The sequence below is a fragment of the Canis lupus genome, chromosome 28 (genome assembly GCF_011100685.1).
Source record: "Canis lupus familiaris isolate Mischka breed German Shepherd chromosome 28, alternate assembly UU_Cfam_GSD_1.0, whole genome shotgun sequence".
Taxonomy (NCBI): Eukaryota; Metazoa; Chordata; class Mammalia; order Carnivora; family Canidae; genus Canis; species Canis lupus.
In genome coordinates this window covers 39,089,816-39,161,248 of record NC_049249.1, presented here as the reverse complement: position 1 = coordinate 39,161,248, position 71,433 = coordinate 39,089,816, and the positions used below count along the sequence as shown (strand labels likewise).

The window sequence follows — 71,433 nt, the reverse complement described above, 5'->3', positions numbered from 1 at the left end:
GTGCTTCTAGTAGCTCCATCATAATCGCCAAAACCTGGCAGCACCAGGATGTCCTTCCACACGTGATGGATCAACCAACAGTGGTCCATCCATGGCTCGGAAAACTAGCCCAGGGTAAAAGAATGAGCTATTATTTCGAGCAACACCATGGACCCAAGTGAGAGAAGCCAGGCCGAACAGGCTACGTACGCTATGGTTGTATGGGTACGGCTCGGGAACGGGTAACGCACAGGGACGGCAAGCACACCAGCGTTGTCAGGCGCTGGGAAGTGGTCACTATGAAGGGATTACATGGTCAAACTGTGAGGGTGATGGAACTATTCTAGATGGAGAGTGAACTTTGATGTATGCAACTTTTTTTAAAAAAAATCAGCCGAAAGGATAGAGGATTCCAAGGGTGGAATGCCACCGGTAATGAACGAATAGAGCTACTATAAATGCAGGCACACCTCGGGTTCCTGCACGTCACTGCGACTCACAGACACTGTGTCTTGTACAAATCGGAGGTTTGTGGCGCCCCTGCGTCTGGCCGAGTCTATCAGCACCATTTTTCCCAGCAGCATTTGCTCACTCGGCATCTCTGCGTCACCTTGTGGTGATTCTCCCACTATTTCAAACTTTATCATTGCTACTACGCTTGTTATGGTGACCCGGGATCCGTGATCTTTGATGCGACCGTGGTCCTTGTTGGGGCACCTCTGACTGTACCCATGTAAGCCCTTGAACGAAATAAGCATCGTGTATGTTCTGACTACTCAGGCAGCTGGCTGCTCCCCATCGCTCCCTGTCCTTGGGCTTCCCTAATCCCTGATAACACTGACATTAGGCCAGTTTTAATAACCTTACAATGGCCTCAAAGTGTTCAGGTGAAAGGAAGAGTCACACATCCCTCAATTTAAATCTAAAGCTAGACATGATTGAGCTTAGTGAGGAAGGCACGCTGAGAGCGAAGACAGACTGAAAGCCACGCTTCTTGCACCAAACCATGAGCCAAGTGGTGAGCACAAAGGAAAAGTTCTTGAAGGAAATTAAACGTGCTATTCCAGTAAGCACACTAATGATAAGAAAGTGCATCAGCCTCATTGCTGATGTGGAGAAAGTTTTAATGGTCGGTATAGAAGATCAGACACCCACAACCTTCCCTTGAGCCAAAGCCTAATCCAGAGCAAGGTCTTGGCCCTCTTCACGTCTGTGGAGGCTAAGACAGGTGAGGAAGCTGCAGGAGAAGAGTCTGAAGCTAGCAGAGGTGGGTTCATGAGGCTTGAGGAGAGAAGCCATCTCCCTAACATCAAAGTGCAAGGTGATGTAGAAGCTGCAGCAAGTTCTCCAGAAGGTCTAGCAAGATGATTCATGAAGGCGGCTACACTAAGCCACAAATGTTCAGTGTAGATGCAACAGCCTTCTACTGGAAGTAGATGCCAACAGCCAGAAAGAGGTCCATGCCAGGCTTCAAAGCTTCGAAGAATAGGCTGACTCTCTTGTTAGGAGCTAACACAGCTGGTGACTTGAAGTTGAAGCCAATGCTCATCGAGCATTCTGAAAATCCTAGAGTCCTTAAGAATTATGCTTAAATCTACCCTGCCTGTTTCTATCAGTGGAACAACAAAGCCTGGGTGACATCACATCTGTTTACAACATGGCTTACTGAATATTTTAAGCCCACTGTTGAGTTCTACTGCACAGAAAAAAGATCTCTTTCAAAACATTACTGCTCGTCGACAGTGTACCTGGTCACACCCAACACTCTGAGGGAGATGTACGAGATTTATGTGCTCATGCCTGCTAACACAACGTGTGTCCTGCAGCCCGTGGATCAAGGAGTCATTTTGACTTTCAAGTCTTATTGCTTAAAAAATATATTTCATAAGGCTACAGCTGCCATAAGATGGTGAGTGCTCTGATGGATGGATGGGCATTGGAAGTTGAAGGATTCACCATTCCAGAGGACATTAAGAACATTTGTGATTCATGGGAAGAGGTCAAAATATCAACATCAGTGGGAGTTTGGAAGGAGTTGATTCCAACCCTCCCGGATGCCTCTGAGGGATTAAGACTACAGTGAAGGAAGCCACTGCAGAAGTGGTGGAAATAGCCAAAGAACTAGAATCAGAAGTGCAGCCTGAAGATGGGACTGAATTGCTACAATGTCGTGATAAAACTTGAGTGGATGAAGAGTAGCTTCTTAAGGGTGAGCAAAGAAAGTGGTTTCTTGAGATGGAAACTTCTCCTGATGAAGACGTTGTGAAAATTGTCCAAATGACAACAAAGCATTTACACTATTACGTAAACTTAGTTTGTAAAGCAGAGTAGCAGGGTTTGAGAGCATTGACTCCAATTTTGAAAGAAGTTCTACTGTGAGTAAAATGCTATCAAGCAGCATCGCCTGCTATAGAGAACTCGTTCGTGAAAGGAAGAGATTAATAATCAGTGCAGCAAATTTCATTGCTGTCTTATTTTTAAGAAGTTGCCACCCCAACCTTTAGCAGTCACCGCCTTGATCAGTCAGGAGCCATCAACATTGAGGCAGAAAGATGATCCATCAGTAGAAAGATTCTGACTCACTGAAAGTTCAGATGATGGTTAGCATTGTTTAGCAATTAAGTACTTTTTTTTCTTTTAAGATTTTATTTATTCATTCATGAGAGACACAGAGAGAGAGGGGGGCAGAGGCACAGGCAGAGGGAGGAGAAGCAGGCTCAAGGGAGGGAGCCTGATGCGGGAATCAATCCTGGGACTCCAGGATCACGCCCTCGGCCAAAGGCAGGTGCTAAACTGCTGAGCCACCCAGGGATCCCCAATTAAGTACTTTTAATTAAGGCATGTGCATTGTTTTTTTAGACATAATATTACCACAACTTTATAGACCACAGTATAACGTAAATTTATATATGCACTGGGGAAATCTAAAAACTTATTTGACTCGCCTTATTGTGAAACTTGCTTTACTGTGGTGTTCTGGAACTGACCCTACATATCTCCGAGGTGTGACTGTACCTGCCATGATCTCCAAAGGGAAAGCAGGGATGACCTGAGCAGCTCTGGAAAGCAGTGTTTTGACTGGAAACTATCAGGCTCAGGACAAAAGGAACCATACACACTCTGCTCTGCAAAGTTGTTCCTCTCAGGAATTTTGAATTCTGAAATGGCTTTTCATGTACCCTGGAGTGGAACACATGGGACAGTGGTGTAGACAGAAGCAACCGGGGCCCTCCAGGGAAGAGAGGAAAGTGAGAGATAAGCAAGGAGAAAGACCAGAATGGACCATGCGCTCCTGGACTGGAGTCTGAAACATCAGTATGAACTCGTGTCTAGGATGATACAGACACAAACGGATAAGAACTAATTATAGGTATTTGGATATGCATGGGGTAGGACAGACACACATATCCCCTAGCACTGTCATCTGAGGGCCGCAGAAGCAACACCACCCAGTAGCGATGAGCACACTCAGGGCTCAGATCTTGGCTTCTAAATGCCATCCCCCAGAAGCAGCAGCTAGCACTACCTGAAGAAATGTCTGATTCTAGGGTTAGGGCAGGACAAACATAAAAGGAGCACGGAGCGTCTTACAGTGCCAGGAAGTAAGGAAGTGCTCAAGAAGCAAAACGATAAGAACATGTCCAAGCAGTCCCAACGGCCAAATAGGAACAATGTGAACAACAACAACAAAAAAAACATAGGATGGAATTACAACCAAAAGTATAAAATAAATATGCAGGAGCCTCTACTGATGTAAATTCTTGAATAAACAAATGGGGAGAAGAGGTAAGTCCTCCTTACAGAAAAATTTCAAATAATTTAGGTAGCAATTTGCCCCCCCAGGAAATGAAGCTTAATTCTCCTCCTGACTAAAGTTGGACTTAGTCACTTGCTTCCAAAGAACAGAGTCTGGACAGGGGGACAGTGACCTGACAGTGGAGAAACCTGGCACACAGTACCCGGAAGTGTCAACATTAACATCACCAGTGGGAAGCCAGGTTGAAAGCATGTACCCTCTGCTCCGACGGGATGAGATGGGCGTTTCACCTGCATGGTGTTTCCTGCTCATGAAAAACCAAGGGAGATTCTAGAAAACACCAAATATCCTCGAAATTGCTAAGGGCATTGAAAAACGAGGAAAATCTGAGAAACTGCGACAGACCAGAGTGAAGGAGGTGTGACAACCAAATGCAATATCACTGTTATTTCCTGAACTGGCTTCCAGAGGAGAAGAGGGACCAGTGCAAAAAACTAGAGAATCTAGATAAAGTTGGAGCTGAGGGAATGGTGGCGTGCCGGCGCTCATCTCTTAGAGTTGACAAGTGTCTATACTGTAGCGATGTAAGAGGTTGACATCAAGGGAGATTGGGTGAAGGGTGCAAGGAAACTCTCTGCACTATCTTTGCAACTTTTCTGTAAACTAAAATTACTCCAAAATGAAGTTTATTGTTTTTTAAAAGCACAGGGGCGCCTAGCTGCTTCGGCCAGTGCAGCATGCATCTCTTGATCTCGGCGTTGTGAGCTCAAGCCCCACATTGGGCATAGAGCTTACTTTAGAAAATGGAAAAAAAACAAAACAACTAAAGATATTATAAATGAATGAATGAATGAATGAATGAAGCAAGCAAGCAAGCAAGCAAACACAAGAGTGTGGGCATACCTGGGACTCCTTCCAAGGCTAGTTTTGATGAGAACCATTCCTATTTCTTTCCCTAATCAAAATATAATTAGCAGATTCCCCACCAAGCCCCTCCTGGCCTCTTCCGGTCTCCTCTTCTAGGTTTGTTGTCACTTACTAAGCAGTCTTCACACAAGACACTAGTTCTGCCATAATCCAATTATGCAACCAGTAAACCTCTTTTATTTTTTAAGATTCTAATAATTAAATCAACTGTTAAAAATCAGTAGGTTGTGACAGCACATTGGACTAGACCATTCCTCTAGATCTTTGTAAATGGATGGCCAAGGTGGTTTCTGGGAAGATAGTTGCCTAACTCTGTTCAGGCTGTGGTAAGAAAATATCACAGGCTGGGTGGCTCATAAGCAACATTCATTCATTCATTCATCTATCTATCTATCTATTTATTTATTTTAGCAACAAACATTTATTTCACACGGTTCTGGAGGCTGGAAGTCCAGAATGAGGGTGCCAGCAGAGTCATGTCCTGGTGAGGGCCTCTTCTTGCTGCGTTCTCACATGATGGGAGGGGCGTGCTAGCTCTCTGTGTCTCTTCTGTAAGGGCACTAACCGCATTCCCAGAGCCCACAACCTAATCACCTCCCGAAGGCCTACCTCCTAATACGTCCCCTTGGGGGTTAGGTTTCAACACACGAATTCAGGGTAGGGGTAGGGGCGCACACATTGAGACCACGGCACTGGGGGCCAGTCCCCTCGTGATGTTTCACTGTCACACTGTGAGATCTCTGTGGCGATTTTGCTGGCACATCAAAATTTTGATGGATGCGAGAATTTTGATTTTGCTGGATGCGAGACCCAGGGGACAAATGAAGACAATTATATAACTGGCATCGTAGAATATTTTTTGAAAGACATAAAATGAAAACAAAAATGAAAAAAAATCATAATAAAAGACATAAAATGTAAACTGCCTGATTGCAAATCACACTTGGGCTATTTCTAGGGATGCCTGGGGGCTCAGTGGTTGAGTGTCTGCCTTTGGCTCAGGGCGTGATCCGGGGGTCCTGGGATCAAGTCCCGCGTCAGGCTCCCTGCAGGGAGCCTGCTTCTCCCTCTGCCTGTGTCTTTGCCTCTCTCTGTGTATCTCCCATGAATAAATAAATAAAATCTTTAAAAATAGATAGATGATAGATAGATAGATAGATAGATAGATAGATAGATAGATAGATAGATAACATAAAATATATACCACCTGATTGCAAATCACACTTGGGCTATTTCTAAAATGTGTGACTTTGAGCAAGTCACTTGAAGTCGAGCGTCCATTACCTTGTTTGTGAAATGAGAGCATCAAACACCTGCTGAAAGCATATACCCAGGTCAGACCAATGGGTCTGGGTTTATAGAGAAAGGCCAGGGCTGTCCTCCGTGGGCAAGAGGATTCCAAGAACTCACTGCAGACATACACCCCTTTGTTCGACATACAGAGGTCAGCCACCTAAGAATCATGGTCTTTCTTTCCTTAGGTGGGGAGGGGCAGAGGCAGAGGAAGGGAAGCTTACGCGGACTCCGTACCCGACACGGGGCTCACTCTCACCACCCTGACATCATGACCTGAGCTGAAATCAAGAGTCAAACACAACTGCCTGAGCCCCCAGGCACCTCGTAAGGGCAAAAATCCATACAAACCCTTCCAGATTTCTGTACCTGATGCTGCAGTTCTGGCTTCCAGACCACTTGCCGACTCTTGAACTTGGCTGTGCAAGTCCCTTGTCTTGTAACAGCAGGTGAACACAACACAGCAGCAGGCCATGTCCAGGACCCTGCGTCACCGGGCCATGATGCCCGAACGGGCGAGTGTCTATACCAGCACTGCAGCAATCGAGGGAAGAGATTTCTCCTGAGAAGGTTCAGATGGAGAGTCTTTGATGGAACTACTGCCTGGAGAGCCAAACAACCACACAGAGGGTGCGGAGACACCCAGAGATGGGCCACTGCCACCCGTCCGCGTGAACAATCACCCCGAGGGCCAGGCCAAGAGCCAAGGGGAAGGAAGACACAGTCCCTGGACTGTACTGGGGCGGATTCTTCCAGAGAACTGACACCAAAGCCAAGTGGGAGCAGGAAAAGACACCCCAACCACTCTCCACCCAACCCCAGTCTCCTGCTAGCCTGTCCTTGGTGGAACCCAACTGGAAAGCAGCCAGTGAGGGAAGGGGGCCCAGGAGATGCCCTCTGCAGGGGCCGGCCTGTGGCCCGCGAGGGCAGAGAAAGGAGGAGGACCGCAGGCTGCCAGGGGTTCACGAGCCGTGGCCAGTGGAGGCCCCCCTGTGATGTTATCAGAGCAAATGGGTACAATGCACACGTCAGAAGACAAGAGGGCTCCTTGCAACGTGCTGCGGTCTCAGGAGAAACTTTATTTGCTTCTTCAAATGTTTCTCTACTTTCCAACCTCTCATACGTTTATCGTATTGTACAGCCAGAGGAAATAGAGAACCTCAGATGCAATAGAAAAGACACATTTACAGAGACTTTGATAGAACCCCATGAAATTCAACATGGCTGAATGTCCATTCAACTGACACATCCACACGCCCACACCCACGCCCACATGGACACGCACGCCTCCCAAGCGCCGGACAACCAAGGCGAGGAGACCGCGATCGCCCACCGGGGCCTGCGGCCTGGGGGGCTGTGCTCTAACTCAGATGCTTGGCCTCCCCGCAAACATTAGCACTGACGGGTCCATCGCAAAGCTTGAACTGCACGTGACTGGCCTGGCTCATGACCTTCTTCCACTTTTCACATCTGAGATGATTCATGAAATAAAATCTGAGCAAAAATACCATCCTCCTCAATTGTGGAAATGTGTTTTCCTTCCGCCGTGATCACTGGCCGGAGGACGGCGTTTTCCTCCAACGCTTACCTGGTTAACACGAGCGAGGACCACGGCTCGCTGGTGCGGGTGGGAAGGGCAGCCACGAGCGGAGCCCGCCTCCCGTGCCCCGGGCCCACCGGCACAGTCACAGCTGCGGAGGGCCAGCCAGGAGTCACAGAGTCACTGGAACCATCACATTATTAAAAAGATATACATCGTGACGGTAAGTTTATAACATCCCCATAATTTTGGCGGAAGTTTATGACACGAACACTCTCTGAGCCCTGAACAAATGTCTCCCCGGTTACACGTTGTCAGGGAGTGCACAGTCGCTCCGCTTGAAGATAGATATTTGCTTCAGAAAGTTCCCTACAGAGGTGATAGATGACCAAGGTCCCCATCGGGCTCGCCACAGGGAATGCGTCCTAAATCAAAGCCCTCAACTCGGCCTGCCCACACGCTCCTCCCTGGCCCCGTTCCATCAGGAAGGCTCTCGAAGACCTATAAATGCTCCCGCTGAGCGGTGACGGCCACCAATCCCAGCCGGGGGGAAACACTCTGCCCTCGTTCGCATGGACAGCTCTTCACCAACCACACACAGCCCTAGCTCCCAGCCCTCGCACCAGGTGCCAAAGTCCCAACCGACCACAGATGACCCCCCAGGGCCCCAGGCCGACAGGTCAGCAGCAGCCACGCGCGTGTGCAACGGACACCCGTCCCTTCTCGGTTGGGCTGTCTGCATCATACGGCGTTCGTTTCCTATCTCGCTCCAGACTCCGCTGCGGCACATCTTGCTCTCCGGGACTCTTGTTAAGGATGCAAACCGACATGAGGCCCCAAGAGTGACCTGTGGGTCACGCTTCAAGCAATCAACTGTATTTTGTCCCGTTGGCCGGGATGGACTCATCACGTCCCAGCTGTGTGACCTCTAGCAAGTAACGGCACTTCCCCCTGCCTCAGTGTCCTCACCTGTGGAGAGCAGCTCCTGCCAGGGCCCCTCCGTGGGCAGTCGTGAGGCTGAGCCCGGCGCCCTGCGCCCGGGGAGGCCTGGGAACCGCCAGCTCTCACTGCTGCTCCTTCTGGCCTCAGGCTCGGACACGGCCCAAGCCCCCCACAAGGCAGGCAGGTGCCTAGAGGCCCGAGACTGTCACGGGAGCTGCCCCAACTCTATTGACACTGCCTGGTGACCTGGGACAAGCCACCTACCCCATATGGGCCTCTGTTCCCTCACCTCCCCCAAATTGGGCATTTGGATCCAATTATTTCTGAGGTTCCCTTCAGCTTCCACATTTTGATGAGTCAAATAGAGCGGGTCTTCTGTTTTTCCCTCCAAATCAACCTTATTTAGGAAAAATAAAACTTTTCTGGAAAGAAGGGTGAAATCCAGATGCCACAACTCTTCTGCAGGCGATGTCATGGGCTCGGGGTCAGAAGGAGACCCCAGCACACCAGGGCTGGCCACTGCTTCCCCACCCATGAGGGGCCCGAGGGTCACACGGAAGTCCTGGTGCAGGGAAGGCACAAGCCTTTGCGAGTGACTGTGGTTCTGGCCACTTCCCTACAAACCTCCACCAGGACGCTCACCCAGGGAAGGACCCTCCAAGAAGGCTCTCAGAGCAAAGAAGTCCGAGACGGTCAGGCCACTGGAACCTGGCCGGGTGTTCAAGGAGACAGGAGCACAGGGCAGGGGCCACTGCGCAGCAGTGTCCTGTCGGGTCCCAGGGAGCCACCAGAGGAGCCAGCGAAGACTGCCGTGGCCCCAGGTGAGCTGAGAGCAGCAGCGCTGAAGGGCCACGCACCTGGCCGCCGGACTCGTTGTCTGCTTGCCGGCTCCGGACAAGCACGGCGAGGTGTGTGGGCTCCCGGGGCCCTGGGGACTGTGGGGCGTCATGACCGTCCGCAGTGGCTCCACACCATGATATACAGCAGAAACCCCTTCCCGGGGGCCGAGCGCCCTGGCAGCGTGAGCGGCCTCCGCAGTAACGGTCACGTCCGGTGGCAGGTGACCGGAGGGGACAGCCTCTGAGGCCTGAGCAGTCGGCAGACGCCCCCACTCGGGGGGACAGAGCCTGCACCTCTGCACGGGGAGCCCGCCAGGGCCACGGGAGCATGGCTCACACTCCACACTCCGACCCAGGTGGCCCGGGCCGTCCCACGCCCAGTCCTTCCCAGGTACCAGCTGGGTGCGCTGCGGTTTAACTCTGCTCTGACCCGACCCCGTCTCCCTGGGGACGCCCGCAGGTCAAGGGCTCGGTCCCACGGGGCCGGCCCTCCCCGCCCAGGCGCCCTGGGCTTCTCCCGGCGCCTGCAGGCCACAGCTTCCCACGACCCCCTCCTCAGCTCCCACGATTTGTTGGAGCCGGTCACCACCTCAGGAAAACACTGTACCTACTAGATTACTGGTTTATTACGATAAAGGACACAACTCAGGAGGAACGAAAGGACGGCCTGGCCACCTGACCCATTCTGGCCACTTCCTCTGAGGCCCCGACACGAGAGACGAGGCTCTGCGGGCCGTGGAGACGACCCCAACACTGGGTTTAATGCTCTGTCTTGAACTTGTTTCACACCGTCACCTTGCACTGGGCCCCACAAATTACAGAACCAGTCCTGACTTAATAACGGTACCGCCTGGTGGGCAGGGATCAGGGTGGCAGGGCGGGCGGTGCCCCGGGGTCCCGGGGGAGGGCATCCAAAGTCCCTGCAGGTTTCTGCTTGGTTTCTGGTCCTTGAGGTCAGAGATCCTACATCGAGAAAGAACATAACCAGGTCCCGCCTATCCCTGGCGCCACGTCTAACTCAGCCCCACACAAAGGTCTGCTCTGTGTCCCTCAGTGCAAACCGAAGGCAAACATGGCTCCTCAGAAACCCAGAATGACCCCAGGACTCCGCAATTCCACCCCTCGGTATCTGCCCCAAAGGACAGAAAGCAGGGACTCAAAGGGATGCGTGCACACCCAGGTTCAGAGCAGCGTTATTCACGGGAGTCAAAAGGTGGAAGCAACCCGGGTGTCGGCGGACAGACGCGGAGATGAACCGTGGTCCATCTGCACGGGCAATTCTGTTCAGCCTTAACCAGGAAGCAAAGTCTGACACCTGCTGCAAAACGATGTAGAGTCGTCGAAATGCAGGAGGATGCGGGGTGGGGCGCAGGGGGAGGGGACGAGGGGTTAGGGTCTCGTGGGGCAGGTGACACCGTTCTGGAGACGGACGGTGGTGGCAGGTGCACACGCTGTGAATGCATCGCAGGCCACTGAATGGCACGCCACGAAACAGTTGAATTTGTTTGTTAGTGGTTAAATTTTACATCATACGTGTTTTAACAAATTTTACTTTAAAAGAAAGAACCAGGGATCCCCAGGTGGCTCAGCGGTTTAGCGCCTGCCTTTGGCCCAGGGCGTGATCCTGGAGACCTGGGATCAAGTCCCACGGCGGGCTCCCGGTGCATGGAGCCTGCTTCTCCCTCCTCCTGTGTCTCTGCCTCTCTCCCTCTCTGTGTCTATCATAAATAAATAAATAAATCTTAAAAGAAAAAAATAAAAATAAAAGAAAGAACCACAAAACACAGAAGGCAGGCCAGTGGGAGGAGGAAAAGCAGGCGACGTCGGGGAACGTGCAGACCACAGAGAAGCACCAGGTTCCCACAGGGGTCCCCAGGCAGCCAAGGGGAGATCTGGGCAACGGGCGCCCCGAGGGAACCACAGGAGCCCCCCGAGGGTAGCGCTGGTGCTGGACAACAGCTCAAGGCCAGGCACAACCGCATCAGTCCCGAGGTGACGGGCTCGGAGCGGCCACCAGCAAGGGGCTGGAGCCAGACGGTCACTCCGGGAGCAAGGGGTCTCTGTCCGCCTCCCTGCCACCTGCAGAAAGCACCTCGACGGCGAGAGTCCTCACCTGGTTCCCAGCACCCTGCACCCCACAGCTCTCCGCAACGCGCCAGAAAACAGCCCCTACTGTGGCTCTGTTTGCACAAGTTTTAAAACTTGCAGCTTCATTACGGAAAATCGTGAAGCACGCAGGAGAATGGAAGTTATTAGCAGCCTCGACACCCAGAAACGACCGCTCCCACACATCCTGGCGCCTAACATACGCTTCCAGACTGAAGGAGACCAGAGCAGGCCCCCCCACCCCGGCACAGGCCCCTGTGCAAGAAGGACGCTGACCCTCCGGGCTGCTCCCTGAAGGCAGGAGGTGACGCTCCCACCCGTGGACGGTGCCCTCCCTGGAGCAGGAATGAAGCTGCTCTTACCACAGAGACAGGAAACGCGGGTAGGAAATCCGTACAAACGAACCCGTCCCTCGTCACGACGCTCTTCGCCCCCCCAGCCCAGCACAGACCCCTCTGTGCGGCCCACTCGTCACCCACTCGCGGCTTATCTAAAAGGCATGAAAGCTTCCCTGTCTGGTCCCTCTGGGGGCTCGCTCTCCTGGGGAGCCTCCCACGTCCACGCGGCGGTCCCGTCCGTGCTTCTCCCGTGCATCTGCCCGTCTCACTTTATGTCGGGCTCAGCCTGAGACTCAAAGGCTAGAGAAGGGTTCCTCCTCCACCTCAGACACACACGCGTCCGGAGAAGCATCCACATGTGTGCGCGGACACACACACACATGCACCTGTCCACCTACACAGGTGTGTTGCACTTCTCATCTTTAACAAAAATAAAAATCTCTCGGGCGCCTGGGTGGCTCAGTCGGTTACGCCGTCTGGTCCGGGGTCCCGGGATCGAGTCCCTCCGCGAGGCACCTGCTTCTCCCTCTGCCTCTGCCCCGACTCCTGCTTGCGTTCCCTCTAACAGGTAAATAGAATCCTTAATAAAAAAAAAAAAAAGTCAAAAAATTAAAGTTACCGTGTCTGCTCTTTCCATGCCTTTAAAAACCTCACCCGTTAGCAGCGTCTCCCGTATGACTCAGTCTTCTTTTGAATGATGTATCGTGGTGAGTGGAGAAGAGGCCCTTGTGTGGCTCAAGTGCGTTTCATTTGGACTGATTCGTCCGGCGGCGCTGTGGACGCTGCAGGCCGTGGGCGCCCGGGGCTGGGCAAGGCGCATGCTCAGCACCTTCCCACCTGGCCAATCCCTAGGCCCAGGGGTTGCACAAGCTCCTCGGCGCCCGTGGCTAAAGGGTGCTCCGGTTTACACTCTACAGGGGTCCAGCAACAACCCCTACCAGGAAATCAACTTTGACTTGATTAAATTTGCTAAACGAATGGTATGATTTTGCTACAAACGTGGAGCCCATGTTTAGTACAAACGCCCCTGGGGAGGTGCCTCTGCACCTGCAAACACGCCCCACGGCCGCGCCCAGGCCAGGCCCGGGAGGACACAGGGTGCCGTCTGCCTCCCCTGGCCCCCTCCGCCCACTGAGGACCGCAGCTGGTTTGCAGGGAGCAGCTGCGAGTGGGGCAAGGCCCGGGGCCCGGCCCTCGGGGACACAAGGCCCCACCCCTGGCCTGCCCCTGCTGGTGTGGATGGCACTGATTTTGTGTCAGAAGTTAGCTGACCCCGGGAACGCATCATTAAGGAGCTTCGTCTGCAGCGTCCACTCACGGTCCTCGCGGGGCTGTGAGCACCTCGGGGCAGCAGGAGAGCGGGGCTCCCAGCGCCACGGCTCCCGCCAAACCGTCATCCTCGGGGGCCTCAGGATTGCCCTGCGGCTGACTTGCTCGGGCCAGCCGCCCTTCTGCCCGCTGCGCGTGGGCCTAACCTCCGTGGCCCTCCTGGCGTGAGCACAGCCGGGGAAGGACACGAGGACAGGAGCGGCGGGAGGCGACAGCCGTACCCCACAGGGACGTGGCAGCCACCGCCCAGCACTGGGGACATGCCGGGAACGCGGCTGCCACCTGCTGCAGGCCCCGGCTCCGTGCACATCCTGCTGTGTCCGAGGACCCACTGCAGGCCCGCCACAGAGCCGGAGCCGCGTGCCATCCCCGGGCTCCCCCCTCCCCCACGGACCCAAGCCCAGCTGGGGGTGAGCAGGTGACAGCACCCCTCCTCCCCCAGCTGCTGCCAGGGGTCCCCTCCCACGTCCCACGGGGCACACGCAGGAAGCCGCCCGTGCCCGCTGCTCCTGGGGGCCCCTGTTCCACCTGCGCCCCGTTTGAGTCTGTGGGAACCACTCCAGGACGCCGACTCCCTGACCCCGGAGGATGTCACCCCCTGGCACACCCGAGGAGGTGCATCCAGGGAAACGGGCTCCCACTGCAGCCTCCCCGGCTTTGGGGCAAATTTTCAGACAGAAAGATCGACTGTTCCAGAAGCCCTGGCAGGACTGGCTCATTTACTCCGCTGGTGAATATTCACTCCGAGTCCTTAAGTATGTGTCTGCGACTTGGGCAGCTAGGTTCCCAGCCACGAGGTGGGGGGCAGAGGCCCGGGGCAGCCGTGAGCCCTGACAGCGAGGCCGGACCCTCAGGTCAGGGGCACCGGGCCATTGCCCTGTTCACCAGTGAGGGGCTCCCGCGGCCCAGCTGGAGCTGGGGGGCAGGGTGGCTGCGGCTGCCACACCCCTGAGTGCCCCATCCCTGAAGGCCGGCCGGGCTCTTCTCTGCGGGTAGGAAAGTGACGTGACCATGAGGAAACCACGGGGGCCGGAGGGGCTGCAGGAGGCGTGGGTCCCCAGGTGGGGAGCGGGCACAGCAGGCCCAGGGCCAGGGCCCGAGCAAACCTTTCATTTCTCACCATAAGCAAGGTTCAGGACTTCTGCGTTCTGCTCATCTGTACACCACGCAGTCATAAAATACTATCTTTAATATGTTTTTATGGAGGAAGGCCCATGAAGGCCGAAACGCCCTGGACGGGGGAGGTCATAACCTGCCCCCCAGAAGGGCCAGAGGACCTGGGGCAAAAGGCAGAGTAGGGGCAGGGAGGGGCCTTGGGCAGAGGGAGAGGCCACAGCCAGGACGAGCAGGGGCAGGGGCTCGGCACAGACTGGGTAGGCCCCTGGACCAGACGCCTCCTCGGGTGGCAGGTGGCACCCGGCATGGGAGGCACAGGGCGAGGGGGAAACGAGCCCCCAGGGGCAGAAGCGCCAGCGCCAGGCAGGCAGGGAACGGTCAGAGCAGCCCACCAACGTGGGGTGGGGGGTGAGCTCCACCCTCCTCCCACCTCACCTAGGGTCCCCAGGGACCCCGTGCAGCAAACCCACCGACCTTGCCCTCACATCGGCCCCACGACTGATTTACTCACACACACCGGCTAGCCAGCTCTGTACTGCCACCAGGGCCATCTCCCCGAGAGCCCCCACCCTGTCCCCACCCCCCAAGCCCCGCCAGGCCCCACGCTGCCTCAGCAGCCACCTCCCAGGGAGATGTCTCCGCAGAAAAGCCCCCTCAGCTCAGCCCCTCGCAGCCAGATGGGGCAAATACCTCTGGGGGGGGGGGCCCCGACCCTGGCCACACCCAAGGTCAAACCTGCCCCAGTGACAGGAAGCAGGGCACAGGCATGGACCTGCCTCTGTGGGCATCTGGGGTCCTCACTGCTGATGGACGCCCTCAAACAGTGGCCCCCAGAGTCAGGCCTCTCCCGCCCCTGCACTCGCATGCATAGCCCCAGTGACCTTCCAGACTCTGCTGAAGCCCGTCTCCTTTCTACGTTTCAACCATGAAGCCGCCGCCGGCCCCCACCCCACACGCCGGGTGTCCACTCAGAGCCCACGATTCCACATGCATCTTGGGTGACGTGGTGGGTTGTGTGCTGCCCTCAAAAGGGGTGTCCAGCCCAGGGCCCAGGACCTGGGAATGTGACCTCATTTGGAAATAGGCTCTTTGCAGATGTAAGGTAAGGACATCATCCTGGGTTATCTGGGTGGTCCTTGAATCCAAAGACAAGCGTCCTTTACAGACATAGAAAGGATGTCCACGTGTAGATGGAGGCACGTGACACTGCCAAGGAGCTCAGGGGCCACAGTCTTCCCCAACCCCTGAAGCTGGAAGAGGCAGGAAGGATCCCCGGCAGCTTCTAGAGGGAGCACGGCCCTGCCTCACCTTGACTTCCGACGTCTGGCCTCCAGAATGCGAGAGGATCTATCTGGGTTGAGCAGTTTGTGGTCCCTCGTGGCGGCTGCCCCGGGCAGCTGACACAGCTGGCAACCACCACGCAGCGTGACTCGTGGGCTGCAAAGAGCTGCTCCTACTCCTGCCCTGACGAGCACGTCCGGGGAAAGAAATACACACGAGAGAGGAGGGGAAACTGTACTGAGCCACGAGGGGAAGTGTTAGCAGTTCCGGGAGCAACCGTGGCGCAAGTCAGGGAAGGGGGGGGGGGCATAAAAGCAAAGGGATTTGAAATCTCAACCGCTATGGAGTAAAGGACCAGAGCCTCCCCCGGAGAGGCTGGCGCAGAGTATTCAGAATTGCTCGTTCCGAGGAAGGGCTTCCAGAGCCCTGGGACGGGGTTTTAGTACAGCTTTGCCGACCAGCCAGCACTGGGCAGACGGCCCCAAATCACCCAGGGTGCACAGGCATGTCTTGGGGAATCCAGGAGGGGCTGGGGAGGAGAGGCAGGGGCCCCAGGGCGCAGTGGCTCTGTTCCCTGGAGTGGCCTCCGCTGGCCAGAGACCAGGGCCGGCGCCTTGACCTGAACACTCCCCTCTGGGACACACACAGTCCTCGGGGACTCTGGTTGGTGTCGGGCTCTTTTGCCTTTTCACAGCAACACAGTTTCTGGTGCAGTGTTTGTCTTGTTTTTTTTTAATGTGAATGATTTCAAACAAAAGCAACGATGAAATATACATGAACGTTACCATGCATGGCTTTTTAGCTAGAAAAATTTCCTCATAGTTAGAATAACTGCTTCAAAGGGTTGTATAGCTGGGAGCCATTTGATTAGGTTAACACGGGAGAAACAACATTTGCAGAAAGCACAAATCCGATAACCACGTCTGGACCAGGGAAAGCAATGTATTAGTCAACAAATGAGACGCCGTATTCCTGGACGCCTACCTGAAGTTACAGACGTGTGCACAAAACGAGGCGGTGGCCGCAGTGTGCCAGAACCAGGCCCGTGGCCCCAAGCCCGGCTGAACACGGCTGCGCCCAGGGGTACGGATGCCCCCTGCCTCCCGCACATAGTTCTGAGGGACGGGATGCTCTGAGGCCTCTGGTGTGGCTGCATCTCTGCCCGGCGCCTCCCTGAGCCCTGGCCCGCCCTCCAGCACTACGGACGTCCTTCCAAGAGCCACAGACAAAAATCCCCTGCGCAAAAGCCTTTGTCTCAGAGTCTGCTTCCTGGGAACTGGCCCGGTCCTGGCTTAACACCCTTCTGTCCCCATTTCAAGAATTCCATTTCCTCTTCAGTCTCCTCGAGAAATCTGAACTCTCCCATCTTATTTTCAGACTGTGCTACTTCTACTTCCTTGGGTGTGCCTTTTCCCATGTGGGTTCTCCTGACTTTCTCAGGGTTATGAGTTTTGGTTTTTTTTAAGATTTTTTTTTAAGCTAATTTCTACACCCAACGTGGGGCTCGCTCTCACAACCCGAGATCAAGAGTCACACGCTCTACCTGCTGAGCCAGCCAGGCGCCCTGGGCTATGGGTTTCTTACGGTGATTTGTCATTTTTGTTTGCAACTTTTCCCATGGACATTATCAGATTTTGCAATTGCCTCAGCCTGGCCCTACATGCTGTGGGGTTAAAGCAGATGTTGCAATAAGGATTTGGGGCTGGAAAAGCCTTGTTCTCACCACTGCATCTGGTCCCCACCTTTCCTGGACCTCCCTCCAGTCTCCTCACCCCCTCCCCCTGGCCTTTCCTCCAGTCCTGGGCCTGGGAGCTTTCCTCTTGAACGTGGCTTCTTCTGTTCATGTATTTATGCATTTGCAGTTTGCTTATCAGGGTATTATGCTGAGTGAAATAAGTCAATCGGAGAAGGACAAACATTATATGGTCTCATTCATTTGGGGAATACAAAAAATAGTGAAAGGGAATAAAGGAGAAAGGAGGAACAATGAGTGGGAAATATCAGAAAGGGAGACAGAACATGAGAGACTCCTAACTCTGGGAAACGAACTAGGGGTGGTAGAAGGGGAGGTGGGCAGGGGGTGGGGGTGACTGGGTGACAGGCACTGAGGGGGCACTTGATGGGATGAGCACTGGGTGTTATTCTATATGTTGGCAAATTGAACACCAATGAAAAATAAATTTATAAAAAAAAGAAAGAAAAATAAACCAAATTTTAGGTTTGAAAAATAAATAAATAAAATAAATCTGAAAAAAAAATAATAAAATAAAATAAAATAAATCTGCCTTCTCTACATTGTCTTTATTAGTTTATGTCCGCCCTCTGAAGCCACCTAGAAAAGGTGCCTTTCTTCTGATATCTTACCAATAGGTGGTCACTGATGGTGGTTCCCGTGCTTTTTCAGCCTGAACATCCCTGTGCTGCCCAAAACACAGTTCTGGAAACTTTTACTCCCTAGAAATCCTTCCCTGGATGCACTCCCATGTGCCAATTAATATTTAATTCTCTTAATAAAATTTTCTTAATATAGTTCTCACCATTTTATTTCGCCATTGACGAGTCTACTTAGATTCCTAATTTCACGCCAGAATCCTTCTGTGCTCAAAGAGTTACGCACCCACAGCCCAGCAATCCCCCCCAGGACATCCCTGATAGATGGCCAGCCTGCCCTTCCCGGAATATTCTAGACACGGAGAACACAGAGTCACCAGCCAGTTCTCAGACCGCTGGGCAGACACTGGACATGTTGGTTCTTTCACTGAGTCCAAATCTCCCTTCAAAAAAGATGAATGTACAAGGACGGCAGCGGCAAGGCTGAGAACGGGGCAGGCCAGACACCCGAACACCCACGACGTCAGGGAGGGATTAGAGACGAAACCTGTAAATGCTGACTGTGTGTGTCTAGTGGCACAGACTGTCCAGGACACACTGCTGTGGTGGGGCTGGGGGGGGGGGCAGGGTCATGAGCATTAACTGGCTTTAACACGTAGATAAATAAAAGCGTATACGTGCGTCCATATATGTAAATATGTAGGCGAAAACACCCGGATGGTTGCTGCCAGCAGCTGCCAGTGGCTCCGCGTCGGGAGGAGACTAGAAAGGCACAGGGCAGAGCACGAAGCAGGTTTTCTGTCTTATAACTAAATACTTCTAGATTGTTTGAACTTGTCCCGCGAACATACACAACTTGCGTTATTTACAAAGAAAAAGGAAAACCTATTTTCCAAGGCCAGGTGCAAATGAAAAATAGTTCTCCCCGCCCGCGTGAGTATTTGCTGTCTGCAGACCCACGCTAAGAGCACCACGGGCCCGTGCTCACCGCGCCTCAAAGTAAGCCTGTCACCACCTCCTTTAACCGAAGAAAAGGCAGACGCAGGGAGAGGTCAAGTAATTTTCCCAGCAAGGACAGCGCCAGCCAGGATGATCACCCTGGGGTCCGACCCAGAGCCCGCGCACCCACCCCCTGCCCTGCCAAGGGCTTCTTCAGCCTGAACTTGAGCACAGGAGGCAGTGTCCAGCAGCTGCCCCCTCCTTCATGGGGTGGCCCCAACACCCTGGCTGGTGAGCCATGAAGGCCAAGGTGACGAGCTCTCACTCACCTTTGCTCATGAAATCGGCAGAAAAGACTCAATAAACTCACGTTCTAGAATGTTCTAAAAAGCATTCCATATACACAGTCATATACCTTATGGGTTAAAGCCCAGTATCGGGAATCCTTGCTGTTCCTGAGTCTGGGATGTGTAAGTTCCGTGGCTTGGATCAAGATCCTTAAATTCTCTGTGTCCGTTTCCTCAACTTTCAGACAAAAATACCTCACGGGATGCTGTGAGGATTAAGTGAGAATCACAAGGACGGGAAGATGTAGCAGCGTTGGCCACACGTAAGCGCTTAAGGCCTCAGCTTAGGTGTTCACGCTCTATCATAGTTGCGCCTCGACTGCCTGGCTGGGGGTGCAGGTGTCTATGCCTCAAGGACGGGGCCGCTGCTGAGCGACACACCGGGACCTGACACCCCCAGCCCCGAGAGCAGCCCCCGCCTGCCCCATGGCCTCCATTGGCTCTGAATGTTCCATCGAGAAGCTTCCACCTGCCGGTAAACACCTGCCCAGGGAAGATCAACCCTGCGGGACACCGGAGCCCCGGCCCCGTCCTTGCGGAGGCGAGGCGCAGGGAGCGGCCGTGTGGGGTCCTGCAGAGCCACGCAGCATCCACGAGGCTCCTCCTCAGGTGAGCGGGTCTGCGCAGAACACGCCTGATGACCCTTACAAATGCCGGCGAGCTGAGTTAATGAACAGAATGAAAGTAACGGTGGAAACAAAACGAGCTCACGCCACTCTCCACGGCAGCAGCCAGAGGAAAACAAAGCCCTTCAAAATTCTAAGACACGAGCAGACCTATTTATCCGTGTCTCATTAAATACCCTGTTCCTTTGGAAAATAAATTCCCGTAATTCTTTCCCTGATTAGACCAATAAGCTACTACTTTAGTGTTTTTTTGTTTGCTTGTTGCTAAAAAGTTTTCCCAATCCCTCCGCACTCTCAGCTCTGAAACCAAACACCTAGAGTTAGAAGCTTAACTAGGCAGGGACGAGGGTCTTAATTCCTTGGTCCTCTGTCCTTTCCCTTGGCCTCCATCCAGCCGCCTCCTCACCCGGTCCTCGTCCAGCACCATGGACAGGGGGTGGACCCGACCTGGGGTGAGGCCACGCTCCTCCTCTGACCAGCGGGTGGCCAGGGACAGCCCTGGAACAGGAGTCCCACTGGGAAGATGGGACAAACACATTTCGCCCAAAGGGACCCCCTTCTTGTCAATGCACAGGCTGCCTCACCACACCCCACTCCCACCCATGGGCCCCACAGACTGAGGGAAGCCCATGGTTGAGGGGAAAAGTTGGGGCCTTGGGCTCAGACCCACAGACCTGGGCTCAAATCATCCCACACATCCTGTACCCATCCTTACCTCTCTGAACCCGTGTCCTGCCTGCAAAATGGGGTCTCAGTCGCTAGTCAGCTTTGCTGTGAGGCTCTGGTGCAGGGAAAGAGCTTGGCTCGGCGCCCTGAGTGCTCCAGGCCTGATGCAGCCCTTTTCCGAGGCTGCGTGCCGCCCGAGGAGGCAGACGAGAAGGGTCCCGTGTGCAGACCTGAGCCCCATCCTGGATGCGTCCTTACCCTGGGCCGTCAACAGAGAAAAATGGATTAACCTGTGTTTGATGAGGATGCTTTCTTACTTGCCAACTGTGATGCATCTTTCCAATATACTAACGCCCCTAATGAAGATGTGCACAAGATTAACACACGCAATTAGAAAAGAGAGCCTTTTTGTCTCCTTCGATACAGAATCAGCTTTTTATTGCACAATTTATAATATCTTCACATTTTCAAAGTCAAGGAACACAGAAAGGGGAACTCAGCATGCCAGAGTGTATCACGTATAATTATCTTTGGAGGAAAATGAAAACAAACGCATGAGATAAATCTCACTGCCCACTGAATAGTGAAAACCCACAAGAAACGGAAAAACGTCCATAAGTTTGGGTTCACAACAAGCACCCTTGTAAATCGGCTTCATACACCCTTTGTGACCTTCAAGAATGTGGTGAAGTATTCTGGGCAGTATTTTTGACACGAAATAACAGCATTTAAGGAATCCATAATATCAGATTCTCAATGGGTTTTCATAGGCTTGGCTGCCAAGGTCAGAAGACAGGCAGCGGAGAACACGGCACTGGGCCGGCCGCAGTCCTGTGGGTGGGGAGGGGTCGGAGGGCACCGGACACCAGCCAGGAGCCCCAGGCTGCCCAACAGGCTGTGCCCATGACCACCCAGCTTCAAAGAGAGGACGCCTCCCGCCTGTGCATTGCCCACCGTGGCCAGAGGATGGAGGACACTGCCTCCCTGACCACGAAGGAGGCCATCGTCCACCAGAACTGTGGGCCGAACCAACAATGCTGGGCTTTCTGGCCCCTGCAGCCGGACAGAGATCCTTTGCCAGCCACCATCTCCGAGACAGCTTGACGCAGAGAGAGCTGCTGCCCAAGCACAGGGGTGCCCCTGGGCCTCGTGGGGGACACAAGAGGGCATAGCACCCACCAGCGAACTCAAGGGTCACAGTGGGCACTTAGTGACCCCCCAGCCCCTCAGAGCACCAGGCATGAGACACAGGGCCACACCTGCAAGAGTTACTGTGTTATCAGCCTGACACCTGCAAGTCCACCACCACCACCACCACCTACAGGGAAGGGAGGAGGTAGAGTGGGGAGGGCAGGGGGAGGGGGAAAGAGAAGGGAGAGTGGAGGGTGGGAGGGGGTGAGAGGTCAGAGGTGGGAGGGAGAGAGCAAGGGAGGAGAAAAGAGGGAGGGAGGGGGAGGAAGGGGGAGGGAGGGCGGGCAGGCCGGGTCTTCGGGCACTGGGGCTTACAGAGAGAAACTATTCCTTGTGCAATTCTTAGAACAAGAGCATTAAAAATAACCTGTGGGAATTATTCTGACTTTCAAGAAGCTCTCTTAAAAGGCTACTTCCTCTCTCGGGAGGGTAAGATCCTTTCTTATGTTAAAATCTGGGGAAGACGAGAAAGCAGGTCTGTGGGTTCTCAAGGGAAGGCCGCACTGGCAGAAGCCAGGAGGCCGGGGTCCCTGGATCATTAGCCACCAGCAGAAGGGGATCCTGTGTTAGCTTTGGGGGCGGGGCCCGCTCAGGCCCTGGGGCGCCCCCTCCCCAGCCACACGGACCCCAAGCAGCAGCCGACTGCACACTTAGGAGGGGAAGATGGTAAATCTCAAGAGGTGTTTATTTTGCCGTAAGAACGTAGATAAATAGGTCTTTGAAAGCTTTAGGAGTGAGCGCGGGAGGGGGGGGGTGTCGCTCACTCCTCCTGCCTCTCACGGGATCTTCCCGCTGTTGCTCCCGCAGGTCGGGCCCTCACCTCCACGTCTTCTCTCTCAGGGACTCTGGCGTCTCCCACTAAGAGGCAAAGGTGGCCCCCAGGCCCCGTGCTCCTCTCTTCTCCCCGGGGACCCCACCCGGCCTGCAGCCAAACGGAGCAGGTGCCACGGTGACAGGACCCAAACTCACAGCTCAGCAAGGAGGCTCGGGAGACCAGCCTTGCCTCCCCCCACCCCCCGCCGGGACCTGCCAGCAGCCCCCACCCGGTCCTTCCTCCAGGACACCAGGCCGCCCTCGCTCAGGGCTCCGGGTGGGAAGAGGGCCCTGTCCCAGGCAGCCCCCAGCCTCTGGGCCCCCTGGCTGCCCCCAAACAGCCCAGGGCCGACCTAGCTCTCCACATCCCCGAACCGACACCTGCTCTGCTCGGTACTCCGGGGCTGCTCACACCAGCCTCCCTCTGCGTGGGGTCCCCTCCCCGGGTGCTGGGGCCCCACACGGTGTGCCCAGTACCTCCAGGCCCTCCCCGGGGACACAGGGGGGCTTCCAGCACATCCCCCTCCGTCAGCTGCCCCAGAGCTTGCAGGGCCCCCACTCCTCAAGGTCACAACCCGAGGAAGAGCTCCCACGTCACACGTGCCCTGTTCTGCCCCACGTGGGAAACGAGGCAGAGGGACACGGAGCTGCAACTCCACGTCCTTAGACACGCAGCCCGGGCGGGCACCAGAAGGCGGAGGGGGGATCCTGGGAAGCTCCCAGCGTCCTAACGCAGGTGCCTCGCTGGGCGGACGCACTGCCTTGGCTGGACAACGGCCGGCCCGGGTCCCGTGGGCCTCCTGCAGCTCAGGGACGTCCTGCCGGGACACCGCCCACCCCAAGGCTGTGACCCTGACCGGTCGCTCCTCCCAATCCCAGGGGTCCCGCCTCCTGCTTTACAAAAACCACCTTGTGCACTGAGAAGACTCCAGAACTCTTCCCCACGGCCAGCCCCAGGCCCCACCAGCAACACTACTCCCGGCACCACGTCCAGCCCCACGCATCCTGTCCCGGCCCTCACTGCACGGCCGCGTCCATGACCTACGGCCCAGAGGGGAGGCGCGGCCTGCGGGGAAGAAGCCGGATTCTCTGCCACAGAATCAGAGGCCCCACATCCTCAGGGACCCCATCCCGAATCTCAGGTCCTCTGTCCCTGCCGCCAGCCAGGGGCTCCAGCTGCTGCCAAGGTCATCCCCGGGGACCACTGCCTTTGAGTCGTCACATCCCCACATTCCCCCAGCGCCACCTGCTGCCGCCTCCTCCATCCACCAGGGCAGCATGACCTGGGTCAGGCCGGGCTCCCCCCACCCCACCGACCAGAGGCGGGTCCTCACGGCCCACCCCCACATCTCACTTCAGAGGCCACCCCCGGGGACGTGGAGAGTCCGTCCTGACCCGGACACCAGTGTGTAGGAGTTTTCCTAGGGACCCTCTGAGCAGGACCCCCCGGGGGAGGGGAGCAGGACAGGGGTGGGGGGCAAGGCGAGGCCCCCCTGGGGAGCTCTGACACTGGGATGCTCTGACACACTCCCGCCTGACCCCCAGGGAGGGGCATGACCTGGGGCGTGCGGAGGGCAACTCCCTGGTTGGCTGCTGAGGGGCTGCTGTCAGCCCAGCCCTCCCATGGCTGAAGCCCTCCTCCCCCAGCAGGAGCTGGGCTCACCACGCACCTCCTAGGAGGGGTGGCCCTAGGACATGTCACCCACACAACGAGCCACCTTGGGGAGCACCTTAGTAATGGTGCAGGGGGGTGACGTGAGATGAGCCAGGGGACGCGTGGCCACCCCGTCACAGTGACCTCACCCCGGGGCTTGGTCAGAGCAACCGCACTCAGTGCCCAGAGCCCTTCCTCAGTGTCTGTCTTCACCTCCCAGCCTCCCAGTCTCGCAGCCTCACTCCGAGAAACAGGGGCAGAGGTCACGCCCAGAGGTGACACCAGCAGCCAGGATGCCTTTGCCCCAGCGCCCCCGCCCCCCAACCCTGCACGTCCCCGTCCCCGGCACTGGGCAGGCAGCCTCGCCTCCCACCTGGGGCTGATGAGCAAGTTCACTGAGGGCTCACGTGCAAAGCTGACCAGGGTCTCCTCAAAAAATAATTCTATTTTTTAAATTGTGGTAAAATATGCATAACATAAAAGGTACCGTTTTAGGCAATTTTGCAGGACACAGTTCAGTGGCACCAAATACGTCCACTGCTGTGCAGCCGTCAGCACCGTCCACCCGCAGGACGGGCTCACCTTCCCAACCGAAGCTCTGTCCCCGTTAACCACGAGCACCCGTCACCCCGACGCCACCATCCACTCCCCGTCTACATGGCGACGATGGAGTCCTGCCGCACTTGCTCTGGGACCGGCTGATTTCCGCCTCGTGTCCCCCGTGGTGGGGCCCGCGTCCCCCGTCCCTCCCGACACTAGACAATCCTGCACTGCACGTGGGCGCGGGGGCCTCAAAAACAGAAGCCGGGCCTCGGCCGGTCTGCGGGTCACGGCCTCCGGGGAGGGGTCTCCTCCTCCCGTCTTGCGAGCCACCGTGTCCTCCAGGCCACTCTGCCAGCAGCTTCCAAACTAATAAAAGCAAAGGGAGTTTTAGATTGCTCCTAATGAAATTATGGGACTTGTGATGCTCGCTTGAAGGAAGAGTTAATTCTGAAATACGGCGCTAATCTGTGCTCATCCCTTCCAGGGGAAGGCATGGCTCCGGCCGGGCTGGGCTCCCACGCCCCTCCTGCCCCCTGCCAGGGTCCCTCCCGCAGGGGACCAGCTGCCCGGCTGCAGGGGGCTGCAAACGCTCTTCCTCTCAAGGGGAAGAAGCCCCCGCGCCCCCCCGCCCGCTGGCACCCAGCTCCACCGTGGCCCTGGGAGCATCCTGGGACCCTGAGGCCGCGGCGCGGGGAAGGGGAGGGCCCTGTCCCCAGGGACACGAGAGCTGTGAGGGGCCTCAACCCCAGGACACCTGCTCCTTGCGGCCCCGAACATCCCGCCTGTGCGTCAGTTGCTCAGCGCATTACGTGCTTTTGGCCCATCCCCCTAACTCATTTTCAGGGGTCCCCCCACACGGGCTGCCCGCAACGCACTGCGCAGGCCCGAGCAGCCCCTCTGGGCTCAGTATGTGCAGGGGCCACTGAAGAGCGAGGCTGACCTTATCCGGCAACCCCTGCCCAGCGGCCGAGCCCCTGGCTCCCTCGCCCCCTCACCAGGACCCACACCCAACACCACCCTCTGCCCGCTGCCCTCAGGGACCTGGGCACCGCACCACTGCCCCTCCACCCTGGGCCCAGAGCCCCATTCTGTCCCCGCCGCGCTTGTCTCTGCCTGGGACCACCCCCACCCCGCCCCAAGCCCTGGTCTGCCCCCCTTGCTCCTGCTCAGCCTGCACCCCCTTCGCTCCAGCGCACAGCTCCCCTCCCGCGGCCCTGACTCTCTGCCAGCACACTGCCTCCCTGTGGGTGACTCCAAAGCCTGGGCCGGGGACTGGGGCGGGGGGCAGGGAAGGAGGGAAGGGGGCCTCCTCCACACCCTTCCCGCCAGAGGCAGGGAGCAGGGCATCCCCACCCTGCCCCTGGGGAGCCTCATACCCGGGGTCCAGGGGGCAACCTCCCTCTACCCCCATCCCCGTGCTGGCCCCTCCTGCAGTCCCACCACCACCTGGGGAGACCGTGGGGCTCTCTGCACCCCCCCAGCCGGGGAGGAACCCATTGGGGAGCAGTGGTCTCATCTCCCTCTCCCAGTCCGCCTTCCACCTCCCCACCCACCTTCCCCCCCCCCCCCCCCCCCCCCCCCCCCCCCCCCCGTCCCCCAAACCAGGCTTTGTTCTGACCCCAACCCCATCTACCCTCGGGCTGGAGGGCTCCGCCCAGGGAGCAGAGGAGGCCGGTGTCCCCAGCACAGGAGTCCCCCAGAGGCAGCCACTGAAGTCAGACACCTGCTGGAAGGCGGGAGGAGATGCTGGGAGAGGTAAACAGGATTAACACCCAGGACAGCCTCGTGCTGATATGCAAATACCTCGGAAGCTGACAGGCCTCGAGGCCACAGCAACTAAAGCCTGATTAAAGCAAAGTGTGGCTGATTCCACCCTCCGTTGTCCCTGTAAATCCTCCCAGCCCGGCCTCTGACTTCTAACAGCTCTACAGTCTGAGTCCGGGGAAAGGCAAGGGCACTGCAGGGAGCCAGCTTCGAGAACGCGGCCCCCCTTGCTCTGGACGAAGCCCCCGGAGCTGGGCACGGAGGCCAGGACCCAACCCGGACGCGGGTCCCACAGCCGGGACGCCTCCCGTCACCGGGGCTGCCGGAAACACGGAGTAAAAGTTAGAGGGTGTGTTGAGCAGCGACCGGGTGACCACGTGAACGTTCACGCCAGGTCCAGGGAGGTGTGTCCCTACCCAGTGGGCGCAGCCGCTCACGGCCCGATGCCTCTTAGCTCCGCCGCGTGTGTCACACCACGTACCTGGACGTCAGGACACCCAGTCGCTCTCTCCGTGTCCTGCGACCCAGACAGACCGAGAGCTGCAGCGCGCCCGGGAGGGAGGAGAGACGTTGCTAGGACCGTCCAGGTGTCCCAGGAAACCTGCAGGCGAGACTCCCCCGCCCCACGTGCAGCCCGAGGACAAAACGGGACACGCTTCTCCGGGGGACCCACGGCCGCAAGAGGCACAGTCTCGACCGGTCACCCAACTGCTGTCCTTCTTACAATAGGTCTTGATCCACGTTTGGAATCAGGTATTCCCGTGTTTGCACAGGAAGCCAAACGTGCTCCCCGGGAACCTGTCAGTGAGCAGCTGGCGTCGATCTGTGTGTGGCCGCTGGTGCTTCCGAGAAGGACGTCCCGCGCCCGGGCTCCGAGGGCGGCCGAGCACCTGCACCTTCCCCGCGGCGTCCGCTCGGCGCGACAGACGCAACCGTCAGGTCATCGGTGTTCATGGAGGACCTGGAGGCGTCACCATCTCTTTCCCTACAGAATTGTCTTCTGGGTCGAGGGTCTCAGCCATAAACCCTAAAAAAGAAATCAGTTTTTACCTCCTAATAAAAGACTCTTGGTCCCTAGAGAAGAAAGCTCCATCGAATGTGACCGGGTCCCGCCCACAGAGGGAGTTTGGAGCAGACAGGGAATGTGGGGGGCTGGGGAGCTTCTTCTCCACTTCAGGGCCCATGAGGCCCCCCGGCCTGGGGAGGGGCAGCCTGGTGAGCATCAGCGGGAGCCGTTGCCCCCAGGAGGGCAGGCCCAGACGCCCCAAAGGCCTCCCTCAGTCTGGAGCCTCCGGGGGGGTGGGTGGGGCCAGCTACTCACGGAGCTTGGCCTCGTCCACGGAGTGGGGAGCGGGTGCCCCATCGTGGCCCACATGCCCGCGGGTCCTCATAGGATCCTGTCACAGAGAACAGTCACTCCAGAGCAGGGGACGGACGCAGCATTCTGCAAGGTCATGCGCCAGCATCTCGGGGTCTCTCCTGGACCACACTCTGCTGGCGGCTGCAGACTCCGGCGGGAGCTCCTGCCCCAACTCTCATGCGCGCTCAGGTGCTGGCCTTCGCAAGGCATCCCGGGGGTGTTGACAGGAACACAAACGAGACACGTTGGAAACGGGCTTGTATCTGCACGCACTCGCACGCACATGCCTGTCCTCCCAGACACTGATGGGGACACCAGCGCCTGCTCTGTCTCTGTCGCTCAGCTGCTGCCCTAGGTCGGGAGGGCAGGTCCCACCTCTCCCCCCTGCAACCTGGCCCATGTCAATGCACCTTTGCAGCCCCCTAAGGGACACAGTCTGTCTCTACCCCTGGAACTGGGGCGGCTTTGCGGAGTAAAGGTCAGGCTACCAGCCTCCGCCTGGGCTCCAGAGGCGCCTACTTCCTCTCTTGGACGCTGCGACATGGCGAGAGCAAGCCCAGGCTGGCCAGGGGGAGGATGAGAGGCCCCACAGAGCCCAGCCGGGTCAGCCAGCCCCCAGCCCAGCCCACGCACCCCATGTATGTGAGACCCCTCCCGAACCCCCGTGGGTAGCAGACACACGAGGGCACAGACAGCCAGACAGAGGGAGTCAAGGGACAGGGTGCTGTTATTGTGGCCACAGACAGTTGATACAGGGGGTGACAAGAAACTTGTCCTATAGGGCAGCCCAGGTGGCTCAGCGGTTTAGTGCCGCCTGCAGCCCGGGGTGTGATCCTGGAGACCCGGGATCGAGTCCCATGTCGGGCTCCCTGCATGGAGCCTGCTTCTCCCTCTGCCTGGGTCTCTGCCTCTCTCTTTGCTCATGAATAAATAAAGAAAATCTTTAAAAAAAAAAGAAAGAAAGAAACTTGTCCTATTTACATGAAAGCATAACTAACACAGAGCACTCCCAGAAAGAAGTGAGTCCTATTAAATCGCCAGGCTGCACAGGGTGGCGTGGGCCTGGCTCCCCCACGCTGGAAACCGGAATCCTGCTGTGATCACCAGGTAAGTGCACCTGTCGGGGCGCAGCCTTGAAACGGAACCGGTGAGATGGGATCAAGGTTGGTGGGTCACATTGGCACTGACACGCTGTCCCCAAACTGCACGATGCCTCTCACGGGGAACAAGCTGAGGGCACCAGCATTCTTCTATGTTGTTTCTTACAGCTGCGTGGGAACCTACGACCAAGTTGTGTCGAAGCCCCACTGGCCAGCATGTGCACAACAGGCTGGAGCAGCCCCAACGGCACGCGGAGCCCGGGGAAGCTCCTGCGGGAGGCCAAACCCTGGGGACACAGAGGCCAGAAGAGTCAGAGGGCACGTGTGGACCCACGGGGGCCTCTGGGGACGGCAGGAGGTGGGCAGCCTGAAGAAGCGAGGATCCGGAGGGCGGTTGGGCTTTGGCAGCAGGGAAGAGGGAGGATGCCCAGCGTCTGCGCCGGGTGCCAGGGTGGATTGCCCCCAAAGCAGCAGAATCTTGTACAGAAATACACCAAACTTTTAACTTTGATAGGTCATTTGAGTTTGGGAACAAGTCTACTTTGCCAAAATGAGTCTTCCCTCTTTAATTAAAATCCTTTATTAACTGCCAAGCTAATACCGTCCCCCAAAACAGACAAGATAATGAGCCCACATCCAACAGCCCAGGCGGGATGCAGTCCAAGCAGGCGGGGGTGAGGGATGAGAGCTGGTGGGGGTGCTCGGGAGAGGGGGCGGGGCCCCCAAGGACACGCCTCCCCTCGGCTGTGAGTGTGGCTCCAAACCAAGGACGGCAGTCCCATTTGGGGCACAAACTGTGGATGTGTCTGAAGATCCCTGAGGGACACACAGGGCCCAGGTGTCCTCCCGCCCACAACTTTGCAAAGTCACATTTTCCTGGATGGCCCCCATACTGCTGGCCAGTGGAAGACTGTGTGCATGCCCGATGGAGGCCTTCTGGGAACACAGGGCCCTTGTCCAGCAGGTCTGAGACTTGCTCTTGGTCTGGGCCAGGCTGAGCAAGAGCACTGAATATGGCAGGTTTGTGCTGCCGGCGGGAGCTGGGCCTGCGCCCCAGGAGCCCTGGACGTAACCTCAGACAGGGAGCGAGGTCAGAGAGAAGGGGTAGAAACACCCAGGTGGCCACCCGTCCAGGCTTGGTCCTCCCCAGCACAGGGCCATGGGGTCAGTGACTGCCCACCTGCCTGCTCCGGGCCCCCAGTGATGGCCCTAACCCCATTTCTTTCACTTCATTTGAAATAGTCCAAACAGACAAGAACAGAGACCCATATCACAAAAGCCATGTCTACACCACCAGCCTTACCCAACCTTAAAACCGTATCTCTCCTACCTTTATGTCTAAACTAAATACCCATAAGTCCACACTGACGATACACAAGTGACTGGACAAATAGACAAATGGAAAGAAGGTGAAAATGTCCCAAAATTTCCACGTAGAAGAATTCCAAGCAATGCATTAAATGCCCCCTTAAGATGCCCCCTTAAGTGTGGGTGCGTGGTGACTCCCTTCCAAAGACCACAGTGGGACCCACGGGGGCTGGACTCAGCATCTCCACACCTGATGCGAACGTGACCTGAGCCAGGTGATCAAGGTGAAGGTCAGCAGCGGCGAGCCACGTTGACAGTATGGATCCTCTGCTAGGATGTGAGGAGGGGCACACTTTACCTCCGGGACTTCCTCCCCCAAACCCACCGCCCCAATCTAATCACGACAAGCCCTCAGACAAACCCCGATTTTGGAGCGACATCTTCTGAAATACCTGGCCAGACTCTGGAGACTGTCGAGGTCATCAGAACAAGGCCAGCCTGAGAGGTCGCCGGGGACATGACAAGCAAGCGCTGTATGGGATCTGGGGGCAGAAGGGGACAGGAGGTGAGACCTAAGGGACTCTGAGAAAGTGCGGGCTTCAGCTGATGATGCTGTAGCAACACGAGCTCATTGGTTATTCGAAACGGACCCCAGGGAGGTCGGATGCTCCAACAGGGGACACCTGCCGTCCACCTGCTCAGTGTTTCCCTAAATCTGAACCTAGTCTAGGAAACAAATCTTGATTTTAAAATCTAAGCTCAGGGGGATCCCTGGGTGGCTCAGTGGTTTAGCACCTGTCTTTGGCCCAGGGTGTGATCCTGGAGACCCGGGATCAAGTCCCATGTCGGGCTCCCTGCATGGAGCCTGCTTCTTCCTCTGCCTGTGTCTCTGCCTCTTTCTCTGTGTCTCTCTGTGTGTGTGTGTGTCTCTCATGAATAACTAAATAAAAATATTAAAAAACAAATAAAATAAAATAAAATAAAATAAAATAAAATAAAATAAAATAATAAAATCTAAGCTCAAACGGTGTCCACCTCCCCAGGGCCCCTTGGTGCACCTCTGACATTGAAGGTCTGCTGGGCCCACCTCAAGGTGGCCGGGGCGGAGACAGCTGCGGGGCTGGGGGAAGGCGCTGTCCTGTGTGTCCTGAGCACCCACACCATCCCCTTGCACCGCCGGGAGAGAGGGGCAGGTTTCTTCCCAGGGAAGTGTTCTTAGGGGATTTGGCATCTACCTAGGGAGATAAGCCTCTAGGAGTGGACACCTCCCCTTCTCCCTTTTCAGCTCTGATTTTGTTTCCTAACCAAAAATGGGAAAAACCCCCAAACCAATGAGAGGAGTTGGGAATTCTGTGCAACAAGGAACTCAGGATATGTCAAGACCAGCTCAAGGGTGCAGCTGTAGGGTTGGAGCTGGGGTCCCCATCCAGGATTGTGTGTCTCAGGGCCGCGGCCCCTGCTGCCGTGGGGCTCCCCAGTGAGAGTGCACAATCACACGGCCTTACTGCGTGGTGGGGAGTGCGGGCTGCTCTCCCTGGGGCGGCCCCTCTGCCGGCGTCAGGACAGGTGACCCTCCCTCCCGCTGCACCAGGTGACTCCAGAGGGGCCCTTAGCGGGCCGGGGCGGGGACCGGCGGGGACGCCGAGGACCCTGGACCCTGCGCTCAGCCCAGGTCCCCAGGGCCGCACCTGCACGCCCCCCCCACCCCCAGGACGGTGGCGCCACGCAGCCGGCAGCAGGACGAGGTCTGCGCCCGCCCGCCCTGACCCCCAAGGCCCCAGGGCCCGGGAGGGAAGACGAGGCCGCCGGGGTGTGAGGACGCAGCCCTAATGCAGGGAGGCCCGGCCGGACCCCGCGAGCCACAGACACCTCCGCACAGGTGCGCGGGGCGCGCTCTCGGGACGCTAGGGGGGCGCCGGCCCGACCCCCCAGGCGCGCTCACGGCTCCGCGCTCACGGCTCTGCGCGCTCACGGCTGCGCGCTCACAGCTCTGCGCGCTCACGGCTCTGCGCGCTCACGGCTCCGCGCGGTCACGACTGCGCGTTCACGGCTCTGCCCGCTCATGGCCCTGTGCGCTCACGGCTCTGCGCGGTCACGGCTCTAGGCTCACGGCTCTGCGCGGTCACGACTGCGCGCTCACGGCTGCGCGCTCACAGCTCTGCGCGTTCACGGCTCTGCCCGCTCATGGCCCTGCGCGCTCACGGCTCTGCGCGCTCACGGCTCTGCGCGCTCACGGCTCCGCGCGGTCACAGCCCTGCGCGCTCACGGCTCTGCGCGGTCACGGCTGCGCGCTCGGGCTCGGCGGGCCAGCTCCTGTGCGCTCCCGGTCCTCGCGCGCCCCCTGGTGCCGGCGGCCTCCCTGCGGCGGCGCGGGCCGATCCGGAGCGCGGTGTGCAGCGCCCCCGCGTGGACACGTGCCGCCCCGCCCGCCCGGGCCCCTGGGGTCCGAGCTCGAGCTCGCGCCGACCGCTCCGACGGGCGGCGCCGGGGGCGGGAGAGGCCGTGGAGGGACCTTCTCCGGACGCGGCAGTGCGCGCCCCACCCGCCCGGTCCCTCCGAGGTCCCCCGGCCCTGCCGCCGCGGGGGCGGGAAAGCTCAGCAGCAGCGCCCGCCGTCACCCGCCCGGGGCTGGAGGCCGCGGCGCCCCCGAGACCCTGCGGCCGCGGACGGGCCCACCCGGGACCCGCCAGGAGGGGGCGCACGGGCCTTACCTCGCGGAGGGGCTCGCACCGGGCCGGGCCCCCGCAAAGTTGGCGCTTCTGGCCCGAGCCCGGGGGGCGGGAGCCCAGAGCCTGCGCACTCCCTACCCGCGCGGCCGAGCCTGCGCACCAGCTGCGCCTGGGCCTGGGGCGCGCACCTGTGCGGGGGGCACCTTGCGGGGGGCACCTGTGCGGGGGGGGAGCACCTGTGCGGAGGACACCTGTGCGGGGGGGAACCTGTACGCGGGGTGTACCTGTACGCGGGGGGCACCTGTGCGGGGGGGGGGGGCACCTGTGCGCGGGGGCACCTGTACGCGGGGCACCTGTGAGGGGGACACCTGTGCGGGGGGCACCTGTGCGGGGGGGGGCACCTGTACGCGGGGCACCTGTGCGGGGTGTACCTGTGCGGGGGGGGCACCTGTGTGGGGGGACACCTGTACGCGGGGCACCTGTGCGGAGGGCACCGGTGCGGGGGGCACCTGTGTGGGGAGGCACCTGTGCACGGGGCACCTTGCGGGGGACACCTTGCGGGGGGGGCACCTGTACACGGGGCACCTGTGCGGGGGGCACCTGTGTGCGGGGCACCTTGCGGGGGCGCACCTGTGCGGGGGTGCACCTGTGCGGAGCGCACCTCTGCGGGGGGGGGGGGCACCTCTACAGGAGGCACCTGTGTGGGGGACACCTTGCAGGGGGGCACCTATGCGGGGGACACCTGTGCAGAGGGCACCTGTGCAGGGGGCACCTGAGGCCAGAGCGGGAGGCAGACCCCACGGCCAGCCCCACAATGACCGGACTCAGCTCAAACGCTGTCCCCCAGGTGGCCAACTGGCTGCATCCGTCAAGATCAGGGGACGGCGTCATGGCACCGTTTCTCCCACTTCATTCAGAGCTTTTTTTTTTTTTAATTGGAGTTCAATGTGCCAACATATAGCATATCACCCAGTGCTCATCCTCAGTGCCCGTCACCCAGTCACCCCACCACCCGCCCACCTCCCCCTCCACTGCCCCTTGTTTGTTTCCCAGAGTTAGGGGTCGCTCATGGTTTGTCTCCCTCTGATATTTTCACTCATTTTCTCTCCTTTCCCCTTTATTCCCTTTCACTATTATTTATATTCCCCACATGAATGAGACCATATAATGTTTGTCCTTCTCCGACTGACTTACTTCGCTCAACGTCACACCCTCCAGGTCCATCCACGTCGAAGCACATGGTGGGTATTCGTCGTGTCTAACGGCCGAGGAATATCCCACTGTCCACATAGACCACAGCTTCTGATCCATCATCTGTCGATGGGCACCGAGGCTCCTCCCACAGTGTGGCTACGGTGGACGTTGCTGCTGTGAACATCGGGGTGCAGGGGTCCCGGCGTTTCACTGCATCTGTATCTTTGGGGTAAATCCCCAGCAGTGCAATTGCTGGGTCGTAGGGCAGGTCCATTTTTACCTCTTTGAGGACCCTCCCCCCAGTTTCCCAGCGTGGCTGCCCCAGGTCACGTTCCCACCAGCAGTGCAGGAGGCTCCCCCTTCCCCACATCCTCGCCAACATGTGGTTTCCCGTCTTGTTAATTTTCCCCCGTTCTCACTGGGGTGAGGTGGGATCTCAGTGTGGTTTGGATCTGTATTTCCCTGGTGGCCAGGGATGCGGAGCACGTTCCCATGTGCTTGGGGACCGTGTCTGTGTCTTCCTCGGTGAAAAGTCTGCTCGTGTCTTCTGCCCCTTTCATGACCGGACTGTTTGTTTCTTGGCTGTTGAGTTTAATAGGTCCTTTATGGATCTTGGATCCTAGCCCTTGATCTGATGTGTCATTTGCAAATCTCTTCCCCATTCTGCAGGTTGTCTTGTAGTTTTGTGGACTGTTTCTTTCGCTGTGCAGAAGCTTCTTATCTTGCTTGCACACAGGATTAGAGGGTCACTGCAGAGTCTGGCTGCTCCCGGGCGGCCCCAGGACACGACCCCTGTGACCCATCCCGGGACCTAGCAGCTCCCGCAGGAGGCAGGAAAGCCTTGCCCTGAGCAGCGGGGCTCCCTCTGACCACACCAGGGAACCCTGTGCCAAAGCCACCCCCACGAGGCCCAGGACCTCATCTCCGCCCTGAGCCCACTAGCTGGAGGATGACCACTCGTTGTGCCCCAGGCGGGCGCAGGCACGGCGCCTCGGCTGAACCCCGGCTCCCCCACTCTGCTTTCCCAACCTGCTTCCCTGGGACCTGGGTCCTCGCAGCGCCCGGCCTTCCGAGGGGGGCAATCCCGTGCTAACCAGTCCCCCCTCCCCCGCGGTGGGAGCAGCAGCCAGCCCTTGCCCCGACCTCCGATGCCAGCTCCGCCCGCATCCCACCCGGCCGCGCACGGGCCGCCCTCCGCCCTGCCCAGCGCCCCCGGCCCCCAGCTCAGGGAGGACGGGGCCGTTCAGAGTCGGGCGGGCGGTAGGCTGGACTGTGGAAGCAGAGGCCCCGGGGCCACATGCAGGGCCGCCTGGTACCGTGCGACCCGGGCCAGCGTCCGCGTCTGTAACACAGGGTTGACAGGGCCCACCACGCAGCGTGGGTGTGAGACCTCGTGGTTTATCGTGTCCAGTATTTCGGGCAGTGCCTGACACTCGCAGCGGTAAGTGTTGCGCTGAATCACCGACACAGGAATGCACGCGGAGGATGGAGAGGGGGTTACGCGTCCGCTTCTCTAGTGGACAGTGTGGATGGAGTTCGGAGAGGAGGATCCTTGGCAGGGCGGTGGTTGCGCTAAGCGGCTGAGAGCAGCTCTAGGGAAGGGCACCGGCCTCAGCGACCCATCCCCACGCCTGTCACTCCGCAGGTCCACGGCCCTGCAGTCAGCGCCCAGCCCTGCTCTCCCGCCCACGCTGGCCTCGTGCTCTGCCGCCTTGAAATCCTTTCCGACTCTGTCCTTGCACTTGGGTTGCGTAGGAGGAGCGTAGTGGGGTAATGGGGTGTGCGCGTGAAGACACGTGTAACACGCAGGGCCACTGTGCTCCCCGCCACCCCCCACAGCATTCCTGACGCCCCGATGCCCAGGAGGGAGGCCAGGGGGACTCGGAGCGAGCCCAGGTGTGCAGGTCACCCTACCGTCGAGCAGCAGCAAGCACGTGGCCCCGAGCAACCGTGTTTTCCCTTCAAACCAGAACTCACTCCGTGCACAGAGGGAAGCAAGGGAAACCTGTCTCTGGAACTACCCAGTCCAGTGAATGAGGCATCAGTTATTTCAACTTCTATCCATTCCCAGAACCCAACATCTGAAACACACATATAAAGGAGTTTGTCTGCAAAGAACCAAGTTACTTTTTTTTTTTTTTTTAGATTTTAATTTATTCATGAGAGAGAGAGGCAGAGACACAGGCAGAGGGAGAAGCAGGCTCCATGCAGGGAGCCCAACGCAGGACTCGATCCCGGGACCCCAGGGTCACACCCTGAGCCAAAGACAGATGCTCAACTACTGAGCCACCCAGGTGCCGAGAACCAAATTACTTTTACTTAGGAAAAAGGAGTTTGGGTTTTGGTAACAAGTACTAATTGTCAAATTTAAGAAAACAGATTTTAATTAAAAATTAAATCAAAAATTGTTTCATATTTCAATTTTAAGCCTTTACCTTCTCCATCTGTATGACGCTTTCCAAGGAGATGAGGGATGATGACCTAAGTCAGGAGCTTCCAATGGACTGCAGTTGTTTTACTGATCAATTAAGCTTCATATGACTAGTATAACTAGTTTTAAGTTATTAAAATGAGATTTTCAAGTTATGAAAGCATACTATTTTTTAAAAATCAATCTCAAAAAACCAAAAAACATTTAAAAAATCTATCTCAATTTCCAACTCCTCAATATGATTTTTGCGGATTGAAAATGGAAAATCATGGTTTTCATCCTTTTTGAGCACGTCAGCCATCAGTCAAGACGGATGGGACCAGCAGTTCCTGGCGGAGGCCAGCACCTCATGGCTCCACACGCCTCAGCTGGCCCACGGGACATGGAACCGTCTAAGCTGTCACGTGGGCAGAGCCAACCCTCCATCCTGTTCTCTTCGCGAGGCCTCCTTCAACCCTCGGACCTGGAGTCACCTGGTGCAGCGTGAGAGAGGGTCACCTGTCCTGACGCCGGCAGAGGGGCAGCCCCAGGGAGAGCAGCCCGCACTCCTCACCACGCACATAAGGCAGTGTGATTGTGCACTCTCACTGGGGAGCCCCACGGCAGCAGGGGACCTCGGCCTTGAGACACACAATCCTGGATGGGGACCCCAGCTCCAATCCTACAGCTGCACCCTTGAGCTGGTCTTGACATATCCTGAGTTCCTTGTTGCACAGAATTCCCAACTCCTCTCATTGGTTTGGGGGTTTTTCCCATTTTTGGTTAGGAAACAAAATCAGAGCTGAAAAGGGAGAAGGGGAGGTGTCCATTCCTAGAGGCTTATCTCCCTAGGTAGATGCCAAATCCCTAAGAACACTTCCCTGGGAAGAAACTTAACTCTAGCCTGGACACACAAGTGAAGAGGAGTTACTGCCTTCCTCTGGGCCTTTCTGGAAGGGCAGTCTTGATGATGCGGCTCAAGAGGCCAGTCACAAGGCCAGCTGTCCCCTGCACCTTGCAGATGTAACCGCCTGCCAAAGCCCTTTGGGGCCCCATGATGAGCTCCATTTTACAGAGAGACAAAAGCACAGGGAGGCAGCTAACAGGCAGAGCTGGGGTTGCAGAGGGCCCTGCTCCCCAAAAGCTTATCAGCGCTCCTCCAACTGCAGTGCAGCTCAGCCCTGCGACCCACACACATACCCCTACTCCCTCTGAAACATCCAAATTCACTAAAACCCTCCCACAGCACCTGCCTGGAGTCTCTCCCAACAAAGCCTGGACAGGGCAACATCCCAATGACACGGTCACTTACCTTGTGGGCTCAACCATCTCTCAAGCACTGGGAGTAACCTTCCCTAGGATCTATAGATCGGAGAGAGGATTTCGATTTTGACAAAACTGGGACGCCTGGGTAGCTCAGTGGTTTAGCAACTGCCTTTGGCCCAGGGCGTGATCCTGGAGTCCTGGGATCAAGTCCCACATCAGGCTCCCTGCATGGAGCTAGCTACTCCCTCTGCCTGTGTCTCTGCCTCTCTTACACTCTGTGTCTCTCATGAATAAATAAATAAAAATCTTTTTTAAAAATGACATAACATTACTATAAGGGTAGTCTCCATTTTCATTAGAAAATTAGACCTGGGACTGCCTACAGAACTTGGAAGTTCAGTGGGGCCCAAGAATCACTTGCCTTGCTCATAAAGTATACCTTAATAAAATCAGGTTAGGAATACCTAAACCAGTTTGTAGGAACGAGATCCCTGACCTTCCCAGTGTCTAGCTGGAAACACCTATTAGAAATATGCACACTGCCACTCCAACATTCCTGGAGCCGATGAAGCCAACCATTTACAGAATTTAACCAAGTGACAACTCCCCAAATACTGAACACTCACCCTAACTCAAACTGTGATGCTCAACCAAGGATGACACCACTCAAGTCTTGCATCATGCAAGATTCACCTGCAGGAAGGGAAGGTCATCCTACAATGTGTGAGCATTTATGTTATCAGAACCACCATCCTAGGCCAGAACGGTGGTTCCCAAATTGGAGATGGGCATTTGCTAAAATGTATGCATTGTATTTATTTAAATATGCATTAGGGAAAAAAATGAGCTTATCAAATCTGTGATAACAAAGATATTCTTGCTTAGGGTAAGGTGAAGCTAAAAGCTGACCTGTTGGCAGGTGGCGCTTGCAGACAGAACGAAAGTCACGAAAGCACTATGCGATGCTTTCAGCATGGGACACAAGATACGAGAAAATTATGCACTGTTGTTCTTCCGTGGTTCATGGCATCCCCAACACCAACGGCTTAATAGTTTGTTACAATTCCATTTCCATCTACATTTTAAAGGTTTCACTTATGCAATGATTTGTTTTAAATGGAAAAAAGAAATTCATGGGCCAGTGCCCAAAGAAGCCCCCTCTAATTACACACACTGGCAAGGAAAGCCATCATGACGGCATCCTCCTCTGACAGGATGTGAGAAGGCCATGTCCACCTTTGGGATTTTGCAGACTCCCCCCCACCTTTTTTTTTTTTTTTTTTCTTTTTATGATAGTCACACAGAGAGAGAGAGAGAGAGAGGCAGAGACACAGGCAGAGGGAGAAGCAGGCTCCATGCACCGGGAGCCCGACGTGGGATTCGACCCCGGGTCTCCAGGATCGCGCCCTGGGCCAAAGGCAGGCGCCAAACCGCTGCGCCACCCAGGGATCCCCTCCCCTTTGTAACATACAACAGAAGTCAGCTCTCTCCTCCACACAATCCAATGGAACACAGGGACACCCAGGTGCTCGTGCCCCGGTGAGAGGCTAACTTCACTCTGGTTTCTTCTCATGGAAGCCGCTGACTTTTGCACCTCTTTCCTTACCACCTCCAGAATTTCTGTGGAGCCTCAACCACCCAAACCGGCAGACTGGGGAAATCTAATAAAGGGAACATGTGTCATGAGCACTGAAAAACGTCTAAGAGCCGTGGAGGCAAATCCAGCCACCACCTTAATTCATGCCCAAAGGTCTAATGAGCAACTATTCTGTAAATATGTGAGATTCAGGATCAAAACTCCTACTGAAATTGTCATGGACCTCAGGATGCTCTCAGCCTATTTAAGGGCTAAATCAGTGCTTTCAATATAATGATTAAAATAAATTGTGGTGCTTAACCCAAACTGACAGCCTCTCATGCCTCTGCCCCAGCCCCCCTTCTGCCCCAGCCTCCAGATCTTCTCCCTGTTGTGAAGCACATGAGGGTAGGAAAACACTCACGAGAACCCATCTTCCTCTGAGCTGCCGCTTGCCACCATGCCCCTGCTACCTTCTGAAATGAGTCTCCGAATCTGCAGAGCCCTATGTCGCTTCTGCAATCTCACCACGGCCATGTGCAGGGATGCTTTCAGAAACAAATTTTCAGATGAATTTTTCCAAGCTGTAAGGAGATCTTTGGCCATTGAGGGGAGCCACTGGTTTGGTCTATGAGCTGTTCTAACTACGATTATGCATTTCAGACGCCATCACCCTCCTTCTGCATCTTCTGAGCCTGCCTATTTCTCAGCTGCTTCATTCCCACATAGTATGAAAAGAAATTTAAAGTAGATTAATTACTATATATTTAACATCACTGTAAAGAAATGCAGCTTTTTTACACAAGTGTTTTTAATCGGATTTGAAGATGTTTATTGCATTGTGTTCGGTGAAAAACAAACAAAACATACATGAATTTAGCACGAGCTTGTGGAATACACCGACTCTAACTGGGTGAGCAGCAGTCTCTGAAAACAGAGTCGTGAGCGTCCCCACCATGACGAAGTGTTTCCTGTAACAGTTGGGCACTGAGCATAACAGTCCCTAGTTCTCCCCTTTCAGCACCGGCAGCAGCTCACCATTGTCTTTCAGTTCCTAACAACAAAAACAGAAAGCAAAAATAACACGTATAGGTAAAGTCAAAAAAATGGAAGGGTCCAAACCATCTCAGATTGCATCCAAATCCGAGAGCCTGTGTGTTGGATTGAAACTCCAGTCTACCAACACACGGAAACCAAATACCACACCATAAAAACTGAGCATGCCATCAGATTACAAAATTGAAGGTAGAAGGCACTCAAAAACCAACAGATCGTTCAGCATTAACGCACAAGGCAATCCGAGCAACCCGATGACTCCTTCTATTTAAACAACAGCAGTAAATAGGGGACAATGGTGAGTGGTGTGCAAACACAAATGTGGAAGAAAGCAGCAATGGGATGTTCAAGTCCACTCAAGTGCAATACACATGACACCTACAGGCCCAAGGGTGGCACACAGGCATCACGGTGCCAACCCAAGCTGGAAAGGCTACAGTACTAGTACAAAGTGTATGTGAAAAGGCCAAAAACCACTTTAAAAAGATATAAAAATCCAGAAATATTTTCTGCTATCTTTCAGATTCAGAATTTGGAACACAGCTATCCAATTTAAAATGTGACAATAAATGGAAAATGAGACTTTCTAGCTTGAGATAAACATTTCATTTGATGCAAATTTTCAGGTCATTAGTAAGCAGCATGAATATCAATCTTTATAATAAAGCCACTAAAATCCATTTGGCTCCTCTCTGGTTAAACCCTAACAGGTGTGATTCTGTCACACAAATCCAGATAACACCCGGCGAGGTCTAGAGCTCTCCTACCGTCACCCATTAGCAAGCAGACATCCTACTGCACTAAAGGAGCAGACAGGGTGTTTCTGAGCCCATGACCCGGAGCGCAGGCGGCCAGGAGAGGCCCGCCGCCCGCAGGCAGAACCTGGACTCCACAGCTGTGACACCACTTCTCTAGCTCGGGGTCCCCTCATCTCAGGGCTGGGCGGATGGCCTAAGCACGAAGGTACACGGTGGGAACGCCGTGGGACCCTCCTAACCGGCACTGCAGCTAATGAAAGCTCACCTGATCCAAACATCCTCACTCTGCACAAATACTCTGCACCAGTGAACTGGGCACGGAGTACTATTCATCAGCCGCTTTTTCTCACGACACTAGATTGGCGGAGTCGTTGAATACTGGGTGACTCCTTTATTCAACCGTTCGACAAAAAATACCCTCAATGCTCCTAAAGGCCAGCCAGAACTCATTCAAGTAGAACATCACTGATGTTTCCAGGGGACGAAAAATGAAGAGCTCAGTTCTGCAAGAAACAGCCCAAAGGGGCAAAACCGAAGAACTGTCCCCAGCTATCCTCTCAGGGGAAGATGTTACCAGTATCGCAAATTTCCACATGTGTGTTTAGCAGGTGAACAGCAAGAGTCCTATAACATCCTGTTACAGACCTAAAGAAGTGGCCCATGAAGCTCAGCTTTAGAATTAAATGAGATTTATTGATCGTTATCTTCCCAAGAGTTAGCAATGGCTAAGGTACAGGCGATAAAACACTCAGACAACAACAGGCTCGGGAGTATCTGGGGTTTGAAGACTGTCTGTGTCTTAAACAAATAAAAAGTATATATAACATAACAAATGCAGACGTGTTTCTGTTGCTTCAGGGCTATTCGAGAGCTACTATGTTAAACCTTTTTTTCTTCTCCAAGAATCAGGCCAGTTTACTAGGAAAAATGCCTCACTCACTGTGTTACAAAGTGTGATGTCAAGTGGGGAACACAGGCAGCAGGAGTTACAACCACAGGCTGCGCAGCCTGTGCTGACAAAGCGTCCTGGCGCACAGGGCCGATGTCACTCACCCTTGGGCTGGAGTCCTCTCTCATTACAAAAACAGGAGTTAAAACTTCTTTTAAAACAGAACTAGAAGCAGTTACCTACTACTTATTTTCCACTTATAACGTCAGACATCTGACCTCAGAGAAAGTTCTCTAACCAGTACCACAGACACAGAAATGGTAACATGGGGTCAGAAGTGATAGGAGGCCAGGAAGGAAAAGAATCAAGGAAGTCCCACAGTCACTGTTCAATACAAAATTATAATTTCTTTTTTTTTTTTTTTTTTTTTAAGATTTTATTTACCTGACAGAGAGAGAAAGCACATAAGCGGGGGTAGGAGTACAGAGGGAGAGAGAGAAGCAGAATCCCCTCAGAGCAGGGAGCCCGACACAGGACTCCATCCCAGGACCCTGAGGTCATGACCTAAGCCAAAGGCAGACACTTCACCAACTGAGCCCCAGGTTCCCCTAAAATTATAATTTTTGAACATACCAATATTTTCCATCTTTAAGGTACCCGATAAACTCCAACCTTACCTTAACAATATCCAGACCTCCAACAAGCTCCCCTTTCACATAGAGCTGAGGGTACGTGGGCCAATTGGAGTAGGTTTTTAATCCCTGCCGGACCTATGGAAACAACAGGAACTCTGAAACCTTACTATTGGACCCTAATGAGTAAACTAAAGACAAAGGTCAAGAAACATAAAACACAGAACTTACTTCTTCATCCTCCAATATATCGAATGTCTCATATTCGACACTATAAAAAGGAGAAAACATTTTAATAGGAAATGGTTTTATTAAACAAAAATTGTAAAACCTACTTGGTGTTTTAAAAATTGTCAAGAAAAACAAACTGGTTGCTACTGACATTTACTGTGGAAAATGGACATGACTTTACTTCTCAATCTGCTGGTACCACACAGAACAATTCAGCCCAAGACACAAACATATCTGGATTTTTCTCTACAACACTGGGTTAGACAGGGACTAGCAAACTTCTTCTGAACAGGCAAGACAGTAAACATGTAGACTCTGTAGGCCACAGTCTGCTGCAGCTGCTCTACTGGGCTACATAGCACAGCAGCAGCCTGACAAGGAAGACAGTGGGTGAGGCTATGTGCCAGTAAAACTTTACTGACAGAAGTAGGTGGCAGCTGCAGTGTGCCAACCCCCAGGTTAGACTTGTACCCAAAGTTTACACAAGTCTATCCTTAACACGGCACAGCATTTCCAGCCCTCATCCCTGGGGCTGCTGCTTCTGACCTAGTGGAAGCTGCTCAGGAAGCAGAAGGGAACAGCTCTGATGCCCATGGACACCCATGGCTGGCCCAGAGGCTCACCAGCCAGGACAACTGCACTGCCAACAAATGCTACCTTATGGAGGTGTGCTTTCTCACATGAAAACAAACTTATTTCAGAACACACATGCTGTTGTCAATATGTGTACACAGGAAGAGTGGTACGGCTGGATGCTGAATAATCAATACCACTTGTATAATGAATGCAAAATCATTCACTGCTGCACGGAAACCCAACCATATCTGCTGGGAAGGATGCCACTATCAGGTGGTCAAGGAAGGAGTATGAATGTAGGACTCCCACAGGGACACTGGGTGTATGTGCGGTCCCAAAAACTGGCCAAAGAGAATGCCACATATAAAAAATAAACTTTGGTTTCTATAAAACCAAAACCACTATCGTAGGGAAATCTTCACTTAGTAGACAAGTTTCCAAGAAAACTGTCCATGCTACAGAAAACAGTAAAAAAAAAAAAAAATGACAGGATAATTCAGCACCAAGTACCAAAACAGGAATATCTGAAAGAGCAAAAGAAGATTAAAACAAAAAGATCCAATGGAACTCTCCCTTCAGACTGAAGTAAAGGAGGCAGATCCCAACCTGAACAGTGTGATGAAAATAATGAGTTACAGAACAACCTCCGAGGGGGTTCCAAAGGGGGCCCAGGCCCACACGTCCATAGATGTGTGAATGTCGTCATGATCGCCAAGGCATCTCCTAAGAGTTCCTTGTAAAAAAGGTTTCTTCAAACACCTCAATGTACAATCCATACACAGCCCCTCCAGGCACGAGTCACAGGGCCAGGAAGGAAAAGTAAGTGTAAGAGTGCAGGGGGCAGGAATAAAAAGCCAGGAGCTTCTTCTCCACAGACTGATAGCTCTTAGCAAGATGATGTTCTGTTCAAGCTAAAGAGGCCCTGCTCATGGCAGAGCCGACTGTGAAGGAAGCCTGCAGCTGGGAGCACTCCATCTGTCCCCAAAGCCGCCTCTCTGCTCTGGGATAACCAGGACTTGCAAATCCAAACAGCATCAGGCAGATACGGGATAGAGGTAAAGTTACAGAGACATTCCACCAAACACATGAGCTGAAATGAAATGGCCCAATGCTGTCGTACCATCACAACCTTGCGGAGGGACACGCCAAGGGGACACACTTTCATTAGGGATAGGTGAACTACGTGTATCATGCCAGGGAGCTGTCACAGAGGGAAGACGGAGAAAGGGGGCTGTAGTAACTGATGGCCAGAAACCAGCCATCTCCCATATGTCCTCGGGCACAGTGAGGAAGGGGCAGCCTAGAGGCCAAACGACAAAAGACTCTCTAGACTCTCTCCTCTGTAAAATGTCACAAGCTTCTTTTGAAGAAATCAATCATTTTGCTTTTTATGTCCCTAGAGTGATATTTAACATGTACTACTCAACTGACTACTTTCAACCCTGCCTGTGAATATCTAAATATTTCAAAACATTACCTTTCCCATAACTTCATAGGTTTAGTTAATCTATTTCAAACTATGGCTAAAATACTTACAATATTAAAAAAAAAAAAAAAAAGCTATCATGAGATAATAAGGGGAAAAAAGCCAAAACATTTGATAAATTCTATACAATATGGAGTTTTGAGGAAAAAAAAAAGTTTTTGTTTTTACTCAGAAAAATCAACGCAATTTTCTTAGCTGGCAGCGTCATCACTGACAAGATTAAAACCATGAACACAGCAATTTAATTCACCCCGCTTCTCAGATGCACATAACGCCCTTCACATGTGCTTTATCCATCTCATAAACTATTTAGAATCAAAAAATTTTTTTAAGGAAAATTAAAAACCTGTGATATACTTTCCCTAAAATATCTTTGTGTGTGTGTTAAGGACTTTCCTCTGGGAAAGTAGACAAATAGTTATTTCAATGAACCCCTTTATGTTATGAGCTTCTTTATGTTACCAATCCGTTGACACTGGCCAGAAAATCCTATTACCATCAAAGTTAAAGCATTCACAAAAAACCTGTAGCAAAAGTAAATAAAAACATGGATACAGTGGTAACAACTGAGAGGCATCAATGGCAATACTGAAAAGTCAAATTTCTTACACTATTTGAAAACAAGATTTACGTACCCGGTACTATTGAGTATTTCCAGAATTTGTTTGCTGAATCCACATTTTGCTTCCTAAATTTAGGGGGAAAAATGCAGTAATGAGTGAAGATGTATTATATTTTCCACTCAGCCTACTGGCATGGTCCCATGGAATGTTTGTCACGGGGACAGCACACTTTAGGCTCTAACCACCAGAGAGGGCATGAGCCCTGGAACCTTAGTCTCTGGTCAAAGGTTCCCCTGAGTGGAACCCTGATGCTTTACCGAGTTCGGGTCTTGATCTCCATTTCACTCCTACAGATGACCTCACCTCACTTAACCTTTTTGCAGTGATTAGGATCATCATCTTCCTGTTGCCAACTAGGCGGTCACTCCCATTTTAAAAAATTTATCTTTACATTACAGAGTACCAGACTTTTTTTTAATTTTTTTGAGGCGATGACACTGTTAGACGTTTCTATCAGGCCCCAAATCCCAGCAATCCAGTGGAAAAGACTAGGTACCACACAAACTTAACAGCACGAATGATTCTGCTCCCAAGACATATATAAACTGGCTGGGCTCCTAGAAAAATTTGTGTTTTAAAAATAAAAATCTGTTTTAAATAATCACCAACAAAATATAAATAGAAACTATATCACAACTGGGAAGTATTCATTTCCTCTATTTTAATAAAACTGGTGAACTAGTCAAGGAATTTAGGTCCTAACCTAGTGATCCCAGTATGCAGATACCTTTATTACCAGTTTCCTAGTCATTACCTTCACCGTAACAGTTACACTGACCAGTTATATTAACTAGTTAGTTTCAGCATATCACTTGTATTAACTCTCACACTAGTTATTTATTCTCAACCTCATTCTCAAGGTGACTCTGTGAAGCACCCCATCCATTCATACATGGGCCAGTGAAGCCCGGGGAGGTTACGCAGGGGGCCCAAATGCCTGCACAGCGCCAGGACAACAGGGAATGTAAACGCGAGTCTCTCTGCCCCCTCAGCCTCGCCTCTCAGGGCTGTAGCCTCTGCTCTTCCAAAACAGGCCATGCTGTCCCACCTTGCCCGCCTCCACAGCTGGATGAGAATAAAGGCAGGTAACAGAACCTGGTGTCTGGAGATCTCCGTTCCAGTCCAAATACAAATGATCATCAGTTTTGCTCAAACTGTTGGTAGGAGTGATTTATCAAACCTGCTACTCAAAATGATGCACAACCAATATGTACCATCATCCAAAAAGCTACAGGAACCATCTCATTATAAATAAGAACTGCCAAACTGTTTTACTCATTCATCAAACTCATGCTGAACACACACGATGCCATGGGGTGTATTTCTCCATCGCTGACTTCTTAAAGGATGATCTAAGGCTGTGCACCCTGAGAGCTCTGGGGCTCCCTCTACTCGGGAAGTATTGGGACCAAACTGCCCATTACACGAGCCCACGGCCTCAGTCGGATGGGGACAGGATAGCAACTAACAGAACCAGGACAGAGTGAACAGTGTTGACCAAGTTTGGCAGCAGAAAGAAATGCACCCCACTGAGATGTTGATGATAAAGTCAAGCAAAATGTAGATTACTTTGTTTGATCTCCATAAGCACCAATTAAGGCCTGGATAACTTCCTGATGCCACCACAGCTTCATTAGCCACAGCTAGGAAGAAAGATTTAAGTGTCCCCTTGTTGAAGATGTTAACATCAAAAGAAATTACAAATAAAACCATTTTTGAGTTCTTTACCTGTTTGTTTCCTTTCATAAAGAGCATCACAGAAGCTTTATTTGTCAGTACTTTGAGCCTAAAGAGAGAAAATTGATATAAAATGGCTCAGCTCAATTATTAAACACCACTTTTGCTCCGCTTCAGGAGTAACATGCATATTTGAGGGATAGCAGGATGATAGTTCACAGCTCTGAGTGGCATTAAACAAGCAAATGCATTGACATTTTCCTTTATTTCATTCTCTCCCTGAGCCACCATAAAACACAATATGGCTTTTAAGGCAACGAATGTTCCTTTGAGTTGCAATTCAAGCCCATCAACTCACAGCACTAAAAAAATAATAATAACCAACTCAATAAGGAATTGTTCAAGAAGGGGCCTGTATACAGAGCCCACCCACAACTTCCAAAACCAGATCTTGTGTGCTGCCTTCTTTACCATGAGGTCGCACACAGCTCCACACTCCCCGATATCCATGAGGTCATGCCGGGAGGGGAACTGTCAAGTGCTGGAACACCAACCAACACCAGCTATTCAAATCAATTGCTCCCATACTAACTCTGTGCTTCCCATTTTCTACAAGCCTTCAAACCCCGTGCTCTAACTTGCTGTCAGGAGCATCTGCATATAGCCTGAAGTTCAGTCACCCATCTCAGGACAGTCCCCATCGGGACACGGGCTACCCAAGACCCTCTGAGCCCCATGGTGGTCAGTCACCCCATCTTCCTCCCACTGGTGTTGTGGGTCACTCTCACAGCTCAACACCTCCTCAGAGAACAAAGTTATCACAAATGAAACCCACAACTCACGCTCACAGCTATGTCACATCCACTTTGGAGAGAGTACGCTGGGTTGATTCTCAGAAAAAGAAAAGAATATGGTGCTAATTGTCATCAGTCACCTAAAGTAACCCAACAATCTGGACCCAGAAAACCGAAACAAGTCCCTCTGTCCCACCCACAGAGACAATCGCCAGACCCAGGAACTCCAGCTCTGGCTCTATGCACTCTGGCAGCACTTTAAATGATTACACAAAACACAATGAATATATCTCTCTACAAGATCTCTCTGTAACTCTAGCCAGTTATCTTTGGTGTCTGAGGCCACAAGGAAATAGACACACCACATTAGGAAAAGAGAGATCTGATGAAGACAGAGACACAAACAACAGCAAGTGTAGTCAAGACAGAAAACTGGATTGAAAGCAGATGTAAGCACACACAAAGCCCAGCGAACTCCTGAGGCTATACAACTTCCACAAGCCACTCAGGTTATACAGCAAAGAATGCAACTGGGGGCACACCTGGGTGGCTCAGTCAGTGAGCATCCAACTCTTGGTCTCACTCAGGTCATGATCTCAGGGTCACAAAATCAAGCCCCGCATCAGGCTCTGCACTGGGTGTGGAGTGGGCTTGAGATCCTCTCCCCTCTACCCCTCCCCCAACCCTAAAAAAACACAACTGGGGACCTAGAGTCAACAAAGGTACTAGAAGCATCACTGTCCTATCAAAAAGGCAGGAAAGGATATAAATCTTTTGAGAAAATGTGGAACTTACAAGTCAGTATGACATATATGGGATACTATTTACTAATCAAGGATAAATAAATGAGCTATTTATTATTAAACACTTCAAGAGATTCTCAAAATGCTGAATGGTGATAAAATTACAAGAGGAAATTTCACCTCACAGACTCAAGCCCCAACTATGAATGGCTGATATGCTGATGTATTTCAAAATAAATTCTTTAAACCTCTACATTAATTCAAATTTATTACAATAAAAATCCCTTTAAGCCTCCCTACAGGCCAAAGTCCAAAATTTCCATAAGACAAAATCTTTAAAAGCTGATTGAGATCCTTCATAAAACAAAGACCAATTTCACAGCTCCAAAATCTCCTTGAATTCTAAGTTATCATGGTTAAAAAGACAGCGTGAAACCCTGAAGTGTTTACACATGTAACACACACATAGCCTGCACTCCTCACACTAGGCACCCCTCACACTCCGTACTCTGATGATGCCACAAACAGCGACTGCTTCTGAAACCTGAGGACCAGGACCACTGGATCCCAGCTCCGAAACACAGAGAAAGAAGTAAACTTGAGTTGTTCCACTGACACAATGACATTTCTATAAATAACGAAGAATATCCTCCACCTAATCTTTAATTTGGTGTAAAAATTTCTCCAGTGCAAATGAGACCTTCCCAAGTTTTCATGGCTAGTCTGACTGCAAACAACCTATTTATGACCTTGAGATACAAAAACAAATCCCCGACTTCTATATGGAAAAAGCAATGCAAAAACCAAGAATTATGAGATATACTTAAAGTAATAAATGGCAGACTATTTGAAACTTTGAATACACTTACCTTTCCTCTAATTTGGGAGCTTTAGGGCAAATTGTATCTAGTTCGTCGGATGCTTCCAGCTCCTGAAATAAACACATGTGTAAGTTTAAGAAAACATTCACAACAGAAATCTCCAGAATCATACAGTAATACAGAATATCAACAACCTCATCAGAAATAATTGGATCTATTCCAGGTTCATATTCATAAATACAAATATTCTTAAGGGATTTACACTCTAGATTCATTACTGCACTTAGAAAAGTGTGCTGTAAATGAAAATGCTTTACCAGATACAGACTTCTCAGTTCTAACCTTAATTATATCAAGTCCTCCTATAAGCTCTCCAGAAACGTAGAGCTGGGGATAGGTGGGCCAGTTGGAATAGGTTTTGAGGCCCTGGCGAACTTCTTCATCTGAGAAGATATCAAAACTGCTAAACTGAATATTATGTTTGTTAAGGATTTCCACCATCTGCTTGCTGAAACCTGTGTAAGAAAAAGAAAATCAAGAATTTAGCTTCTCTCTCTCATACCCATGATTTCAAATTCCTACACAGCGCACACTAGCTGCTGACCACAGGGTTTGCCTGTTTCACCCGTTAATTTGCACGCCGACACAGTATGTAAAGAGAAAAAATTGCAAGAACCCCTTATGTGACCTTGAACTATACCATGTGTTCAAGTATGGCTTAGTGTTTAACACACTTGTGAGTTTTTAAAAGTCTATGTATATTTGTCAATGCACTTCTTAATATTCAGGCATACTTTTTATCGTAGGATCAATAATGTTGGCCCAAAAACCCTGGCACCTACTCCACCCACCAGGGAGACCAAGAGCTGAGCCCTGAACTACCACCTCACCTCCCTGCACTTCCCCATCCATCAGGGGACTGACCTGGATGCCCCAGAGAGCCCCTCCCCAGTTATGCTGACTGTGACTCTCTAAGCATCACCACACCAGTTGTCAATAACCACTCCTTGCACACACTGGAAACCCGACTGTTTGGTTTCTGTTGCCCTTGTACTACTAAGTCCTGTGTGCCTGTTTTAGTACTTCCCAGTCTTTTACCATCTTTAATAGAATACATTAAAACTCAAGGAGGAATGTGTTCTTGCAGTTGAAACTGGTACATTGAATTTCAAAGCTGTCTTGTCTGTTGTTATATAGGCACTGTCAACAGACCACCAGCGTTCTTTCTCATCTGGTACCATAACTTGACAGTCTCTTTTTAAAAACTATTTACATTCCCCAAAGTATGTAATGTGATTTTTTTTTTTTACTGCACTGTAGTGACACTCTTATGTTCCATGATTTTATTATACTTTTGTGACACATTTTTGTCCTGTACTTTTTTGACATCATTTTCTTATTATCACATTAGTACTGAAGAATAAGTGTATCAGTCTTTTATAAATCTATTAGTCTTGTCTGAAAAGAGGATATTTTTCTTTCCATAAGCTAATTCTTCCCAATTGTTTTTCAATACTTTGTACCAATCCACTCGTTCACGTTCCATCCTTCTTTTTAAAGGTAGTCAATAATTCACTGGAAAATTACCTATTCTTTAGGTGCAAAATTCCTGTAGGATTTCACAGCATCAGCAAGTATTTTGAAATAAAATCAAATCATAAAATTTAGTATAAGATTAATTGCAGGAATAGTCTTCACTTTGATGTCATGCAAAAGCACTTTTACTATTAAAACCTGGATGTATTACTGAGCTGCAGACATTTTTCAGATCCACAGTTTATTGAGATGAAGCACTGGTATTTATTTGTACAGCATATAAGTTGCTTTTCCTACAACTCAAGTGTTAAGTTCATGTACAGCCTGAAGTAAAACACTGATTCTGAAATTTTTTTCATTCATCTGGGAGTTCATTAGTAAACAGCTAACGGCTGATTGCTGATGGTTATTCTGTTGCCAATATATTAACTCATTTCTACTGTAACTGGCTGAGGAAAAGCTTTCTCTTAGCTTTAGGCAATTACATGCAGACTAGAAAGATTGATGGGTAATGTTTCGTTTTTAAGGGTTAAAGTGGCAGACTGGAAATGTTATGCTTAAGGATAAAAGAGTGAAAAGGCTTCCTTCCAATAACACAGTATTTACACACTTTTTTAAAGAAAAATGCATGCATGCAATAAAAATATTTACAAGTGGAAAAATCATGTTTAGCTGCCAGAGAACCAGTATTTCAGTCTGCAGTTGTCTGTATTCATGACAGGAGGCGTGAATAGTACACCTAACTGGGCCATTTCATCACTATCTAGTCACGATAAAACCCTGAAGCCCACTTTTGAACCTACAATGCTTGTGTCTGATCTAAAAAAGAAAACCCCATTCAGATGACTTTTACTGCAGAAGAAAGGTCTGTCCCATGGTTCAAATACCCTTTGCTTTGCTAAAAGCTTTGTTAACTGAAGTGGATACAAGAATTCCCAAATAACTTAATTAACCTGCATGTTCAAGGATTTAACATTCTGTTTAAAAAGATGTACATTTCGGTACTTCTTGAAAATCTGCCTAAAACATGAGAGCCCTCTCTTTCCTGTCCTCCTGAGGAACATAGAATAAGAATAATCTAATTCTTTGACAACTAACACCGTATCAACGTGTCAGGCTCATAATACACGACACATTTCTGCTGGTAGAACCCAAAAGTAAAAGCAATGAAGACGGGGTGTGAGGCACGCGAGAGTCAGGCAGAGACCCAGCCAGCTCCACAGCAGATCCTGATATGGCTTTCAAGGTTTCCTTAAGGGAAAATTTAAATGTCATTCATTCATGGTTTTTGATTAACTGAAAACAAGGTGGGGCCAGCTAACCAAAAATCACCATAGTCCTACTCCACAACGGTAGCCTAGCAGGGGTACTGGGTGCTCCTGACGGAAGGGCCTTCCAAAGGAATTCTGCACAAAATATGGAAACACCGGCCAGCCGTGTTCATGAGCACCGACGGTCACTGCTTTCTTTTATTAAGGAGACTTTGCCTACATCTCGTCTCTAATGTGCCAACACAAGAACAAAACCTATTTTTCAATAAGCAGGCTCAGAAAGGACAAGGGTGAAAGTCAAGTATGTTCCTATATAAGAGAACAGTTTAGAGATGAAAAGAGTGTGTAGCAGGGCACAGAGAAGGGGGAAAACAGAGCCGGGGGTGCTCTAAAGGAAGTGGCAGGGTATAATCACAACAAAAATATCTCCTACTTGATCCTTAAGTAGATATTTTTTTAAAGAATACTTACATTCTAAAATGATCTATTTACCAAATGTCACATATTTACTGTATTTGACAGAAAGACCTGTTGTTATAGAAAACAAGGTATCAGGAAACAGAAAAGCCTGTTAAAAATGTAGTCATAAAAATTATGAAGAATGGGGGCAGCCTGCGTGGCTCAGTTTAGTGTCCAACTTATGATTTCGGCTCTGGTCATGATCTGAAGCTCCTGGGATCAGGTCCTATGTTGGGCTCTGTGCTTAGTAGGGGAGTCTGCTTGATATTAGCCCTGCCCACCGCGCCCCCCCCCACAATCTCTTTAATAGATAAAATCTTTAAAAAAAAAAAAAAAAACTATAAAGCAAGTACTTGTTTGGAATGAAACTATAACTTAAATAATATATATCTAAAAATCTCTTTTGAATTCCCTAATTATGTCTTTTATTATCTAAAAGTCTATAATACTGTTTTTCAGATTGTTCTGACATATTGTAAAGCTTTTTTTTTATTCTACCTTGTTATTTATAGTCTTCTAAATGGCAGATAGTTAACATACAAATTGCTAGAAATACACCACAAATTAAATCTAATGAAATAAAAGGTAAGCAGAAAAATGACTATTTCTAAGTGCAATTCTAACGTATTTGAATAATCATACAACATCTGATCTGAGAAGGATTTCCAAGACTGGTTCCAACCACACCACCACCGAAGGGAGGACTGCAGGTACAGGGAGGGCGCCTGACCTGGATCTAAGCCCCTGGGGCAGGTAGCATAAGGTGGTGTCAGGATCTGACTCACCGGCCGTGACATCTGGCCACCCTGCTTCCCAGTGCGCTGCCTACCCTTCTGCCTTAGCACATTTTCCAAAACTATACTTTTGTCACCTGCCAGTCTATTGTTAGGTTATCATTCAGGAAGGAGTAAGAGAATGCTCCTGTTCAATTCCAAAGGAGAGAATATTCTGTTGGTTTTACCATAGGTTTACTGTGTATAACCCATCATACAGGTTCATCCACGTGACAGTAGGTCAGCTGCATTTCAGATGTCAAGGAAGACACTGAATAAAACCTATCAGATTCATGTCGTCAGTCCCTGTTATCAGGTCACCACATAAAGTACCAGAAATTATTTTCCTGCCTGATAGGAGAAAGTAAACCAGTTGCAACTCCTATTAAAAACAACCACCACAGAGACCACTGTTGCTATCTGGAGTCAACTCTAGTAGAGACTAAGTTAGGTTTTTGACATATAAATAGGCATTATCTGATACACAAATACTAGCAAGGACATTTTTCAAGTAGAACTGAAGGGGAAAAGGAACCATTTCTTAATCTTTTTAAGATAGGACTCAACATGAAATTATACAATTTTTTAAAGATTTTATTTATTCGACTGAGAGAGAGCACGTGTGTGTGCATGAGCAGGGGGAGGGGGAGAGAGAGAGAGAGGGAGAAGCACGCTTGGAGCAAGGAGCCCCACCAACAGGGGGCTCCATCCCAGGACCCTAGGATCATGGCCTGAGCCGAAGGCAGATGCTTAACTGCCTAAGCCACCCAGGCACCCAAAACTATTTTTAAAACTAGACTTTCACAAACTAATATGTAATTTGCTAACCACACACAGAAGAATTTACAATTAAATCTACATTGGAAGCTAAGTTATTTTTATAAAGTCACACTGGACATGCAGTAATCATATCAATAGCACACTGAATTTTACTGCCACCTATCTTAATAAACTCCCTACTGTACAGTTGAAACAAATACTCTCAGATTCTCAACAGCATCATCAAAAGGCATTTAAATGCTCAATTATGAAGCATAATAATGTTGTACTAGGCATAGTAAAAAGAAAATAACCATAAACCCAATACCAGAGGGGTCAAATAAACTCTAAAACTCACTTAAGGACAAAATTACAAGCATATATGTATAGAAAATAAGAGTGACTATAAAGCCACAGAATTCTGAATCTTTCAATTATTAGCACCAATAAACAATAGAACAAAATGGAAGGCAAAAGTGCAGGGGAGACACAGGAATGCCTCCAAACGTCTGTCAATTTTTAAACTGCTGAATCTGGACTACATGAACAAAGAGAGACTGCCAAGACAGACAGGAAACTGTTAATAGCAAAGGGAACTGAGGAAACAAAAGCCCATTCGGGTGACAACACGTGGTGGCTGGAATCTAAACCCAACTCCGCTTCGAGGTGACCTGAGCAGCCTCCCCATCTTTGGGTACTTATGTATATAAAGCAAAAACCTCCAATCACGTATTTCTATGATGCCTCTGGGTTCCAACCTTCTCTGTGTCTGTGGTGCAAACTAATTCTCATCACTTCACTACAGAATGCCAGTGGGAATTACGACCTTCCTGATTTTCTAGTTATCTCAACACAAGCATAAGATGAACAGTACAGCGGGAACAGACGGGCACTGGGCCGCACCCTGCGCTGGTGAAGCACCCATTTTGTGTGTCTTTGTGAAAGCAGCTTCTTACCGCAGCGCGGCTCCTGAGGAGTTCCTTTCATAAACAACATGCAAGGGGCAGCATGAGTTAATTTCTTCAGGCGAACGTGGAGATCTTCCTTAGGATGCTCGTTAGTACTGGGTGGGAAGGAGCCGCTAGATGCATGTCGCTGAACTTTTTTGGTCAACTCTGGGGCATGTGCACCATCTAATCGGTCAATTTTCTGAGAATTCTGAAGTTAAAAAAGTCATTTATAATATGTGTAGCAGCTTTTCATCATCTCTTTTAAGCTCCCAAATTATAACAAAGATGAACTCATAGCACAAGCCAATTTTTAAAGGGGTCAATGCTATTATTAGATATGTTTTTAAAAACCTGATTACCAATTGCCAGATGCATCTCAATTTTAAATACATAATTGTCTTTTTCCCCCCTTTTGGGAAAGAAACATACAAGGAAAACATCACTATACCTCAAACTCAAACCAAATCAAAGTCTAACCTAAAACAGAAAAGATTTCCCTACCCTCACAGGGATGAATCTATTACTAAGTATAAATGCGGTACTGGGGGGGAACCGTGGTAACACTCTGGGGTGCCCTGAAGCACAGATTTGCACCTGCTTCCTAAGAGAGTCATTAATCAAAGCAGGACGAGCCACATGTTCCATTATGCCCAGGCACTGGCCCTAAGCAACCAACTTTTACCCAACTCAGGGAACATTTTGGATCTACAGACAAATATCTAGACTGTTCTCTACAACTTTCAACTCTGATTGCTGGACCTCCAGAGCACACGTCACTTCTGCAGGATCCCCAGGCCAACCTTTGGCATCAGTGCAAACAAGGAGACTACATGAAGGCGGCGCAAGGCCAGGAACAACCAAGTGCCAAATGTTTAGGGATCAGGGGAGAGGGTAAAGGAACCAAGACAGAGCCCCACGGCCCATGACAGATGCAGGATCTCTTGTGCCATCTTTATCCTTACCTTGAACAACAGAAAGGTGGGAACAGAACTAATTTCATATTTTTCAGATACTTCAGGAACGGCTTCAGCTTCCAACTTTAAAATAAAAGAATTTAAAGCTTGATTATAAAAAGGTCCTATTTTACTACTTCAACATGTAAATCAGCTTCACATACATCATCCCTTCAAGTAGCTGATGTTTTTAAAGAGTATGGTACAAAAGTTTATGACACATTTACATTTAAATGAGACTCACTGGGCTGGCGTGTCATCCACTGAGTCTGCAGTGTCAAAACAGGTTCAGAGGTTTTTATTTTGTTGCACATTTCAAAAGATGCCTGGAGGCTGTGAATAAAATTTTTGGTGCACTAGTGACCTAGTAAATTTTCAATCATATGCAGCTACTACTATATTGAAATCCATAAATCACTGACCCCAGTTATGTCATGATTACAGTGCTTATTTTCTGCCCACAGCAATTCTTGCTGTTTGCTCTATTGACTAATTCCAAGAGGCAGTACATCATGAGTGACAGTTGTAGCCTTCTGCAAATTATGAAGCAAAAAGGAGTATTTCTTCAATAAACTATTGATGTCTGATAAATTTTACCGTTAACTCCTGCAAGGCTGCTGGACACTAAGCAGATATCTTGCTAGGTTATTTGCTTCTGGGTCTATTCATACATTTAAATGCATTTTAAATAAGATGACTGTATTCTGCTTGATCATTTCCTTAAGGCCCCTCAACAAGATATGATGGCTAGCTAACATACAAATTTTAAATGTATTTAGTGACTCAATTTCTTAATAATTAGAACACAATTCCTGTAAGCTACTTATACTGTAAGACTCTGTAAACCATACACTTTGAGAAAAACCAAGGCATAATATTATATCCTTCCCTCATAGGACTGTCAATTTAATATAAACTTTTTAAAACCAATAAAAATCTGTATTCACATTATACCTGTAGGAAATAAAATTTATTGATAAATTATATTGTTAAAAGATTTTAAAATATATATCCTGTATTTTTCCAGGAATGAAAGATTTCCACTGGGCTTGAAGCACTATTTTTATCCAGCACTTTCCCCGATCCAGTATATATCTATCCAAATGAACCTTGACGGTAAATAGGAGGCAGCATCATTTGTCTTTGGTTTGTATCTTCCATCTCATATATTCTTGGGTGCTCTTTTACTACTTCTTTTTTCTTTAAAACACCCTTTTGAAACAATATTTTCAATTACATTCATTTTTCAAAACGTATTAAGGTGAAAATTACATACATTTTAAATCAACAACTATCCAATAAAACTGAAAAAAATGAACAAAGAGAAAAAGCATTTGAAGACAGCTATTTAGAACACACTTTCTAAAAGTTTTTTTAAACTTTTGTGTTTTTCTTTCATACAATTACACACTCAGACCAAAGAGGAACAGAAAAGGCAATGACTGAGGCAGTTCATTATTTTCTCTCAAATAACATCTTTCAAGTGACCACCACATGTTGGCACTGGGTTAGGCTCAGCTACGATCCCTATCTTTGGTACTACTGGATTCTAACAGCAAAATGAGACAAATTTTAAAAAGACAAAATACTAGGCAAAAACTCTCAAAAGATAATATAGCTTTAAACCAAACCAAACCAAACCAGGCAGCATCTGGACCCAGAAATACAGTCCTCCGTGTGGCTAAAAGTTGGAACGCTTCTCACGTTCCTACTAGTTTCCAATGGTCTCCTTAGTGACAACTCTTCTAGGAAGAAAATAATCCTTTTGAAATTCCTAAAGCCAGGAGGATCGCCACATGTGCCTCTCACAAAGCAGCTCCCAGGAAGAGATCTTAGTAAGACCAAGGCAGTGGTGACAGAAAAATCCCACCCCCCACCCCCAGCACAGACCAGGAATGCCACTAAAGGCAAACCCATTCCTCAGAGCATCAAGGGTATCTGAGGTCCTAAAACCTTTGCAGCACTGAAATTCTTTGGAAACATTTTTAGTGGATATAAAACAACATGACAGTTCTATCAATGAAAATAGAAAATATTGAAATATGATCTGCAGTGATCTTTCATGGAAAGCCTACCCTACGCCACAAACAATATCAGACCCTTTGCATACAATTGCCTAAACTATTTAAAACCTGGAGAAGTGTGTAGTAACATAATCAACGTAACCTTACAGGTGGCTAGGTGAAGATATAACTTGTCCAAAGACACAGTTAATAATTAGTAGAGCTGAGAAACAAAACCAAGTTTGTTTGACTATAAAACCTATGCTATACTGCGTAATCTTTTTCTACTGATCAAAAAAAAAAAAAAAAAAAAAAAAAGATTAAATTTCAAAGGTAGGATTTATATATGACCTTAGCATTCACCAAACATGAACATTTCCAGAATGTAATGTCAAAGCGTCTTTGGTGGGAACCATGCCTCTCAAAGTCAAACCCTTCCCCTGAAATGTGCTGTATGTCTGTGGAGTGGGGTGAGGAGGCGTTTCCACAGCAAGGTAAATCCGACATAGGAATTCCCTCTCTACAGGGCCACCAAAGACCACTTTAACAGTAATGGCTAACAGCTATGATTAATGCAGGTCACTGGATCTAAGTGCATTTTGTGTACTGATTTGTTTAATCTGCAGGATAATGGATGCTGTAATTATACCTAACTTCCAGAAGAAACTAGAACTTAGTGAAGTTAGGTAAATCAGCAAGATTACAACACTGCTGAATGGTGGAGCAGAACACTGTGGCTCAAGGGCCAAGCTCCACCCTCCACTGCCTTGCTGTCATCTCACCAAATCCAATGGTTACCCCTCTCATCTGACCTTTCAATATCATCAGTGTGACCACACCCACCCTCTCCAGATACCATCTTCTCACTAAGCCTCATTCCACTTTCCATTTTTTCTTCTTCCCAAACTCTGAGACTCAGTCTCTCTGCCTTCTTCCTTCATATCTGGCCAACCTCTACATGGCTGGCACATCCCAAGGGACTTGGTTCTGAGTGTACTTCTCTCATTTATGCTCATTCTCCCTGAATGGTCTCATCCAACCCTGGGGTTAAGTAACACCAATACGGTAACAACGCCCAAGTTGTATCCAGGATAGACCTCCCCCACCACCACCTCCAAGCTAAACACCTGACATCTTCACTCAGATCTCTACTAGGTATCTCCCACTTAACCTGTTCCTCCTCAAGGCATCTCCATCTCTTTAATTCATCCAGATGATCAAATCAAAAAGGAAACAATTTTGATTAATCCATTTCACTCATCTGAAATCCACTCCATCAACAGGTCTTCCCGGTTCCCCCTCCAAAATATAGGCCAAATCAGACCATGACTTCATTTCAATGCTCTCTTCACTCATGTCCATGAAGTCTTTTACCTGGCCTGTGAGATAGCCTCCTAATAGGTATACTTGCTTCTAGTCTGCATCCTTCCCCCATTTCAAACCACAAACCCACAGGACAGTCAAAGGAATCAACAACAGAAATCCCATTGTGTGTCACTTCCGCTGCACTCAAAATAAAACCCAAACTCTTCCAGTGTCAACCTCTTGCCATACCCTCTCCTCCTTCGGCTAGATCCACTAGCCTTCTGCCAGCCTTCCAACAGTGTTCATTTGCTGATCCACAGCCCAATCCCTGGCTCTCCCAATGAAAACTCTTTTATCTCTTTCCAGCTTTCCCAACCCCAATAAAGTACCTACCCACCCCCAAATAGGCCCTCACGGCCTATTTCTTCTTAGAACTTACCACTATCTGAAATTACCTTAATAATATGTTAACCAATGGCCCTACTGACCAGCATGATAGTGGCATATAATAAGTGTTAGATAAATAAAATCTGACATGATACGAAGCACATGTTGGTCATACTGCTAAGCCTACGATGGGAGTGACCACTGGCCAGGGTGGCCTTGAACCCAGAGGCTGAGGAGAGAACAATTAAACCTGACATTCAGAAACATTTGTTAAACTTCATAAAGAGGCTTCTAACTCTGTGATGTGCTATAAAAGGAAAATTTTTCAAAAACAAATTCTTTGTCCAAATAAATATTTAAATTAATGTTTTTGGTACCTTTTTAAAAGAACTTTGCCAAACTTAGCCCAAGAATAGCTAATAAATATTGTCAATTGTTAGTATATCTTTTATTACCAAGACAGCCTAAATAAGAACTAGAATACTTTTAAGATTTAGTAATTCTCCTTGAATTATCTGAGCATTTTGAAAGTTCTCCAAAAATGTAATCCTACATATATTCTCAAAGAAGCCATGATGATGATGACCAAGAATGATTATGTCAGTAATCTCTAGTACTGAAATATAGGAATTCAGCTAACTGGTACCTAGCTATACAGCTGATTGGTGCCCTTCTGGAGATTGTCCTGCATTGTGTGTGTACACAAGCTAATTGTACAGACATTTATTTTTTTTTCAGACATTTAGAATTAAACATTTCTGTAACTATATAGAAATTTTTGTATACTGATTTTATAGACCCTCAGAAATTAAATAGGGTGAGCTTAAAAAAGCTTGCACACTCAAGAATAAATCAAATTAAAACAATTCTTATTTTCTAAGAATCAAAAAAATGCAAACTTAAGTATATAACTCCTCCTATACCTTTGGTTTCATACCTGAAGTGACAATAGTTATAATAAAATGCAAGTGCAGCAGGTACTGTACAAACAAGGTCACCACTAAATGAAACACAGTAGTACAAACCTCACCAACCAGGTGGCCAGTAAGCTTGCCTTTGAGGGTTTATGTACCAAAGTGCATCATATGGTAAAATGTGAATACCATGGCCTAATTGGATCAGAATTATCAAGCTGGAAGAGGGGTGGGGAGGTGACCAAGAAGATGGGAACCACTTACACAAAGGAAAACAAGGTTAAAGGGCCCTATATTAAGTATACCACCACCTAGCCAAGGAGCTAATAATGGGGCACCACCAACAGGTGGTTGGGTGTCCCACTCTTGATTCTGGCTCAGGGCATGATCTCAGGGTCATGAGGTCTAGCCCCATGTTGGGCTACCTGCTGGGGCATGGAGTCTGCTTGAGATTCTCTCCCCCCTTGCCCCTCCCCACCAAGTGCTCTCTGTGTTAAAAAAAAAAAAAAAAAAAAAAAAAAAGCCAATCAAAACAGGAATTAAATGACAGAACAGACAAAAATACAAGATATTCTCTAACTAATATTTGAACCAATGGCACAGACTAAGTTTGGAGATGGGGGAAAAAAAGCCACAGGGGTGCACAGGATACTTCATATAAAATGGATTTGGATTTGAGTACCTTAACAATATACAATTTTTTCATGTGAAGAAAAATCAATAATAAATTTAATAATTTAAAAACTGGATAAAACTTTAAGAATGTAAATCATAATAAAATCAAATGTAAAATAAGAATGAATGGCCGCTCCTATAAAAGATGAATTTGATCTGGACCTCGAACAGAACCGGTTGTACCCAACTTCCCATCACAAGGAGCTTTGTGCTTCTCCTCCTCCTTCCTACCTCGTCATCAGACACTAGATCTTGAAAGATTCTATCTCCCAAACAAGATAAATGTATATTCCCATTTTAAAGATAAAGTGCTAACAAACTGACAGTATGTAATTTGAAAAGCAAGGGCATGTCACACTTTAATTAGCCATTTAATTTTATTCTGAACCAACATCAAGTTTTCAGTAAGACTTTAAGTAGTAAGAATAACTCGAGTATCTCCTGTAATCCCTGGGAGGCATGCAAACCTCAGTGCCCAGTGCTCAGGGCCCAGAGTCTCCGGTTGGTCTGGATGAGGTGGCCAGCGCAGGCACAAACACAGACGTGGTTTGCCCAGGAGCACATGAGCGCATTGTCACTACAGGGTGAGAACAGGCACAAGGGTGTTCATCCAGATGCAATCAAAACGTAAGAGTCCTGACGTTAAGCAACCTACTCCGATGAGCATGAACTACTTAAGCCAAAACGTACACTAGCTTTTCTCAGATATGGCTTTCCCATCATTTACAAAATAAACAATTGTTTATGGCAACAAAACTCTACACTCAAATTCTTAAAAACATCATTTACAACATCACCTACATAATAATTTTGTAAATTTAAGTTATGAGATCAACTGATCTCTGTAATTCACAAGTCAAAAATGCCAGATCAGGAGCACCTGGGTGGCTCAGGCTGTGATCACAGGGTCCCATGATCAGCCCCACGTCAGGCGTCCTGCTCAGCAGGGGTCCGCTTCTCCTCTCCCCTGTTCATGCTCTCTCTTGAGCTCTCTCTCTCAAGTAAATAAAATCTTAAAAAAAAAAAAAAAAAAAAAAAAAAAAGACATCAAGTTAAAAGACAGAGAGGTAACAGCACCAGTTCCCTACTGCAGACGGTGAGGGGGAAGTTCTCACTGACTATAAAGTGCTCTTTAAATGATGTGCATCCTCTCCTACTGGGGAATGCCAACAGATCTCTCAGATATTTTACTTATTTGCTCACCATTTAAATTACCTACACCTTACCAACTCCATGCAAATGATCTTTGCCATTTAAAAGAAACACTACCGGGGCGCCTGGGTGACTCAGTCGCTTAACCATCTGACTCCTGATTTCAGCTGAGGTCATGATCTCAGAGACGTTAGATCGAGCCCCACATCGGGCTCTGCACTCAGTGCAGATTCTGCTTGAGATTTTGAGATTCTTTCCCTCTCCCCCTCTCTCTCCCCAACTGCAACTCCCCTCCACTCACACTCTCACTAAAATAAAAAAATAAAATCTAAAAGGAAAGAAAAGAAAGAAAAAAGAAAAAAGAAAAAAGAAAAAAGAAAAGGGAAGGGAAGGGAAGGGAAGGGAAGGGAAGGGAAGGGAAGGGAAGGGAAGGGAAGGGAAGGGAAGGGAAGGGAAGGGAAGGGAAGGGAAGGGAAGGGAAGGGAAGGAAGGGAAGGGAAGGAAGGGAAGGGAAGGGAAGGGAAGGGAAGGGAAGGGAAGGGAAGGAAGGGAAGGGAAGGGAAGGGAGGGAAGGGAAGGGAAGGGAAGGGAAGGGAAGGGAAGGGAAGGGAAGGGAAGGGAAGGGAAGGGAAGGGAATTTCCTTAGGGAAGGAGTCCCTTTATCAGGGATGTTCCTTTCCGGGGTGAAGGAAGGTAAGGGACGGGAGGGAACAGGGAGGGAAGGAGAATCAGGAAGGGAAGGTTCCTTAAGGAGGGAGGAAGGACGGGAACAAACTACTCCACAGAATGAATTTCCAGAAAGTAACGCCTCTGGGAGAACCACCCATCTAGTGCTGTCAGCCTTCCCATGAGCAGCAGGTACACTCAGGTTCAGGTGTCCCCGAGAGATAAGGACTTCCCAACCCCTGGCTTACTGAGACACTTAAGCACTTGAACAACTTAAAATCTCACTGCCAAGCGTGGTACCAATGTGAGAAGTAATTCTACAGTTGCTTTAAATAAATCATTCATATGGCAGCTAAGAACAATGTGTTACCTAAACTAGTAACATTATACACATAAAAGCAGACTTGCAACAATTACCATCATCTTGATTAATCTTATGATTGAAATGTTTAATCATTCATTTTGCTGGTAATCATTATCTTTCATCGCTGACCATACATGCAGTTTTAATGTCCCCTTCTATTATTTATATTAGACATTTTAGGGTTATATTCTAAGGTTACATTACACATTTCATTGGAATTTTAAATAAGTCCTTAAATTTTAAAAAGCGAACTATTACATCTATATTTGTTCTATCTTCATAAAAAAAACACACTGAAAAGATTCATGCAAAATTAATATAATCAGTCCCTTCTTTATAGGGTGGGACACCACAGCTGGCAGGGAAGGTGTGGGAGAGCATTCTCACTGTATACCTTCTACGCTGTTCTGATTTTGAGACATCTAACTGCAGTACCTATTCAAAGCACACTTCTCTGTACACAAATTACCTGAAAATTACATTGCCTGTTATACAGATGAATTAGCCTGTCAAAATTCTATTTTCAGTTTATGTAAGTGGAAAATACAGAAGATGTTACTTTTAACCTCATATATGGGTATATTTGTCTGAACTAATTCTGGTTTTAAAAAATAAGGATTTGGCCCTTTTTGTTTCTTTAAATCCTAAGGATTCAAGCTTTTGAATACAGGTGTACCTCCCTTCCCAAAAATTCATTTCTAAGATTCTTGACTCCTATTTTGGCTTTGTTGCCTCAATCAAGGCTAAGTCGTGAATGACAACATTAAATGTGCTAAACCAAGCAAGCTAATCCACAGCCTTGACTACCACGTTCCTAGTTCGTACCCACCCCCTAAGAGAAAACTAGGAATGTGCAGTGTGCAAAGCTGGGTGGAAACAAGGCAAGGCAGGGAGACACTGGATTCTTCTCCTCTGCTTCCACACAGGCCAGGAAAAGCTCTCAGTTTTTCCCAGTAGGTCTTCGTTTACCCAACCTAGACAACAGCTTCCTCCTGTGCCCCTGGCTCCCAGCGACCTTCACACAGCCTTCCTTCACTCAATTGCCATGTCACACCTTGCTCTTCAATGAAGCAGGCTTTGTTAATATTCTTACTATATTAAAATCACGGTGAGCCAGAGTGAATGATCTAGGCGCTTCTGCTGGCAAATATCCCCACTGCCCATCCTGCAATTTGCTAATTCTGTCCTCCCACCACACACATTAGGGAAAGTGTGGCAACTGCCACAGTGCTTGGTACTTGAGAAATGCAAAACAACTGTAAGATTTTTAAGACTCTACTGCAAAAATAACAAACATTAACACCAATTATAAACATGGAATTCCACATCCATCCTCCCTTACGTCAATAAAACAGTCTGCCTCATAAATGAGGTGACACCCAAGGTGTACTACCTTCACAAACGAAACTTGAGGGTGTTCCTTGGCTAATTCTGCCATCACATCATTCATCTGGACACACTGTGGAGCCCATGGCGCCCAAAAGTGGACCACAACGAGAGACCTGGAAATCAACAAAATGCAATGTTTTAAAGTCACAGTATCTTTAGACATAAGGGAATACTGACGTTGATTAAATTCTATTACCAAAACAACTTTCACAAGAACTGCCTGAACTGTTTTTGTCCTGCTAGAATTCCATCATATTAAACATCGACTGAAATATAAGGCTTGCAAGGTCTTGATAATCTTTTGGATGAATTTTCAAGTTAATGGTATTCCTTGAATGAAGACTTAGCTCATATGAAGTGGTTTTAAATATTCATCCCTCTCAACCAATAGTCCTATAAATCAATTATGTCTTCAGAACCTCAGGAAAGGTGGGAACTGGATTTCTGCAGCCACAGCGAGCATCAGTGACAAACGGCTACAGATGCGTAGGTACCAGTGTTCACTCTGCAGCCACAGTACTGTGATGCCAGGGTATAACTGGGACCATAGGAACAGGAATAACATGTTGAAAATGGAAGGCACACAGAAAGAAGACAAGAGGAAAATTGATGGTATAAACAGAACAGTGGATTAACAAGTTATTGACTAAGTTCTCAGGCATGTCAGTATGTATTCATCAACTATTTCCTTTTTTTTATCAACTATTTCCATATAAAATGGTCTTGCCCAAGATATTTTTTAAGTCTATGCTCATATTGAACTAAAAAACTCTTCTATAGGATTCTAAGTACAAATTATAACCATCCCCAACCAAAAACATCTGAGAAATCAGGAAGAAAACAGACTGAAAAATATGTTACATAGAAAAAGGAACTAAGGACAGCTAACCTGTGGGCAAGGAAAGGAGTGGCCAACTATAAAACCAGGGCAACAGTACAGCTGGGAGTATGGCCTCCCCATCCAGTGTCAGCTAGCAGAAGCAAGAGGAGGCACTGCAGGACTTCAGAGGTAGGAGGGGTAGAATTTGGTGACTTTGGAAACAGTCTGGAGCAGACTCCCAAGTTTCTGGCTCAGTGACTGACGGATGACTAGTGGTGGCACAAGCCACACATCAGGTATAGAAGATGCTAACCTGAGAGGAAAGGAGGTCTGGGGGGCTGTTAGTGATGGTCTGGAGCTCAGGAAAGAAGTCTTTGCTTCATCTGCAGATAGACTCGGTAATCAAGAAACAGAGCTAGCACCAAGCTCTCCCACACTAGAGGATTAAAGACAAAGGTCAGAGCCTCTGGGCTCATCGACAGTTAGTTAGGAGGAAATGGAACCCAGGCAGTAGATCCACTGCTTCCTAAGATGGAGCCCAAAAAGCCCAGCAAGGGTAAAGGGTCTCACAGAAGAGAAGGATGTCAAGAAGGAAGGAGTGACAATCCTCCAATGCAGCTGGAAGGGCCCCAGCAAGGCTGCAGGGCAAAATCGCAAGTCACACTGCTGCATAAGGGCAATGAACCTAAGAGGAGGCTGCAGAGTGCTAGAAATCTACACTTTAAGAGACCTGCTTGTAAACAGAGAGAGTCCTAGGCAGAGGGGCAGACAGGATCAAGGGATTTGCTTTTAATAGAATAAAATTCTCATGTTTGTTTCATAAGGGGGAGTGCAAGTGGAGAGGGAAAGGATGAAGACACAAGACAGGTTGAGGGTGCAAGGTCTCGGGGGCAGCAGGAAAGAGGAAATCCCAGAGCAGAGAATTCACCTTGGGAGAAGGGACAGCTTCCTCCAGGTCAGGGGTGAAGGAATCAAGAGTGTGTAAAGCTACAAATCAATGTCAGATGTTGAGGGAAGGCAGAGTAAGAGAGTGGGGAAGAAGTTATTGGAAGTCCCGTTTTCCCAGGCAGGAAGCAAGGTCATTTCCTGAAACAAAGGAAAACGAGGACTGGGATTACAGTCAGTACTGAGGAAAAAGGGAGAGCTGCCCAGGGGCATGCAGGAGGAAAGCAGGAGGTCCTCAAGGAAGACCCACCCAAAGCTGGAAAGGATATATTGTGGGTCCCTAATCAATGGGTTCTCATCTGTGTCCCACAGAACTCCAAGGCTCAATGTGTGTGGGTAGGTGGGCCTCAAGGTCTATGGCAGAGACGATGAGGTGCCCCTCTCCTCCTGGGCACACAACCTGACCACAATGCTCACTCTTCCTTGCAGCTGAGCTCTGGCCAATGAGCCTCTGCAGAGGCTGCTAGGGACGCCCCAAGGCCTACAGGATGGGGAGAAAAAAATGAGGCCCACAAAAGGACCTGCACAAGAATGTTCACAGCAGCCACAGACATGACAGCCAAAAACTGGAAATAACCCAAATGTCCACGAAGTGGAGAAACTGTTGTCCATTTATACAATAGAATACTACTCGGCAATAAAAAGGAACCAACTATAGATCCTTGCAACAACACGCATCTTGAAAACATAGAGGAAAACAACCTAGACATAAAAGACCAGGAGCCAGGTAACTCCGTTTACATAAAGTACCAAGAACCGGCTGAACTAACCTATAGTGACAGACAGTGGATCAGTGGTGGGGACGATGGGAAGGAGCTAAAGAACATTCTGGGGCTCTATATTGTGTTGAATAGTGGTTACTCGTGTATGTACAACTGTCAAAACTCATCACACCTAACTACTAAGATCCATGCATTTTATTATGGTATATAAGTAATACCTCATTTCTTAAAATGCTGGGATACCACTTTTTACTAAACTGAAAGAAGATTTTTTTTAAATAAAATAGTCCATGTTAAAAAAAAAAGAAGCAGTCAAGCATTTCCGTATCTTACTGGTAAAAATTAAAGTGGAACCTTTCAGAAAATTCTTACACACTGTCAAGTATCTATCCTAAGGAAGTAATTAAAGAAACAAAGACTTATGTATATTTATGTATAATACTTTCCCATTTTCTCACATAGCAAATAACTGGAAGAATCAATTTTTCAATAACACTATATCTTTGTTAATGGTTAAATAGCAGAATATTAGCAAGCTGTTAAAAATCATATTTCAAAGAATTCTAATGGCATGTAAAAATGCCCAAAATATGATTATTTTTAAAAATTTAAATGTTCCCAAATTTTATAACAGTATGTATGAACTGACCTATGCAAAATATATATATATGTATATACCTGAAACTAATATACTATTGTGTATAAATTACACTAATAGTTAAAAAAAAAGATATACCCACACAACTTAAAATTCCATGACTACTAACATCACTTTGAAGAGTAATTTCAATCTTAATGTAAATGTGAATCTTAACTTCCATACTGTAAAACAGCAATAACTAATACCCTGAGATGTTGGAAAGATCAAACAAAAATATAAAAACACTTTAAAAATATAAAAGCATGATATTAATAGTTGTTTTACATCATCTACAATAATCTCCTATCTAGATGCTCAACTTTCTAATTAAGGACATAGTACCTAGGAGCATTAGGCTATAAACCTGAAACAAATATAAATGCTGCCACCCTCTCTTGGGTTACATATGAGTACCCTCTGTCTGCATGGAATAACCCTACATGCATGGTGCACTGCTTGAAGGACTTTAAAGACCAGGTTCAAATCCTGACTAGCATATTTTTAGACAATGTAATGAACATTGGCTCTGCATCAGCAAAATGGGTGTTCAATGCATTGCTGTTTCTCTATTATTATTAGGTGTTCAGCTCCTGCAGTTATTTATCTGCAGATAATACCAGCTGCTGTGTATTAAATACTATCATATACTGGACTTAGGTATTTTACAAATGGGTAAAACCTTGATCCCTCTGCAATTGGGGATATCCCCACTGTACAGAGCAACTGAGGTTTCAGTGATACACAAACACCCGAGGTGAGTTAAACAAAGAAAAAATTTCAATTCACATCAAATTTTAAAACTGGGGGCAGCCCGGGTGGCTCAGCGGTTTAGCACCGCCTTTGCCTGGGGAGTGATCCTGGAGACCCGGGATCGAGTCCCACATTGGGCTCCCTGCATGGAGCCTGCTTCTCCCTCTGCCTATGTCTCTGCCTCTCTCTCTCTGTGTGACTATCATAAATAAATAAAAATTAAAAAAAAAAGGGGGGGGGGGGCAGAGATGTATTCCTTCTCCGATGCCAGCCATCATTTCCCAGGTGCCTGCTGAAGCTAATCCCTAGGGGAAAGGTGTGCTGCTTTCTGCATCACCTGGAGCACAGACCACTGGCAGGAAAACACCCAAATGGCGTGTGTGGGCTGTGTTCTTTTAAGAATATTTACGATGAAAAAAAAAAAAGAAAAAAAAAAAAAAAACGACACGTGAAAACCGAAATGTGCAACACGCGAGGCAGAGTGAGCTCAAGTATTTAGGAAAGCAGGTGCACCTAAGTCGTCCTGCCCCTTCCGAGAGCCCACCTCGGGCGCCGTCCACAGTCGGGTATGTCAGTGCGGGATGAGTCACAACCCACCTCTCGTCGGTGAGTACCGCTCATTTCCCTCTTTTTTTTTTTTGTTTTGTTTTGTTTTGTTCCTGTAAACAGTTTTCCAAGGAAACCTGAAATGTGTGAAGGGCTGATCCGGTTACACGTCTACCTCCGGCAGGGCCAGCACGCGTGACCCCCAGAAGCAAGGCAGTAGCTCCGGCCCTGCTCCCCCTCCACCCCCGCTCGCCCCCGCCCCCGCTCACCGGCTCTCCCAGGCACGCTCCTACCTGCTCCTACCTGCTCCTGCTGCTCCTACCTGCCTGTAGCCGGTACATCGGGCACCACCGGCCTTCGCCGGCCGCGGCGTCCACACCGCAGGGGGCACGGCAGGTGCCCCGCACCCCCCCTCCCCGCCCGCGACTCTAATGCGTTAGGAAGGCGGGGTTAGGAAGCCTGCGCGCGGGGCTCCAGGCTCGAGGCCTCGCCGCCCGCGGGGCTCCCTTCCGGCCCGGCACCGCCGACCCGCCGAGCGGCCCGCACACCGGGGACCCTCGGGAGCAGCGTCCCGGCCGCCGGGGTCGGCGCGCCCCGTCCTCCCTGGCCCGGGGCTGAGTCAGCGCGACGCCGGGGCACCGGGGCTGCCAGGCCGGGCGGCGGGGCGGGGCGGGGCGGGGCGGGGCCGGGCCGGGGGGTCGGGGCGGGGTCGCCCCGCTCCTCTCCCGGGGGTCGGCCCCCCTCCGCTCCCCTGCCGGGCCCGGGGGGTCATGGGGTCATGGGGTTAGGGCGGGGCGGGCCCCCCCCACCTGCGCTCCCCTCCCGGGCCCGGCGGGTCATGGGGTCATGGGGTCGGGTCGGGCCCCCCTTCCGCTCCCCTCCCGGGCCCGGAGGGGTCATGGGGTCATGGGGTCATGGGTCGGGTCGCCCCCCCCGCCCCCCGCTCCCCTCCCGGGCCCGGAAAGCCGACGGGCCGAGCTCGGGAGCCGGCCGCCCCGCCAGGCCCCGCCGGCCGGACGCGAAGGAGCCGGGCCGCCCGCCGCCGTCCGAGAGGCCGCCCCTCGCCAGGCCCCGCCGCCGCCCGCCGCCCGCCGCCCGCCGCCCGCCGCCCGGCTCACTTGGCTCGGAGGCGCAGCAGCTCCTCAAACTGCGGGGCTGAGCCGACCTCCACCACGGCCGCCGCCTCGGCCGCCCCCGCCGCCATGCTGCCGCCGCCAGACAGGAGCAATCGAGCGCGGGCGGCCGGGGGGCGGGGCCTCCGGGGTCTGCGCGCGGAAGCCCCGCCCCCGCGGCTGGCGCAGGCCCGAGGCGGGGACGGGGGCGTGGCTTCCGGGGGGCGTGGCCGCGCTGCTCCTGGCTCCGCCCCCCGCTCCGCCCCCTCCCGGGAGCTCCCGCTGCAGCTGCGGGGGAGCCGGTGCGCGCGTGCGAGTGGGTGGAGGGGAAAGCCGCCAGGTCTGCACGTTTCCACCTCGAATGAAATTAAGTGGAAGGCGGACTTGTTACCGAAAACGGGAAATCACATTATTTATTTGAGATGATGCAGGAAGAGCCACGAGGTCGTTTGTATCCTAACTGCGGTGGTACCTGTGCAAACCCGAACATAAATAACATTGCACGGGACAAAACACACGCAGACACACGGATTCAACTAACACCGGGAAGAAGAGGGGCCGACGGTGTGAATGTGGATGTCCTGGCTGGGGTTTTGCAGGATGGCTGTGCGAGATGTCATCTTCGGGGGGAGAAGGTACACAGGATCTCTCTGTGGACTACTGTAAAATTTGAAACAAACTTTTTTTCAATAAATAAAACCCAGAGGCCCTGGGTGGCTCAGCGGTTGAGCGTCTGCCTTCAGCTAAGGGCCCAATCCCAAGATCCCCAATGGGGCTCCCTGCATGGAGCCTGCTTCTCCCTCTGCCTGTGTCTCTGCCTCTCTCTCTCCCATGAATAAATAAATAATAAAT

At 50.5% G+C, this 71,433-nt stretch overlaps 1 protein-coding gene and 1 long non-coding RNA gene across 6 annotated transcripts; both read right to left on the bottom strand.

Moving 5' to 3' along the window:
* Window positions 1-26,157: 26,157 nt before the first annotated feature.
* On the bottom strand, window positions 26,158-32,894 carry LOC102152832. The gene is made up of 5 exons (XR_005380327.1): window positions 32,801-32,894; window positions 30,542-30,631; window positions 30,340-30,419; window positions 27,643-27,878; window positions 26,158-27,348 (listed from the first exon to the last, which is right to left on the bottom strand). It is a non-coding gene; the product is annotated as an uncharacterized LOC102152832 (long non-coding RNA).
* A 7,116-nt stretch (window positions 32,895-40,010) lies between these two features.
* Window positions 40,011-70,743, bottom strand: GLRX3 (glutaredoxin 3). 5 transcript variants are annotated; one of them, XM_038579140.1, is made up of 11 exons: window positions 70,588-70,743; window positions 65,051-65,159; window positions 56,201-56,275; window positions 55,245-55,446; window positions 49,833-50,005; window positions 49,539-49,600; window positions 47,184-47,241; window positions 45,468-45,520; window positions 42,771-42,810; window positions 42,585-42,677; window positions 40,011-40,258 (listed from the first exon to the last, which is right to left on the bottom strand). In XM_038579140.1, the coding sequence occupies exons 1-11, from the start codon at window positions 70,671-70,673 to the stop codon at window positions 40,208-40,210; spliced, it is 1,002 nt and encodes a 333-aa protein (XP_038435068.1). In that variant the 5' UTR covers window positions 70,674-70,743; the 3' UTR covers window positions 40,011-40,207. The 5 variants fall into 5 exon arrangements, with proteins under 5 accessions (XP_038435068.1, XP_038435073.1, XP_038435069.1 ...); XM_038579145.1 differs by lacking the exon at window positions 70,588-70,743 and adding an exon at window positions 69,792-69,924; XM_038579141.1 differs by lacking the exon at window positions 70,588-70,743 and adding an exon at window positions 69,773-69,907.
* Window positions 70,744-71,433: the final 690 nt, after the last annotated feature.

Coding starts and splice junctions, on each gene's coding strand:
- GLRX3 (XM_038579140.1), bottom strand. CDS start 70,673: ATGGCGGCGGGGGCGGCCGAGGCGGCGGCCGTGGTGGAGGTCGGCTCA. Junction 65,160..70,587: donor CTGCTGCGCCTCCGAGCCAA/GTGAGCCGGGCG, acceptor GTTGATTTCCAG/GTCTCTCGTTGTGGTCCACT. Junction 42,678..42,770: donor ATATATTGGAGGATGAAGAA/GTAAGTTCTGTG, acceptor TTGTTTCCATAG/GTCCGGCAGGGATTAAAAAC.